The sequence below is a fragment of the Panicum virgatum genome, chromosome 7K, assembly GCF_016808335.1.
Source record: "Panicum virgatum strain AP13 chromosome 7K, P.virgatum_v5, whole genome shotgun sequence".
NCBI lineage: Eukaryota > Viridiplantae > Streptophyta > Magnoliopsida > Poales > Poaceae > Panicum > Panicum virgatum.
The window spans coordinates 50,722,907-50,782,290 of record NC_053142.1 but is presented as its reverse complement, the minus strand read 5'-3'; the positions used below and the strand labels follow the sequence as shown (position 1 = coordinate 50,782,290).

The 59,384-nt window shown below is 52.4% G+C and overlaps 5 protein-coding genes across 10 annotated transcripts; 3 read left to right on the top strand and 2 right to left on the bottom strand.

Annotated features, from left to right (window-relative positions):
• The first annotated feature begins 7,899 nt into the window (after positions 1-7,899).
• LOC120642759 (WUSCHEL-related homeobox 1-like) lies at positions 7,900-9,135 on the top strand. Its single transcript, XM_039919336.1, has 3 exons — positions 7,900-8,266; positions 8,381-8,508; positions 8,605-9,135. The coding sequence occupies exons 1-3, from the start codon at positions 7,900-7,902 to the stop codon at positions 9,058-9,060; spliced, it is 951 nt and encodes a 316-aa protein (XP_039775270.1). The 3' UTR covers positions 9,061-9,135.
• Positions 9,136-9,862: 727 nt separating this feature from the next.
• On the bottom strand, positions 9,863-12,902 carry LOC120642757 (U11/U12 small nuclear ribonucleoprotein 25 kDa protein-like). 2 transcript variants are annotated; one of them, XR_005662721.1, is made up of 5 exons: positions 12,455-12,823; positions 12,210-12,315; positions 10,794-10,893; positions 10,240-10,450; positions 9,863-10,192 (listed from the first exon to the last, which is right to left on the bottom strand). XR_005662721.1 is itself a non-coding variant. In XM_039919331.1 (4 exons), exons 1-4 carry the CDS (start codon positions 12,672-12,674, stop codon positions 10,355-10,357), a joined length of 522 nt encoding a protein of 173 aa, XP_039775265.1. In that variant the 5' UTR covers positions 12,675-12,902; the 3' UTR covers positions 9,863-10,354. The 2 variants fall into 2 exon arrangements, 1 of the variants encoding a protein (XP_039775265.1); XM_039919331.1 differs by having other exon boundaries at positions 9,863-10,450; positions 12,455-12,902.
• Positions 12,855-14,745, top strand: LOC120642758 (PHD finger-like domain-containing protein 5A). Of its 4 annotated transcripts, none has more exons than XR_005662722.1 (3): positions 12,855-13,115; positions 13,308-13,340; positions 14,185-14,741. XR_005662722.1 is itself a non-coding variant. In XM_039919333.1 (3 exons), exon 3 carries the CDS (start codon positions 14,202-14,204, stop codon positions 14,532-14,534), a length of 333 nt encoding a protein of 110 aa, XP_039775267.1. In that variant the 5' UTR covers positions 12,859-13,115; positions 13,308-13,478; positions 14,185-14,201; the 3' UTR covers positions 14,535-14,741. The 4 variants fall into 4 exon arrangements, 3 of the variants coding, with proteins under 3 accessions (XP_039775267.1, XP_039775269.1, XP_039775268.1); XM_039919333.1 differs by having other exon boundaries at positions 12,859-13,115; positions 13,308-13,478; XM_039919335.1 differs by lacking the exon at positions 13,308-13,340 and having other exon boundaries at positions 12,973-13,115.
• A 927-nt stretch (positions 14,746-15,672) lies between these two features.
• Positions 15,673-22,183, top strand: LOC120642756 (zinc finger CCCH domain-containing protein 30-like). Its single transcript, XM_039919330.1, has 4 exons — positions 15,673-16,079; positions 20,490-20,699; positions 20,787-20,911; positions 21,000-22,183. The coding sequence occupies exons 1-4, from the start codon at positions 16,020-16,022 to the stop codon at positions 21,973-21,975; spliced, it is 1,371 nt and encodes a 456-aa protein (XP_039775264.1). The 5' UTR covers positions 15,673-16,019; the 3' UTR covers positions 21,976-22,183.
• Positions 22,184-23,659: 1,476 nt separating this feature from the next.
• Positions 23,660-29,331, bottom strand: LOC120642755 (protein IQ-DOMAIN 32-like). 2 transcript variants are annotated; one of them, XM_039919328.1, is made up of 6 exons: positions 28,976-29,331; positions 26,781-27,509; positions 26,491-26,661; positions 25,873-25,929; positions 24,157-25,786; positions 23,660-24,022 (listed from the first exon to the last, which is right to left on the bottom strand). In XM_039919328.1, the coding sequence occupies exons 1-6, from the start codon at positions 29,078-29,080 to the stop codon at positions 24,003-24,005; spliced, it is 2,712 nt and encodes a 903-aa protein (XP_039775262.1). In that variant the 5' UTR covers positions 29,081-29,331; the 3' UTR covers positions 23,660-24,002. The 2 variants fall into 2 exon arrangements, with proteins under 2 accessions (XP_039775262.1, XP_039775263.1); XM_039919329.1 differs by having other exon boundaries at positions 26,781-27,511; positions 28,996-29,275.
• Positions 29,332-59,384: the final 30,053 nt, after the last annotated feature.

The following is a 59,384-nucleotide window of genomic DNA, read 5'->3' as shown; positions in this document are numbered from 1 at the left end:
CCCCTCTTCTGGGGCACGTGGCGCCACCGGACCCGTCCCAGAGCGGGGAGCGGGTCCGGAGCCGTTGGCCCGGTGAGGTAAAAGCTTGACCCCCTGGGCTCGGCTGCTCCGCCCCTTAGTGCGTAGTTATGGATGACCACGCGAGTCCTGCCTTGCTGCAGTAGGAGTGGGTATCCCTACTACAGGGTACCGACAGTGGCCCCGGGCCCACCTCGGGAGAGGCGACGAACCCGCAGGTGGGGCCACTACTGTGATCTGGCTCTGCATAACTTGAAGCCTCCAGCGTTAGACTGTGCACGCTGCAGGAGTCTTGTCCAGCTTTGACCATCCATCGGGTTTTTCACTGCCTCATCACACCGCAACGGCTTACTGACTCGTGGCCCCCCACACATAGTGGTACACCTAGTCACGCGAGCGACGCTCGGCTTTGTTGCGGCCGGGGTAAATGGAATTTTTACCACCAGCGCAGTTCCCGAAAAGCCTGGTCTTACCAGCGCTTCGTGCGCGCACGCGAGCTCAGCTTCCGCCTCGCTTCGCGCGCGGGCGACGGTTCAGATCCCGCCTTTTCACACCTTCGTTTGTTACCCGCCTCTCCTGACAGACAGGCCTGGGCCCCCTTGTCATGGACCGGGCGGCTAACACCAAGCATGAGCATCGCTTGGCTTCCATCGACGGTTTCGGGGCGCGCCGGATGGATCAGACTTCATAAAGGGCCGAACCGCATACCGCAGTTACTTTTCCGCATTCGCTTTCATCCTTCCAAACCTTTGCGCCCCTTTGCCTTCGAGCCTCCTCTCCCCTTGCACTTCTGCACAGATTGTTCCTCGCCCACATAGCAAGATGACGTCCCTCGTTCGTCCCCGTCGTTTCCAAACCGAGACGGAACTGAACATGGTGCGCCGCCTGCTCGGGTGGAGTCCATAGCAGACTGCTTGGGGAATTCGAGCAGGCTCGGTTCCCCTCGGCGATCTGCGCGCCAGTGAATTTGTGCTGTTTATTTCGCACATTTCCACCGGCGTGGGGCTGCCGATTTCTTCGTTCTTCCTACTGCTGCTGGAGGATTTCGGCCTCCAGCTCCAGCATCTCACGTCCCACTCCATCCTTCTGACGTTGATCTTCGTCCACCTATGCGATATTTTCGTGGGGGTGCGGCCCTGCGTCATTCTCTTCCGCCACTTCTTCGTCATGGTGAAGTCCGGGAAGAGCAAGGATGAAGTGGGGGCGTACTACTTCCAGACGAGGGACGATCTGCAGACGCCCTACATCCCCGGCCTTACTGGCGGGAAGTGGGAGGATTGGCGCAAGGAGTGGGTGATCGCCACCACCGAAGCCAACGAGCACATCGTCATGCTGACCGAGGGACCCGCCTCCGACCGCTAGTCCTGGAGGGCCAAGCCGTCCCTGCCGTTGGAGTTTGACCCCGTGCTGAGCAAGTTCAGGACGCTGGCGGAGAGCGGCCTCACCTCGCTGCATGTGCTCGGGGACTTCCTGAAGCGCCGGATCGCCCCTCTGACGCAGCGGCCGCGTCCTACCTGGAGCTTCACCGGACTCCAAGACTGCAGCAGGACCCACCACGGGGAGGGCAGCGATCTGACCCAGAAAGACCTGGAGGTCGTGGTGTGGGCGGTGACGGGGGAGATCTTCATCCCGGAGCACCTGATCCTTCCTCAGGGCGTCGTTCCCCTCTGCGAGGACTCGAGCCTGAGGGCTGCGGTCCTGACCACTCTACCGACCCTCGATGACGGTGGGCTAGCAGCACGCCAAATTGGGGGCGACCCGGACCGTGGGATCCGGATCCCCAGTGCGTCCGAGGAACAGACCGTGCCGAGCGCCGCAGGGTCTGGCCCTTCTGCCAAGGGCAAGCAGGCCGTGGCTGGTAGCTCCGCCGCGAGCGGTCCCAGTCAGGCCCGAAGCAGCTCCAGCGCATCGCCGGAGGAGGTGAGCCGGCACAGGTTGCACTGTAGCGACGGGACCCCAGTTATGGAGCCCGCCGCAAAGCGTCAGAGGGCCGCTGAGGACGCGGGCCAGGGTAGCTCCCGGGCTCCCGGCTCACGCGGGACCCCTGGAGTAGCTGCGCCGCCACCACCACCGCCGGGAGGTGTCTCTCCCCGGCGGCGGCAGCAGCAGCAGCAGCCTCCACCACCACCGCCACCACCAGGGCAGCAGCAGCCACGAGGTGCACCTCCGCCGCCGCCACGACAGCAACAGCAGCCTCCACCACCACCGCCACCACCAGGGCAGCAGCAGCAGCCACGAGGTGCGCCTCCACCGCCACCATGGCAGCAGCGGTCGGCCAGCCTCTGTGGACGCTGGAGACCCGGCGCTTCGGGGTAAGTGTTCTTCCGTTCACTCCCCTTATTCCCGGTGCTTCGCTTTTTGCTAAAGGGCTTCTTCTCTTCGTTTGCCAGGGCCTCTCGCCCCGGCAGCTCTTCCGCCGCCGCTGGCTCGTCAGCGGGGGTCCAGGCGACCGGTGTCTCGGCGGCAACGGCGGAAGCGACGGCGGATGTGGGAGCCTCGGGTGCGGCGACCTCCGCTAACCCGATGGCGCCCAGCGCGGCGGCTGCAGATGCGCCAGTGCCAGGCGCAGCAACGCCCGACGCGGTGGCCCCCGAGGCCCCGGCTACGGCGGCAGACGCGCCGACACCGGGCTTGGCGACGGCGAGCACAGCGGCAGCGGGTGCAGCAACGGCGAACACCTCAGTACCCGAGGTCCCGACGTCTGTGCCAGATGTCCCCACACCCAGCTCCCAACCTGCAGTAGAGGAAGAGCTGGAGGTGGTCTCTGGAAGGCGGCTCTTGCAGGGTCCCCCAGAGGAGGATGCGGTTCCCCTCCCCCGGGTGCTGGTCCGGGTCCGGCGGAGGATAGAAGAGGCGACTTCTACCACCGAGGCAGCCTTCCGGCGGGAGTGGGTAGCTCTAGAGAGCGAGCGTCAGAGCCTCGGCGACTGGTACATCCGCCTGGAGGAGCGCACGAAGGCCGAGGCCTCCCGTGCTGCCGTCGCCCGGTCCGAGCTTGAGGCCGACTTTGAGTCCTACAGAAAAGGGCTCCGGAAGGTGTTCAACCTGGAGCTCGCGGTGACGGGACGGGAGAAAACCGCGATCCGAGCTCGAGTCTCGCAGCCAGGGACTAGAGGTCCGCAAGCAGGAGCTCGACAAACTCTCCGAGTCCCTGCATCTATGGAGCCAGGAGCTGCAGGAGACCGCCAGCCAGCAGGCTGTTGCCGAGATGGAGCTCGAGGAGGGGAGGAAGTCCCTTGCACGACGGGAATCCCTCACCACCAGCATAGAGCAGGCCCTTGCGCGCCAGCGCGAGTGTCTTAAGACCCTGAAGGAGTCAGCGGCGCGGGAGGAGGCCTCGCTCCAGGAGAAGACCCGCCGGCTAGAGGTGGCTCAGGTGGCACTGGATGCCCAGGTGCAGGAGGCGGTCCAGGAGGCAGCCCGGAAGCTGCAGGAGGACCAGCGCATGGGGGCCCAGCGAATCATCGACTGGGCGAGCGAAGCAAGCTCAGCTCTGGTGCCACTTGGAATGACTCCAATCCAAGTGGCAGAGCAACCATCTTCAATCGCTGACGCCCTCCCAGTGCTGAACTCTGCTTCAGATAAACTCCGGCGTCTGAAGCCGATCCTCGCTGGCCACCTTGAAGCCGAGGGCCGTGAGCTGTGCTGGATGGTGGCGGAGTACATTTTCACCTGCCTCCGGAGCCACGATCCTGCCATCTCGCTAGCCCCCGTCGTCGATGGTCCAGTGGCGGAGACAGAGGCCTCCGCTCGGGAAAGCGTGCGGGAGGTCGTCGACTTTGTAGCTGCTTATTTCAAGCGGGAGCCTGCAGATTCCTGAGCTTGACCATCACAGCAGTAGAACTTTTGTTTTTTGTGTTATATAAAAACATTGTACTTGTTGAAATTTTAATAGAAGAAATTTCAACTTAGCTGTTTGTCAGTTGCTCTGGTTTGCGGTATGCAGCACCCCGGTGCCCTGGCCCCCTGGTAGATAGGTTCAGTTGTTAGAACCTATCTGACATCCGAGCCGAGAAGACGCTCCGGACCCCCTATGAGGTTGAACAAGTGTTCTTGGGCATAGGTGTAGCACAGATTGTAAGTCAAACGAGCGACTTATTCTCTGAATAGCAGAAAAAACTACAGAGAGGAAAATCAAACTCGTTGGGATGGTAGTAATGATACTGCAACTTAGTTTTTTGACGCATGCAGAATCGATTCTTGGTGTCTAGCTCAAAGCGAACGCTCCGGGCCCCCTGGGAGACAGGCTCAGTTGTTTTGAGTCTGTCTACCACTGAGACTGGACCTCGATCTGCATGAAGCCTTAAAGCGGATGCCTGGGCCCCTGGTAGGTAGGCTCAATGGTTTGAAGCTAGCTACCACCAGTCAAGGCTTAACCTGCATACCACTCAAAGTCAAAGCTTAGTAGCAGGCCCGCGGGACCTATTCTGAACCGCCCCCATGCTAGTATGAAGTCCGGAGCTCCGGATACGCAGGTCCAGACAGCACGATGCTTGTTACAGAGTGGTGGAGTGTGTAGGCTTAGGGTACGGAACCAGGCTAAGCCGCTACACAGGGCTCCGGACCACTCCAGGAAACAAGCATGACTTTATCGGACCTGACTCCGACGTTCCGGACCCCACCCTAGCAGTGGGTGAGGCCATTCTGTCGTACTCGATTCTTTGAGATATGGAGCTGGACCTGCCGTGTAGGACTTAGGAATCCAACCCTTGAGCTAAAACGAGGTCCGGGCCCCTAATTACCCAGCTCCGGGTACTAGAGTACTCGTTATAGGGTGGTGGAGCGTGTAGGCTTTGGGTACGGAACCGGCTAAGCGGCTACACAGGACTCCGGACCACCACATGAAACAAGCACCCCCTCTCCAGAGCAGGTCCCTAGGGGTCCAGACCCCTCTCCCAGCAGCAAGGGGGTTCGGACCTGTACGGCAGTCCAGCAACTCAATACAGATCTTAACTGTAGCGACAAGAGTGGAAGTCCGCGCGGGGGTTAGAAAGGCAAAAACTCGATAATCGAAATGCAAAATAAGATTTACAGACCATCCATGCAAAAAGTTTTGTAAATAGATTTTATTTAGTACTCTTTGTCTGTGTCGAAACATTTGATGTGACATTTTTTGGTTTATGGGGTGTAATCTAAACAGGGCCTATGCTGGATGCAGGCTACTGCGCGTACCTAGTACGACTTCGTCTGTCCTTGCAGCAATCATGTATTCATGACAGAATATCCTCGTGTTCCAGGGGACTAGCTAGAGACGAAGAAAAGCTTTGTGACTTGTGAGAAAGCTCCGTAATCTGGCCTCCAAAAGACATGCATGCATTTGGAAACATCAGATAATTGCAGGCCTTCGCGTCCTAGGAACTAGTTCATCAAACATGACACTATTAGAATGCTGATGAACATCTTCTTTGAAACCAAACGCTGATGAAGCAAGCGAGAGGTAGCATCCAATTCTTGCGTAGTTTATTTGATTATTTCAGTGCTGCAAAACACAAGAGCTCTAGGATCTTTGCAAAAGTAAATCCAAATGGTATGGTGCTTGAGAATTTCCACAGCAGAAGGGAGGGAAAAAAAAATCCCCCGGTCAATGTGAGTGACTGTATATTATTAGAGTTGTATATGTATTTGTATATGACTTGACTTGTAACCTAAGCCCCATCCCGACTATATAATGAAGAGAAGTTTTACAATGATTGAAAAAATAAAAGTCATCCATCTGATAAAAATCTATGGTGATGAAGGTAGAAAGTACCCAAAAGTATTTAAAGTAAAGTACTTAGTACTTCCAAAATGTGGGATCAAATACCACAAATAGTGGGACCAAGTACTGATTTGATTTAATTTCTATAGATCAACGGCTAGGAAAGGTATGATTTAATACTGGGTATGATTGCTTGCACCGCGCTAGCAGATCAATCTGATTGCCAGCTTCAAGTCTGCCACCGTGCACCAGGTGCCTATCTGCTCCAGTCTGGCGCCTCCACGTCGTGCGACCAGCCGATCGCCTTGGCCTCCTGATCGATCGGCATCTGCTCCTCCACGTCGTCGATCGCCTTCTCACCGATCGGCTCCTGCTGTTCTGCGTGCTCCATCTGTACTGCGCCCCCACCGATCTGCTGCACCGTCACGACGCCCGCGCAGTACTCGCCGAGCACTGGAACCAGCCCCCTCCCCTCCGTTGGCACAGGGCTGGGAACTAGGCCGACCTCATAGCACCCTGCAGCAGATGTCCGTGCAGGGCAGCACCCCCTGATGGCCGACTCCGACCGGCGCTTCTACACACATGTCGTCACCGATGGTATACTTTCTCTCTCGTCTTCCTTCCTTCAATTCTTCCATTACAGTAGGCAATGGCACATCTCTAACTGTCACAGCTAGAGGTTATTCTACTCTCCGCACACCTGCATCGAACTTCGATTTAAACAACGCCCTTACTGTCCCTGCTATTATTCATAATATAACCTTTTGTCAGTTAGACAATTTACACGTGGCAACCGTTGTTCCATCAAATTTGAAGCTTTTGGTTTTTCTATCAAAGATCTTCCGATCAGTCGTGTGTGATTTTTCGCTATTCCTACAATAGTAGCGGGGATCTACACCATCCCACCTAGCATCCCTATCACCACCCACACCAGCCTCGCTGTTTCGACATCACTGGCATCAGCGTCTCGGTAATCCTAGTCCTGCAGTTCTAGACAATTTAAAAACAAAGTGTGCCATCTCTCGCCAGCTCGGCAAGCACACTAGCTAGTTGCCATGCATGCCAACTCGTGTTTTCTTGGGTTATTCGTCCCCATGTTCTATCTCTACATATAATTAGAATGCTGACGAGCAAATTATTTGAAACGAAAAGCTCTCGGATTAGTTAACTATAAGATTCTGTTTTTTCTTCTTATATGATTTGACAGTGCTCCTTCCAATTTGTTCAAATAAAAAAACGAAAAGCCGAAGCAAGCAAGAGGTAGTATCCGGTTCTTGCGTAGTCTGTTTCAGCGCTGCAAAGCAAAACACAAGAATTCCAGGATCTTTGCAAAACTAAATCCAAATGGTGTGGTGCTTGAGAATTTCCATGGTAGAAGGGGGGAAAATCCCACTGTCAATCTGAACAACTGGATATACTGTTGAGTGGAAGCAGACAATTCAACAAAACCCTGCCACATCGCGCACACATGTTGTTTGCCCCAAACCCAGCTCGATCGATCCATGTATGAACACGTCTCGGCTTGTTTCTTTTTCTATCACAGGGGAGGGAGGGAGAGAGAGAGAGAGAGAGAGAGAGAGAGAGAGAGAGAGAGAGAGAGAGAGAGATGGATCTGCAAGAACAATGATGCACTAGCTAGTTTGCAGCAGCAGAGCTATGGCATGGTTGCATCGGTAGCCTTTGCACCAGCAGCTGCTGCAAGAGAGGGCCTGTGTACCCATGCTAGGCTGAGGAAGAAGCAGTTGCCACAAGAGGAGCCTGGCCTTCTACGCCCTCTGCATGCTCCCCACATGCTCCTCCCTCCCCTCTCTGTCTCCCCTCTCTCTTCCAACTGAAGTACTGAACTGAAGCGGCCGGGTGAGCTCAAGCAGCTGAGAGCAAGCCCCCTCCGCCCTCGTGTGTCAACTTCACATGTCCCTCTCCAAAAGATATCGAATCCCCATGATCCTCCCAGCCCCAGCCTATATCATCGCCATGCACCTAGCAGCCACACTAGCACTGCATGCTAGCTCCTAGACCCCTCCTAGCTCTCTGCTCCTCCTTATAAACCCTCTTCTCATGCCTCCGCAAGGCCAAGGCAAACCCTTTCCTCCTCCTTGCCATAGAGCGAGATCACCACAGCAACCCAGCAGGCAATCACAAGACCAGTGCAGCAGCCGCAGGTGGGGGAGGAGATCGAGGGCATGGCGGCCAATGTGGGCGGCAGGAGCGTTGGCGGTGGTGCTGGAGCGGGAGGCACCGGCGGCGCCGTGGCGCCGTGCCGCGCCAGCGGCTCGCGGTGGACGCCGACGCCGGAGCAGATCAAGCTACTCAAGGATCTCTACTACGGCTGCGGCATCCGGTCGCCCAACTCGGAGCAGATCCAGCGCATCACCGCCATGCTGCGCCAGTACGGCAAGATCGAGGGCAAGAACGTCTTCTACTGGTTCCAGAACCACAAGGCCCGCGAGCGGCAGAAGCGGCGCCTCACCAACCTCGACGTCAACTTCCCCGCCGCCGCCACGGCCGAGGCCAGCCACCTCGGCGCCCTCTCGCTCTCGTCGCCTTCAGGTATGCCGTCTGCGCATGATCGTTCGATCTGAAGCTTCAATTTGGTTGGTGTGCTCGATCGAAACGTGTGATGGTCGCGCGCGTTCTTGCATGTCGGCATCAAATCATCATCAGGCGCGGCGCCTCCCTCCTCCCCCCTGGGCTTGTACCCCGGCAATGGCGGCGGCTCCGCGTTGCAGCTGGACACTAGCTCCGATTGGGGCAGCACCACCGCCATGGCCACCGAGACATGCGTCCTGCAGGTAACTAATTGCACTTTCCACACACGTCGATCGGCACGTTTCTCCCAATCCGTGTCTTCGTTGCATTGTCAATTCTTGGGTCCGGTGCGCGCGCAGGACTACATGGGCGTGATGAGGAGCACGGGCGGCCACCACGGTAGCAGCGCCAGCGCCGGCGCCGCGGCCTCGCCGTGGGCATGCCTCTCGTCGTCGGACTCGTGGGCGGCGGCGGCGGCGGCACCGACGACGACGCGGGCGCCCGAGACGCTCCCTCTCTTCCCGACCGGCGACAGCAGCCACCCTCCGCGGCCGCGGCACGGAGCCCCAGCACCAGCAGGCGACGCCATCCGCGGCGGCTACCTGCCCACCCTGCCGTTCTGGGGTGCCGCTGCCACTGCCACCACTACCACTTCCGTTACGATCCAGCAGCAGCACCACCAGCTGCTGCAGCTGCAGGAGCAGTACAGCTTTTACACCACCACCAGCCAGCCCCAGGATGCATCAGCTGCTACTGCATCCCTGGAGCTCAGCCTCAGCTCCTGGTGCTGCCCTTACACTGCAGGGACCATGTGAGAGCTTCAGCGGCCAGTGCTGCTCTCTGGGAGCAATGTGCCTTCTGCCTGTGGCTGTGTGAGTTTATGTCTCTGAATTCTGGTGAAAGTAGAAGTCATAGTAGTACGCTGTCCTTGTCCTAATGTAGTAGCTAGCTGTTAGAAGCATCAAGAATATTTATATATATATATAGAAGCATGTCTGAAGGAAAAGGAATGCAACTGCAACTGCATGCACCATGCAGTGCTCCAGTACAACAGTGTGGTGTGGTGTGGTGCAGTGAGAGTTGTTTGTAGTGGACCTGGTGGTGGTTGCAATGTGTTTGGGGAATGGGGACACTTGTGTCAAGCTTGTCCCTCCCTTTTGTGACTTCCAGAAAAGGGAATGAGGTCCTGCCTGTCTCTGCTTTCCTTGCTTCCTGCTCAGTGCTCACCTGTTCTGTTGAGGCTAGAAACTCTCCGAGTCTCTCAGCCTTGTTTGTGTCTTGTAGTTCCAGCAGTGGTGGTGTCTCTCTAGTCTCTACCACTGCTAGTTTTTTTCAGTTCAGCTTTGCAGGGATGAAGCCTGGGACCACTTTTGTTGAGCTTGTTGGTTAGTGTTGCACAAAATAAAGTTGTGTCCTAGTTCCAGTGAAGACATTTGCTCATGGTATCTTTGAATGCTCTTGTTTAATTATATGTAGGTTCATACCAAGTATGTTTTATTTGGTTTCTTTGTTTTTGTCTCTCAAAGCATGTGTTTGTACCCAGTGGTAAGTATTGCAGGATCTCATACATTTGCTAGATGGGATGGGCGTAAAAAGGCTGTAATGTATACAGCAGAGTGAGACACGAGTCTGATTATGCATTTCACTGACTTCTCTAGGACAAATATACAGGCGCTCTCCTAGCCTAGTCAATTAAAGTGAAAATTACTAGATCACTTTCCAACAACTTACACGACCAGAACAGCTCTTAAACAAGAATACATGCATGATGGCCTGCGTTGCAAACATAGCTAGCTAGAACCTTTTCAAACACTATCAGTTCTGAAGTGACCGCACCTCCAGTTCAGAATATCATACTTTTGCTGATCCGCATAAAGGCTATAATGTTACTTGCTTTAGGTTCAAGACATGAGTGGATTGTGTATTTCTCTGACTTCTAGAGAAATATAGAACAGGTGTAGCCCGGACGGTTAAACTGAAAAATCACTGTAATACATCCCAAGAACCTATCAGTTCAGAAGTGACCACACTATTTTTATGAGAAAACGATGATGTTCATCATGCCTTGGCGCCAGCTTGCTTCTCTAGCTTTAAATTCACGAGGTGTGATCACAGTTTTTTGCTAAGACCATGGAAGAAGCGGTGTTTTCTTCTTCTAGAGTGCTTCCGGTGCACTCTGGACATGATATGTGGTGAGAAGCAGACCTGCATAGGGCAGATATCGTCAATTTTTCTTTTGAAAGGACAGCAAGATTATATAATTACCAAAAGTATACTGAAAGATATTGCAAGTGTGACACTAAAATGACCACAATGTCCCAGACAAACACAGGGTATACCTAAGGATAAACACTACAGAAACAGATGCCCACCAAAAAGGGGCTCAAAAAACTGGGAGATAACGTCAAATTCAAACAGCAACAGTTATCAGTTGATGCATGGTTACTACCTGAGAGAAGCTAACCTTATTTAGTATTCCAGAAATGAACATGGATATTTTCTGTAGAATATCACCAGAAACCTTGTATTTCTTAAGCAAAAGAGCTACCTTAGAGTTATTTCGGACGCCGTGGGAAGAAAGTGCAGAACTGTCATCTACCAGCTTCTCATTATGATGTGTCAAGCAGTAGTTATCCCATACATGCTTCCTGGATCAAACAGAGATAGTATGAAGGCACAAGAATCAGCAAACATTCCAAAAAGAGTTCAGAAATGCCATTATCTAAACAATGAGGAACACCAACTGACAAAAGGTTCCAAGAAAAGCCATTAACCAAAAGTATATAGTACCTCTCCTCAATAGCAAAATGACAAACACAAAACATTACTAATCTTCAGAAGCCTACAATATCATTATGCTACACTAAAAGCTACTGCTATCATTCTCACTAACGCTGAGCATAATTATCATCACAAGGATAGAATAAAAATCAACATCTACTTATTCCTTTTAACAGAACGTATACACCATACATGGGCTAAGTCACGAAAGCACAAACTATGGGGTCATTATTCCTCCCTGAATTTGTATATAAATAAAATAGTTGTCCCATCCAGAAACTATATATATAAAAAAACTCAACATGCAGGGGGTAAGCAGCCCCCGGCTATATTGCTAAGAAGAAGACCTTCTCACACAGGTTGAGAAAACCCCCGAACCAGAACTATAGGTTTCCATAATGCAATGCGATCCTCATAGCCCAACAACCAGGGACCACACTTTCCGTAAATTTAGCAGCAGTAAATACTCATTTCAGGAACTCTTTCAAGTGATAGCTGCTGCCCAAATTGTTAGGTAAAAATGTAAAATGCTATCAGACTTCAGACACAAAGGCTCGTGGAAACCATGGAAAATTGGAAATGGAATCATATTTGCCACTTTGGAAGGCCCCTGAAAATGCTTGAAGGAAAGTTTCAGCAGTCCTGGAACTAAGGATATCATGTGTTTATCTAGTAGAAAATACTGGCTTGTGCACTTCTGAATAACTGAGAGTAAAACGGTCAGCAAAGGCACATGTACAAAAAAAACTATGTACTTACATAACGGGTAATATACAAAAAGAAGGCCATGCCTCCCCTGTTCAATTAAGAAAAGGAACTAACCAGGTGAACCACGGCGCAAATCAAACAGAAAATCAAAACAAACTTCAGTTTTTGTCTCTTAATGTAGTTCATACACTATGGAGCATAGTCCTCCAGCCAGAATTACATGACATTTTCGACAGACAGATATAGCCAAAACGTCAAGTAATTCCAGTTGGAGTAGTACTTAATTACTCGAATGTCCATTGTATGAGTTATCACATAGTAGAGATCCACTGGGTGGTAGCATTTCAAGAACAATAAGAAATTAGGGCAACCAAGCCTTGATGCCAAGGTAACAAGCATCACAAAGAGCAATGCACATCATAAACCACATAGAAGCAACAAGCAAGCAATGATCCACAGGAAAGATTTTCCTTACCACGAGATGTGACGATGCCCCATCTTCTCTTGTTCTATCTCATTGATCTTCTTCCTGATAGCTAGCTTCAAATCCTTGACCGTGGCAGCATTCGACACCGCAACATCTTTCACATAGGGGATAAAAGAAGCAGATAAGTAATCGAGTTCAACTAAAAAGACAGGATATAAGGACTACAGGATCTACTGAATGATGAGAAAAAGTGCAGAACGTGAGGTCTGAAGCGTGAAGGGGATCAGGTGTACCGAAGGAGGTGTTGTCCAACTTGACAACGGTCACCCTCATGGCGCTCCCGAGCTCGAGGTTTATCAGCGTGTCGACGTCAGCGAGGGAGGGCTTCCTGGGGACGTCCGCGAGTATGGGGTCGTCGAGGAGCGCGGCGAGCATGGACTGCAGCCTCGCCTGCTTGGCCTCGCTGTTTTGGAAGGCGGCCACCTCCTCGGGCTTCCCAGAGCCCGAATCCATAGCCCCCGCAGCCGCAGGGAACGATTTCCTCGGGCGCTGCAACGGAGCTCCGTGGCCGAATTCGCCCCAACTACGGCAGCGGCGGCGAGCTCGGCCGGAGCTAGAAGAAGGGGCAAAAGGGCGGTCCGGTGGTGGATGCTGAGATTCGTGAATCGTGAGGCCGACATGTGGGTCCCAATATCAGTGTCCCAAAACGCGCGGTAGCGCTCAGCCGTCCGATTGGAAAGAGGACCGGTTGGAACGGAGATCCCTGTGGTGGCATCTATAAGCTTCTCGCAGCATCGGCCGCCGCCGCGGAAGGCCCAAATATATCTCGCCGCGGCCCAAAGCCCTAGCCGCCGTCCGCCGCCTTCTTCGTCGCCGTCTTCTCGAGCCCTCGGCGCGCTGCCTTGGAGGAACGAGGAGCGCCACCGCACAGGGCACATCCCCTACCCGTAGGAGGTACGTGAGCTCTGGACTAGAACTTTCTCCGTGTTAGAATGGAAGCGGCATGGGTAGGCCCTCCGTCGATTACCCGGCGACTGGAGCGGGGCCGCCTGGCCTTGCCTCCGGCGGCCGAGGGATTTTTGGGGCTTCCGCTACTCCACTCCCCGTAGTTGAACTCGTTCCTCTCTCGGCTGTTCTGCTCTGCAGGTGGCTCCAACTTGGTGGCGTGGGCTCTTGCCGGTGAGCCTTGGCAGATGGGGAGCGATGGGGAAGGGGGAAAACGTGATATGTGGATTGGTTCCTTTAGCTTCTGATTTTGATGCTTGACGATGGTGGGGTTTAATCATTAGCATCAATGTTTGATGCTGCATGACAACGGTGGGAAGGATAAACACTAGTGGATTATTTCAAAAAAAAACACTAGTGGATAGATGCATTGGAGTGTTGCTTTGGGTGTTTTGATGTGATTCCAGCAACAATTGATTGCGTAACTAGGTTATCAGGTCAATTGGAAATGCTAAGCCTGCAGGCACCCTCCAACTTTGAAACTGTATTTTACAGTGGCGTTCAGAGCTTCAGTTCTGTGCAGTGAGATTGTGCTATGCCAGAGAGCACAGACACCTATATGCCATTTCAAATGTTGTTTTTTTTACGGTATCACAAAAACATCAGGCATAGTGAGATTGCATAATAGTTTTCAGTGGGATTTGGATTTGGACATGCTATATTTATGTCAATGTGCCGTATAAGTTACCTGTATTAAGTAGTCTTCATCTTTTGTAAATTGGTTATTTAAATTGACAAACCTTGTGGTTGCTTGATGTAGTTCTAAAAACAGCTTTAGTGTTAGTTGTCTTAGTGATGATTAATTGAGCTGCTGTTTTCTTCGGTTGAAGTTTGCTCCTCTAGGATAATGCTGCATCAAAGCACCTATTGCCATGGACAGCCATATGAATTATTGATTGAATTGTTGAATCGTTGATATTTTGCCGAGATTTTACTCCTGTGCTTGTTTTACCTGCTGCTGACGAACTATGGCATTGCACGATTCTCACCTGTATGCTATTCAACTATGGTTTTGCAGATTAGCATCGAACAGCAATGGCGAAGCATCATCCTGATCTCATCATGTGCCGGAAGCAGCCTGGCATTGCGATCGGTCGCCTGTGTGAGAAATGCGATGGCAAGTGCGTCATCTGCGACTCATACGTGCGCCCATGCACGCTTGTTCGGGTCTGCGATGAGTGCAACTATGGCTCATTCCAGGGAAGGTGTGTGATCTGCGGAGGAGTTGGCATCTCAGACGCCTACTACTGCAAGGAGTGTACCCAGCAGGAGAAGGACCGGGATGGTTGTCCCAAGATTGTCAATCTTGGAAGCGCCAAGACTGATCTCTTCTACGAGCGGAAGAAGTACGGGTTTAAGAAGAGATGATTGAGAGGAGGGAGTTGCTGGGTTCTATTGTGTTCTGCCGCACTGATACTGAGAGTAGGCTGCTGAGGCAGCGGCGTTGTATTCATGTTATGATTTGATATTGATGTGAGAATACACCCCTGATATGCTTTGTAATAACTGGTTCAACTGTATGGTCTAAGACCCCAAAGACTACTTAATGCATATGCAACTTGTGCTTGGTGGTTACATCCATGGATAGACTTGAAAATTGAAATTCTGGCATGACGGTTGGTAGTATATGATCGTTTGGGGTGCTCTAAGACCTGTTATGTGCATCGTCTGAAGAGGAATACTATATTGGCATATGAGTTGTGGCTGAGTGTGCATGATTTGCTTTCCTGAGAATCAGCTGGAAACACGATCATTTTGGTGGAGCTTGTACGCGGGGCCAGAATTTATCCAAGAAAAATCTATCACATCACTCTAGAAGGAATGTTTGTTTTGCCCTTTTTTGTTTCTTCCTCATGCAATTTTAAGCGTCGCACGGCATGTCATGGCACGTCACTGTGGAAGAAATGTTTTGTTTTGCCCTTTTTATTTCTTCCTCGTGCAATTTTTAAGCGGTGTGGATATTGTCGCATTGCGTGATAATCGCAAGGCATGTCATGCCATTGTCGCTGCCACTCATAAGGTAATTCTTGAGCCATCAGATGTGCTCGAGGTTAGTTCAACTGCACGGTGGTTGCCTGGTCAATGGTCATTGTGGTGATGGTCAGTGCGTTTGAGTGCTTGTCATCTTGCGCGCATCTACGTGAGTCGGATTGAACAGATACAAAAATCCAAGCCGAAAATCACTAAAGTCTGTCGAAAGAAGTAAAGAAGAGTTGGCATCCGATACGTCTCCTCGAAGGAGACGCTAATCTAGCAGATTAAAAAATTACACGGGACGATCAGGGAAGAAGCCCGTCCCTCCGTCAGTCAGTCACATGACCTGCCTGCCTAGCGCAGGAACGAACGGTGGTGGCTGGCACCATACGCAAGCCCTGACCTGTTTTTCTCTGAAGAAAAGCCGGGAAACCGCTGAAATTTATTAACCCAACCCAAACCCAGCCTGCCCCACCACACCCATTATCCTAGAAAAACGGTGGGAACAAATTAAATTGAATCAAATCAAATCGACGCGACGAGAGAGAGAACAACAAAACAAAACAAAAGAGGGGGCGCGGGCGGCCGACGCCAGCACATCCTCCTGCTCCCCACCACCACCTCCCGTATCGTCCCTTCCAAATCCACACCCTTCCGCCGCCGCCGCCGCCGCCGCTATCGCCATCGTTCCGTGAGGGCGCCAACCCCCCTCGCGGTCCGACGAGGACGGGGAGGAGGCGCGGGAGCGGAGCGGAAACCCTAGATGACCCGATCCCGGGTTCGGGAACAGAGAGCCTCCGGATTGCGCCTTGGATCGCCGCCTCGCCCCGCCGCGTAGGGTTGCCGCGCCTATAGATCGGTTTGGGGGAGTGCCAAGTAATGATGGGGTCGAGGCGGTCCAGGCGCGTTTCATGGGCCAACGGGGCCAATCTCTGCAAGGTATTGTGATAAAATCCTCGCCGCAATGATGATGAGTTCGTCCGCCGCCACGGCGAGGAGAACGATTCGCGTTTCCCCCCCACCCTTCACAATCCAATCCTTCGCGGCGGTTTGAAGATTTATTTGTTTTGCTTTGCTTCTCGTGTTGGTCGTGCTGTTTTAATCCGTTGCTGCCCAACTCCGCGATGCAACGAGGAGGCACGATCTATTTGTTATGTTTTGATTGCGCAATGTGTTCGGCTTGCCTAAAACGAACATTGCAACTTTAAATTTCCAACGCCTTTTCAAAAAAAAGTCTTCAAAAAGCTTCTATGGGCAGAAGAAGCGACTGCGAAGGTTCGATCCTGACTTCTGCAAATGAGACATGATTGCTGGTGTTCCTTACACCCAAATAATTGCAGAAGTGAATGAACGATCTTCTCAAATACCAGTTAAACAAAGCATATGCAAGTGACTGGAATCAATGAAATAACCAAGCAAACATGGACTTGGGTTGAAAATAGGGAACACAATAATGCCTGACAACTTAACAAAACAAGTAATGACAAATTTCTTTCTAAGATTCCATGATACTAATTGATAATACTGCATGCTGTCCTATGGGAAATTATGCATCAAATAGTTTTATGCATTCTCCAGAGAAGGATATGGACTGCAGGTTGCAAGTATAAATTTAAATTTGGTGGAAATTTAGTTAAATGGGATCGATCTGATTTATGCTGTCGTGCATGTTCCAATTCATCACAGCATTTTTTCCCCTGTTGCCTGCTGAATTTTGCTATAAGGCGATCTTGAAAGGAGTAATCTTGGCCTACTTAAGCCAGAAAATCTGTAGCTGCTAAATGTCAACATTTGTATGTGTGCGACTAGTTTTTGATTAAAAAAACTCACCGTTCATTTTTATTAATAGAGAAAAGACTATAATGAGTGAAACATCATTAACCATGAGCATGATTGTTTTTTTAAATCGTTTACACGTTATGCATTCTGTTGTATATTGTTACCTGTAAAAAATATCTTTTACCTTTTTTCTTAAAAGGTTAGCAAAGTATCCATGGACAATGGTGAGAAAGGATGATGAAAATATGCATACCTTGAGTGTGAAATACTTGGAGAAAACTTTTTTTTTCCAGAAGCACCTTCCATATTAAATGCTATGACAATTATATAGAAAAATTCTGCAAAACTACAATGTTACTTATTCATTTTAAATGTAGTGGTGGACATTTCACATAGTGTGTGCAGTTGAGGTGCATTGCGCCAAAGGTCATCTTCTGTCTTGTGTTCTTAATTGTTGAGCTCATCATGTAATGTCCTATTCCTATTCATTGATTTCGTGAAGTAATCGAGCAATGCAACTTAGAATAATCCTATTATCGTTCTTATTTGTATTAGAATAAACAAGTGTTAATAATGAAGTCTTGGTATTTCATGTACAAAAGGAAGTTTGCTCTTCTTGTGTAGGCACTTGCCCGTCCATATCCACACATATGACTTACTATCATCATGGCCAATCAGCGAATATTGCCGAGGTGCCGTGACTGTGGGGAAAGGGCCGTACCCTTCTATGCATGTGGGGATTCCAATTCCTAATCCTAGGCCTCGCTCGTCCCTCGCTTCGTAGGAATAGTACAAATCCTGGTCATCGCTAAAGCTGTTTTTCCAACCAATCCTTCCTTTCGGTCAAGCAATCCTTCCGATAAATCCGATTTAGCGCTGGAGATATTGTCACAGCATGAAGATTCAGTATCAAATGGGAACGCTAAGTTGAGAGACCATCTAGTCTCTGATCATGATGTCTTGTAGATTTGTATATTGTCTATGTTCATAAAATTGATGTTTTTAATCCTATTGGATAGATGAACTATTGATCTACCCAATGAGTACAGCTTTGACAAAAAAAAATCCTTTAATCTTAACAAAATACTATGCCTCCTGAGTATTGGACTGGACATAGATTGTGAAACGGAATTATTATGTGTAGGGCAGTAGAGTTAGTCTGCACGAGAGACAAAGCTGTGCTGGGTCATTACTACAGTATCCTTTGGGATTGTTTTTATGCTCACCACGCTGCCACAGTTTTATTCCCAAACAGTGTGTTTTAACCTTGCAAACTTTGATAGTTTGGGTTTATGCAATGTAAAGTGCTAGGCCGGTGGTGAGACTCCACCTAGCGGCTAGCGCCTAGGTGTATGTACTTTTGCAGGCGGCTAGAGTAATTGCATGTTAAATAGTAGATGAAATGTGGCATATTATCAAATTTTGACATCACACGTCCATGATTTCTCTGATTCACTGTGTTCGGCTGCACCACTTACTGCTGCTGGACGGCTGCTGGGCCGATTCCAGCTACTTTGAGCAGCCCAAGCCGTTCAGCTGGCCACCTGCAGCCGTTCGGCTGGCCTACATCAGCGGCCAAGTGCCACGTTCTCTCGTCCGCCTCCCATTTCGCTGCCTCTGGCAGGTATACCTCCAGCCGACAGCAGCTGGGAGCAGCCGAAACTGCACCAGCCGAACACGGTGACTATAGTTTGTCGATCTCCACCCCTAATTTGTCCCACTTTTATTTTCAAATCAAGACCTAAACTTCAAATAGGTGAAAAATGCCTAGGCATTAGGCAAGACAGTGCTTCTCCACCTAGTGCCTAGGCAATGCCTTTCGAAACAGAGTGTGTGTGGGTCATGAAGTGGAGTATAACAGTGAAAACGAATTGAACATTTTAAAAAAGTCAAACTCGTGCCAAAGTTTGGCATTGAATGGAACACCATTTTACTTCCAGTGGTCCAGGACAGCAATTATATTGCATTCTTCGTCTCATGCATGCTAACTATCTGATATCTTGTAACTGACATTGTCTCCATGTCTGGTATATACACAAAATATAATAGGTTCATGGATGCAGACCTGTGTAATCTGAACAAAAGCAAGCTAACAAACTTTGATTTCCAGATAGTCTCAACTGCATGCTTTTTAAATGGTGATATCTGCACGTAGTGAATGAGTAGATTGCAACACAAAAGATCTGGAAGGACATGGCATTATAGCGTACTTCCTGTCATTAATGAGTGCAGTAAAGTCTACATGCTTTATTAAGTCCACTAGAGAATCTCGTAATTAACTGGACACACGGTTGACTTATTTTTTTAAAAATCCTTTTACCTGTTTGTTTCTAAGTTTTTCTTATTACTAATCACTAAAAAATATTTTTTGGCTATCTATGCATTCAAAAATCTTTTTTTGTAATATGGCTGAGCAGAACTTTTGTATACCCTTTTTAGGCAGTGTAGACGAACTGCATTCATTTTGTCATTCTGAATGAGGTATTAAATCATCATGATGAAAGACCAAAGGCTTCATCAGCTTATTGGCTGAAACCAAGTATAAGCAATATATTGGTTGCTATGCAGTTGCGCATCTGTATCATATGGCATTCATCCTTTCTTAGCCCAAGATCTGTATGCACTAGTACTTCATTTTTATGTTTTGTAGCATCTCTCTCTATATGTTGGTGGAATGTTTCATTGATTCTAAGTTCTTTAATGGATTCCAGTGCCTCCTTTTTTTTATTTGATATCCTTCCAGTATATCCATCAATCAAGGATAAAGAAAGAATGGTTCTTGGTGCATCCATGTTGTCTCATATCCAGTACAACCATTTTTACTTATGGCTTTATGGATGATGATCTATAGTTCTTTAGAGCTACCATGATTTTGATTGTTTAACAGTTTTAATGTGTCGCCTAGGCATCCGAGCGGACCCAGCTTGCCGTGGGCAACATTCACACCTTGTGGCTTAGCGCCGCCTAGGCATCCAGGCGTACCCAGCTCGCCTTGGGTCGCCTTGTCGCCTTTAAAACACTGTTGTTTAAATAATCAACTATGTCGATATTTCTACTGGTAATTCAATTAATGATGAAGTCTGCTGTTGGACATAGAATTTTCTTTCTTTTTTTTTTTAAAGCTGTTGGACATATATTTTTAGAGTTAGATTACAAAATCATTGTCTACGTCAATATTTCAAACTGTATCAATATGTCTCGAACTGAAATTTTCCGGAGTTGCTCTTCATGACAGCTACGTAATGGATAGATGCGTGTTTTTTATTCAAACTGTGGCAGTTTTCTGAATTTTTTTAGTTGGATATACACTGGACTTGCTGGCCTATGCTCCAATAGAATAGTCTAGTAACTGAGCTCATCAGCTCACCTTTTCATCCTGTATCATGTGCCATTCTTATGTGCCCTTCTTGAATCAAACTACTTCTGATATTTAGATCCAATTATCTTATTGCTTATGCATTCTTGCTGACGCTTGTTTCTAATGTAGATTTGCTGTTTCCTAATCACTAAAAAATATATAACATGCAAATAACTAAATACTAATCCATCATGATCTTGTGAATCTATCAGGTAAGGCTTTTTCTCTCAGAGGATTCCCCTTCTCAAGCTGGATTAAGACCGCAGGACAATCTGCAAGCAAAAGGCTCATGGTTAATGCATGCAGCTGGCCCAAGCTCAGATGATTCCCTGCCTCCGGGCTTTGAATCATTGCAGCCAACCAACAATCACAAAATTGACATATCTCAAATCCCTCTAATTAGGTGGAGATGCCCACCACAGGTAATTAGGATTCATGAGTTTGAACTCTGCACTCTACTAATGCAAATATAACTTTAGGATCATTCCCAAACCGTGTATTGGGTGCAGATATTGTATAATCCTGATTGGCTTGTTGTCGCTGGAGAAGAAAGTGTGGAGGTCGGCTTACAGAATGAGAGAATGTTTGGAGCACTTGAAGCTATATATCCACGGCCATCAAATATTCCTCCAAAGTAAGCAAGCTATATTTCAATTTACAATTCTTCAGATTTGACTCTTCTTGCGCCAATTCTTATATCTGAACTCTTTTTGCCAATCCAGCCCATTTGTTTCTCCTGATGTGAAAGACTCCTATTTCGATGATTCCCGGACCCAATTGGTTCCATTAATCCCTGTTGAAGAGGATGATGCTTCTGATCAGTTGGAAGAACAATCTGTTGGTCCACCAAACAGTTACCATCAGTCAGATAAGTATGACTCTGCAACAGTCAGGGTCCCGCAAGCCGCAGATGCTCCATTTACCACCGCACAGAAGCAGCCCAATGGTTCCATCAACACAGGAAGTGCTGCTGGTATCTCCAGTGAACCTGATGCGGTGGCTGCTGCATCTGCTGCATACACTGCAATAATGCAAAGTAATCAAATGGGAAATATGATTGATCAAGATCTACTCATCAAAATACTAAGTGACCCAGCCCAACTTGAGAGGCTAATGAAAGAATATGGCACACTTAAACATGAACAACCAATCAACAGTTCTGCTCCTGCCCCGATGCTGCCGGGCTCGCTGCCCCAAATGACAACTAGTGCTCCAGTATCTTTCCCAGATCGTATGACAACATTTCACAACATAAACCCTGCGCTGCCACCACCACCTGTGATGAATCGGCTGCCTCCAGCTGTTCCTTCAGTTGGCATGAATCCTCCAGCAAGTTCAAGTCAAGCAGTTAACTTTTCAAATGTTCCAGGTAGGGGTATCGACTACTACAAGACCCTGATCCATCAGCATGGAGGGGAGAGGCAGGAACCACTTCAGCAGCATGGGATGCAGTTTGGAATGCATCACCATTCTGTTCCTTCGCAGACTAGCACCATTGCTGTGGTCAGCAATGGTACTATGCCAGGTAGGGAGACTAAGCAAAGGCCTACGAAGCCCTGTGCTTACTTCAACAGTGCCCGGGGGTGTCGCAATGGTGCCAACTGTACATTTTTGCATGATGTGTCCGCCGCAAGGAAAGAGCAGCCAAAGGGATCGAAAAGGATAAAGCTAGATAGCAGAATAGCAGGGCGGTATTGAGCCGCAGTTGCTGCTGTTTGATTTTTTATTGTTCTTTGGTTTAATATCCTTTTTTCGAATGGCTCGGTAAATATTGCGCCTCAGCTCCTTGTTTCTTTCTCATTACAGTATCCTTTGTTGACGAAAAGGAATTCTTTTAAGTGAAAGAAAATATTCCATGAATCATTGGAGCTCAGCCATTACTGAATCAGTTGAAAAAAATTGTTAATCGGTGTCAGCAATGTCATTGTCATTTATGTAAATTTGTGCTAGGTTTATTGTGAGCGTCGTTTTTTTTGTTTTGCCAAATTGAGCGAAACGCAACGAGACTAATCGACTAAATTGAAAAAAAAATATTTTCTTTCAAAGGAGGCATGCCATGAATTCCCCAACTGCTCGAAAGTCCTGTTATGAACGTAGTAGTTCTTAGCAACCGGAGTGCCATACAATTAGTTGTACTACACGGGAAATACGAGTCGTACGCTTATATACATCCACCAGAACGAAAAAAAATGGCGATACCCAATACTCATTCTCTCCTGTCACGTTCTCTCCTTATAGAAAATATAGAGAGATTTATCATTCATTAGAAAAGGAGGCGCCTACCTGTCATCTGATTGATTACGAGTTTAATTTTCGCTCACTTCTTTTAGGAAAAAAAATGACCCGTCACAAGTAGGATAATTACAAATCTGATTTATATGAGCAGACTTTTCAATCAAATAAGGATTATAAGAATCCATATGGGAACAAAGAAGTCAACCAGATTTTTCAAAGCTTCTAATCTAAACAAAAAAAACGAATGAAAATATACACAAGAATTGACAGAATGAAAAACTGAATAAGGAAATGATAAAAAAAAGGAAAAAATGGGACAAACCTCATATCTGAAACCTTCAGATCTAAGCAATATATTTGACTATTTGAGATTCATAATTTCAAGTTACAATAATCAATTTTGTTCTACATTTTATATAGGGAACATATTAGGTGCAAACTAATCTCTCCGTGCAAACTATAGAAACTTTAATCTGGGTCATCAGATCAATATCCAAAGGGAGGGGCGCAGCGAGGTGGGAGGGGGGATTTGCAAAAGTGTAATTATCCAATTCAAGGGCGGGTTCAGATTGTAAAATTATCCAATCCATCATACCTATTGGATGTTGATCTAATAACTTTCTATAGTTTACACAAAAATTTGGTTTGCAACTGATATAATCATCGATTACTCCCAACCATCCCATGCCCATTTGCCCACGTTATCTGCATGGCCCGCGGTTCCACGTGAGTCCGGTGGACGCCACAACTGATGGGCCGTTAATCATTAACCGTGACAAAAAAATTTGGGCTGTCGACAGCGAACTTCGTGCTGCTACACCGTTTCGCAAATTTAAATTCCGACTGCATTTAACCCGCCAATGTTAGGCAGTCAAACCACGGAATTTTTTTTCGAAACAATTTTTTTAATTTCTGGAACAATTAAAAAATTATTTCGTAATAAAAATTTGTTTTAAAACAAATTTAACTGAATTTATACACATGGACCAGTTTAGGCTCAAAACATAAAATTTGGAGGGGGGCACTGTGACAAGTCTGCTTGGGGGTATTAACCAGTACCAAAATTCACATTTAGAAATCGCATCAGAAATCGCATCGTGGTACTGGTACCCCACCAGCCAGAGTATACTGATTTGACGATAAATCAGAAGATAACTCTATCCAAACCAACAGTAATTTCAATATTACCAAATGTAACAGACCAATCCACACTCTTCAGGCTGCTGCTGCGTTACATGTCAAGGATATATATTACACACAGAAACCACTATCATCAGTCAAATAACACAACCAATAACAACCAACAAATGTACACATCAAGCGGCAGCTGCTGCCCTTCTTCCAACCATACTCTGTATTCCAACAACGAATCAAGAAAAAGAAAAAGAACCGACGAATTAGATGGAACACGCGGAGAAGGCAAGAGTCATCACGAGAAACCCATCTGGATATTCGATGGCACCACGCGGGTATGCTGCTCGGAGAACACATCAGATATGCCACCTCTTGTCTGCACGTAAGAACATTCATTAAGTATGATGAACCAACCTCAAAAAGCAACTGGATAGCAGATATAAGGATCGGCTACTAATGCGACCACAACCAGATAACATGCAAAAGTGTATCAGAGAACAAAGCACTCACCAGATGAGTTGTGAGGAACAGCACCATTGCTTTTCACGTTTTGCTGAGCCTGGGACGATGACCGTTGCATGCGGGGAGATGAATCGTGCTTGCCATTTGTCATGGGCAACGAATGCCTTTTCCTAGGGTTGCTGTCCTGAACATCCGGGCTCATCTTTGGGGATGCACTAGCAGACGCCTTTGCCCTTGCAGATTCTGTAAACTGCATGTAGCTTGGCACCGGGTTGCTGTTGCTTATCCGAGGTTCTTGGTCGGCGTGGTCGGATTTAGCAGCCTTGCTTGAGTTCTCTCTCTTGGCACGCCTTGATTCCTTTGAGAAATTTTCGGTGCTGCTCCGTCCTACTGAATCACTGTTGGGACTAGCCAGTGACCTCTTGCTTGCATGGGACTTGGGCTTTTTGCTCCTGCTCTTTTTGGTATTAACAGATACCTCACTTGATGGTGTTCCGTGAGATTCTGGAACGGTGGCTCGGCTCATCGGAGTTCCTTCAGGTGTGGCATAACACTCTACAGGTTTTTCAGCATAGTCCTGCAAATCTGATTTTTCTGGTTCAACATGTGGTTCCTGAACAAGCTCCTCTTTTGGCTGGGCTTCTACTTCAGGGTCAGCAACATGGCCATTCTGTTGTTCCTCCTTTTGCAGCTCAGCTTCTACTTCAGGAGAATTTTTTACATCAGAATGCATCATACTGGCGTCCTTATTAGCTTTGTCAGAAACATAGTTTCTATTTTCCAGAGATCCAATCTCCAATACAATCTCCCCACCATCACCTTCTGATCTATCTGGTGAGTCCAGGGTAGAGGAAATTGAAATCTCAGTCCCACATTCTGAAGCGGCAATTACCATTTTAGCATCATGACCAACTGAGCTTTCTGATAGGACCGTGTCGTTATCTTGCTTTGACAAGTAATCTTCTTGTGAACGAGGAGTATGCACCCTTGACTTGCTTGCCCCATCCAGATACGATGAACTGTTGGACCTGCTGACTGTTGAATTTGTACTCAGCTCTTCAAATTTCAACTGTGCAGCGGCAAACGCTGGATTGCATGACTTTCTCACCACAGACCTTTTACCTTCGATCTCCAGTGTCTGCTCAGAACTATATGCATCAACAATGTCCTCAATGGATGATTCAGGTTTTTCAGGAAGAGGGTTGGGTTCACTTGATGCATCCGCTTGGGTAGACTGTTGATCCGATGACGTCAAAAACTCGTCCACAGCATTTTCAGACTTTTGGTCGGTCACATGCTCAGCATCTATATCAATATTTTCAATCAACTCTGATTCAGGGTCACGTCTGATTTCCACCTCAGAGGTTTCATCTGGGATACTTGCAGGAGCCTTCAAATCAACAGAATCAGATGTCCCTAGTGACTCTTTCACATATTCAGGCACCAACTTGGGGAAAGATAGATCTGAGCCCAAAGGAACAATCTCGTCATCATGCTGAGCATCTTCTTTCACATTCTCACCCATCAACTCGACATTTTCTCTGTAACCTGGCAACTGCTCCCCAGTGATTGGTGGAATTAAGGATGTCCACCTCTCCATCCATTTCCATGTGATATCAGATTCTGAAGGATCACATTTTATGTGAATGGATTTTGGAGTCGGCATGGTGTCCATGAGCTGAAATAAAATGTGCAGAATATGAGAAAAAGAAATTGAATTAGAGAGAAAATGGAACATTTTAGTGTATGGATAGCATGTCCTACCTTGAGAGCAAAACCATTGCGAAGCAATTTCTCACCTGAAGAATGCACAATAGTCTCCTGCAGAAGGGGGATAACATGTTAATACACAGAATTAAGATACAGAACTTGTTGTGACTCTCAAGAATGCTCAGAGAGATTACACTCAGGCATTGTTAACATGAACAGTGGTGATCCTTCCACGCATTTTGTGCAGATGAAAAGAATCACTTATGCAATGGTATTGAAGTTCACAAAAGCCAACAAGATAACAAACAAGAAACAGAAGTAGCAACTATAAGAAATTGGATGGAAACAAAATTCCTAAAACTAGCAATAAAGTGACAGCTTTCAGGATGCTAGCTATAACAATTTCCGAAAACTGCACATGACAGGCACATAGCATCTTAGTAAATGATGACGCTGATAAGCCCCACTCAGCAAATCAGTTTGCACTGTCTGAACTCATTCCAAGATATAAGTTTTAGGGAGAAATGGTACATGGTCTGAATGGACCATGTTTTGTCATTCTGTTCGCTAACACTGATCACATTGTGTGCTTGTTATAATCCACATTTAATGCAGTTGATGCCAATTTTTTTTTATAAGCAATTATGCCTTAAACAGAAAGCCTTCACTCACCTGAACCTTCTCTCCTGATTGCTGTGCTTGACGAGCCCTGATTAATCCTTGAATTTTAACAATTGCAAGCAAGCAATGCAAAGATTCTGAAGCCTGTTTTCTAACTAGATGTCCACGTACAATAGCTTGCAGTTTCACCAGATCCTTCTGATTCAATAGTTCTTGTCTTGCCTGGAGTCATGCAAACAGATAACGTCTTAATTTTTTTAGCTGATAATCTCTTAATAATTACAAACACTGAAAGATAAATAACTAAGTATAACACTACAAGGCAAAGAATTGCAACATACAATGGATGTCCCACTGTCAGGCTGAAGATCACTAGCTGCAGACTCCAGGTGATCATCCTCACGGTCTGCACCGATTCCTTCAACAGGTGAAGTTGTTTCCTCCTGCTCTGGCCCAGTTGATGCGACAGAAATATTTACAGTTGGCTTTTCAATCAGTTCCTCAACTTCCCTCTCAGTTGTCTCTTCAATTGGATTTTCCATTATTCTTTCAGTTGGATCTTCAGATGCTGCCTCACTTGTTTTTTCAGCTGGCACTTCAGTTGGTGCATCAGTAATTTTTGGGGCTGGCTCTTCAGTTGCTGTTTCAGTTGTCTCCTCAGCTGGATGTTCAATCGACTTTTCAATTATCTGGTCAACTGGTTCTTCCATAAGTTTGTGGACCGGCTTTTCAATTGGCTTCTCCATCAGCTTTTCATCAGATATCTCTTGATGCAGGGGCTTCTCCTCTGGCTTCTCCATCAGCTTTTCATCAGACATCTCTTGATGCAGAGGCTTCTCCTCTGGCTTCTCTTCATGTAGAATCTTCTCATCTGGCTTGTCTTGCTGGAGAGGCTTCTCCGAGGCATAAGAGTATGTTGAAGTATAAACATTGTTACTTGGTGTAATGTCAGCCTTTGCTTTGCTCGAACTAAGAGTTTCAGGTTCTGAGATATCAGAGTTCTTCAAAACTCGATGCCTTGTAGACCTCCTACGAAAGCTCCACCTGCTTTTATCTGATATGGCCTTGTTCTGAAAACAGTCAATATGTATCCATTAGCATGAAGTTAGAGTGCAAGGAACAGAAAGTGAGAAATCTTGTAACTTGTCATAGATACAGAACCAAGAGAATACACTGTAAAAGTGAAAGGTAGTAATGTCTATCCAAGTATACCCGCAATATAAAATACTGCTCTCATTCAGCCTCTGCAAACATACGGATAAAAATTTAAATTTCAAATAGACATTCACCACCAATAAGTTGAACACACACATTGATTACATTTATGTTTTCTTGTATTAATTCATGTATTGTTTCCTTACAAAATCTATCCAAAGTTAAGCAGGGGAGGTCTCTGTGTCAGTTTATTTCCCAAAACAAAGGTGCATTACTATGTGAGGAAAGTGGATGGATCTGGTTTACATAATACTTGGCGACAAAGTGCACCACTTAAAGTGTGCATGCACTGACAGTAGGTGAAGACTAAACCTCAAACAAATATCTATGATATATTATTGCTACTGATGTTCCATTACGTGTCATAAATTGTGTAATTTTGTAGATTTAAATGAGCTACTACCTCTCCTAATTCAACAGGTACAGCATACATCTATGCATGCTAACCTGCCAAAAATCAAGGCCATATTCTACCACATGTTGTATACAAGAATTCACCAGTCTAAACGGTGGTTTTACCCCAGATCTTTATGTTATCTGTGCAAGAAGACTTCAGGTAACACATCCCTGTATTGAAGTCTTAGTAGGGAATAAAGTCACGAGTAGCCCATCGTTAAAACAAAATTGTCAAATCAAGAGGGGACAAGGCTGTAAGCAATCAACCCTGCAGAGGAGAAAGACGGACGCAACAAGCCGATGGAGACACAGTGAAAGCACTTGCATAGCACTACATGGAGCAAACAAAGACTGCAGCATCAGATCCCTTCTTGCTGTGCTGCATGGGATCATGACGACACAAAACAGCACCCTAAGCCAGACCAGACATGGCACTGCCTGCAGCTAGGGCCATGCAGCAAAAGAAGAAAAGATTTTTTTTTTGTTGTTGTTGCTCTTTAGTTTCATTCAGAAAGAACGAAACGAAATTTTCAGGTGAAGAGCCATGTCCATGCCGTCAGGCAACATCGGGCTCACGAAATGAAGAGCAATTGTCCACCTGCCAGCTTTGCACAACAATTTCGAAATCAAAATTTAGGCCCACGAAGTAAGAGAGCGGAGCTGGAGAATCACAGAGGAATCTCCCAGTTCGCCGCTTGATTCCAGCTCCCGGCTCCGAATTAAACCCAGATCTAACAAGAATGTCGCACACCCTGCCCACTGAACCCCACGCATTCCGCAGAGATCTACCGAAACAAGCACACAAGCTCGAAAAGGAAACAACTTTGGACAAGGCGCGACACGCCGCGCAGAGAGAAAGACGCCGCCATTCGGCGGCACGGAAGGTCGGAAGCTCGGGGCAGAGGGCACGCACACAGCACGGTACCTCGTCGGGGTGGTCGTCGGCGTCGGCGTCGGAGCCGGCGGAGGGGTCGGATCCGGAGCCGGCGCAGACGAGGATCTTGAGGCAGCCGTTCTTGGACCGCGCCATGGGGGGCGGGATCGCTCGCTCCTGCCGCGCGGCGGCCGCCGCCGCCTCAGTCAGTCAGTCGAGTGCTCAGCTCTGCTCTGCGGCGCGCGTGCGTTTCTGGAGTCTGGGGCGGAACAGGACGGCAGTGGATGGCCGCTCTGCTCCTTCTACTGCGCGTTTGGGTGCGCCTCTGCCCCTGCCTTGTTTGCTTGCGGTTGCTGCTGTTCGCCTCGGCACTGCACGGTGTTTTTTATATTTTGGACGCCTCCTCGGGCCCTCCGCTGTCTATCTGGTGTACAAGCTCTTTTACTTCCTCCCTAAAAAAAAGCTCTTTTACTTCCCTGTGCTTTTCTTTTATCCAAAAAAAAATCATGTGCTCAGTATCTTTTTTCACCTTCAGTAAATAGATGAATTTTGTAAATTTAGGATTTGATTGTTTGGTTTGCATTGTTCATAGAAGACACTTTTGATGCCCTTAACCAAGTCCGTACAAAATTCCGTAGGAAGACAGCACGCAGCAAGCGTCCTTATCCAAATTTTATCAGGCAGGCCGCAGGCCTCAAGATGAGCACCGTGAGCAAAGCAAGATCGATGGAACGGCATGAGCATAGCATAGCATAGCTCTTGTCTTCACGGCACGGTAGCGTCCCGCCGATGCGATGCAATTCTGGTTCACGGTTTGTTGTGATTTGAAGGTTACGCGCAGCTCGGCTTCAAGACGCCAATAAAACAGCGGCATTAATGGCCACGCCCGTCACTAGCACAGCGACTGTACTTGGCGTAGCTTGCCGACGAACGCCTGGCGCGAGATGTCTTTGGCTCCCTTGCTCGTCACTCGCAGAGGTCACCACACTACGGGCCCTCGCTGCTTAATGGTGCACGCTGTGATCTGTCATCGCAGGGTTCCCCCCTCTTGAAAACCATGGAGATCGGTGTACTGCCCAGGACGCTTGACGGCTCGAGCCCTCGATCGAACAGTGCGCGAGAGGCTCCTGTGCTCGTCACGAGGAAAATGGTAGCCGACGGCCTCGGAAGGGGATGAGATGCCCTCCCGGTCCCGGAGCGCATGCGCCGGCGGGGGCGGGAGGCTTGGGGTCGGTTGGCGAGTTCACGTGACCTGCCGCTGATCCGGCGGGGAAAACGCCCGGAAAAGAGAGGAACCCGCAGCCCCGCCGTCGCGGGCACCATGCCATTGCCGGTGCTAGGGGGCCTGGCCGGCGCCCGCTCACGAGCCGCCTGCCACGCTGCGGGGGCGGCACCCGCTGACCGCTGCCACGGTCTGTTTCCTCTTCTGTTTGGTTGGTTGGATGGATGGATCTTTCTATGGAAATGGAGCAGGGTGAAATGAAATCGTCACGATGAAGCTTCAGACTTCCAGATGCAAAAACTTATTCCCATCTTTTGACAGTGCTCCTGTTTCGCTCAACGTGGCTTCAAGCCTCCAAGCGTGAACTTGTCAACTTGATGGTAAATTTACCCGTGCCACTGTACCCTAGAATGTCTTTTGGTCAAAGCAGAGGCAGAGCCGCAGAGGAGATGCTGCATTACTACTGCCAGCAGAGGGTTGAGGAGGGACATGTGAGTGGCACCAACGGCTTCGAGGTGTACGCATACGATACGAGCACGTACCCCGTGCGAGACAAAGTGGGCCACGGGGGCGACGAGGCGCTGCGGGTGGGCCCGCCACGCCACCAGGCACGCGCCAGCCTTTCGCACATGGACACGTCGCCGGCCACCACCACCTGCTCGCCCCGGCGACGCACGTTGCCGCCACGTGCGGTGGTACCCTCTCTCAAAGCCGTTAACATTATCCTCTCCTCTCCACGCCGGCCGTAGCTGCACTACTACCACTACCACCAGCCTCTTCCCAAACCCTGATTACCATGTGATGAACTAAGCATCGTGCTCCTCGAAGAAGAGTTTATTATTATTATTATCATCATCCTGTTCTAACCACCTCGCTAACAGCGGTCAAAGAGTCTGGACCTGGCAGTAACCAGGCAGGCGTATGTGAAAATGCTCCTGGGATGCTTGGAATCGCAGAGCATGCGTCCAAGCACGAAGCTGCTCTTTCGGCAGGGCAGCAATGATGCTCGGCCTAAAGGCCTGGATCGAGGAAAAGAATGACCAGCGCCAGGATAATGAACACTGCAGAGGCCAAAAGGGGCCATGATTATTTTGGCCCCTAATGTTCAGTGCGGTACCTGATCCTGCAGGGTCAACATCTGGTCTTGACCATGCTGCTAACAATTCTCCATCAGAAAGCAGCTACCCTGTCACTAGCATTGCCCAAAAATAACCATGACTAATGGACCAGATGATGTTGTACTCCCTGGTCTTAAATTGAGCACTCCTGATCCAGATAACACACCAGATGCTGTTTGCGATGCAGCTCCAGAAGTAGATGCTCCTTCATTAGATACACCTGCTGAAGGTGCATATTTCATACTTTGAACTCTGTTTGAATCTTTTACACTGGAATCAATATGGCCATTTTCCCTTCCATGTCTAGAGACCTCAGCAAATTCCGCCATTTTTGGGTAAAAAAAATAACCATGACTATTTTTGGGTCAGTACTGTCAGGAACAATCCGTAGATATTTACTGACTTGCTTGGTGTAAATTTTTTGTCAAGTCTTGAAGTTGATTGAGGTCTGAAAAGTTGGTTTTGGTCAGCTAATGTAGGAAATTAGCGAATAAATGGTCATGATTCTGTGATATCTTTTAACATTTCTTAAGCACAAGAAAGCAAGAAAAGCACCCAGCATATCTTCAGTGGATAACAAAAGCCATGGCCTGCAGAGGGGCACACCACACCGCACCACCTTTTGTTCTTTCCTCGTCTTTTTTTTTCCTTTGCTCACTGCAATGGGTTGCTTGTTTCAGAAGCACATAACAGTAATCTCTCACCCAAAACAAAAGGAGCAGCAGACAACAGTGATTGGAGTCACATAGACAGCATGCCATGAACGCCAGCTAGCTCAAATCACTTCAGAATGGAGAGTATTAGGTTAGGGTTTGTTGGGATCCTTCGATTATTTTAGCTTCAGTATTATTAACTAGTGCCAAAATGAAAGGTCATTGTCAGAGAGTTGGGAAGCAGTGACAGGCTACTCCATGTTGCTTGTGGAGGAAAAAGGGCAGAGCAGGTCTGAGGCCAGAGGCCATCAGATGGGGGACTGGAAACTGGCATCTGAGAATGAGATCTAGTGGGTTGCTTCCTTATTATTATTAGGTCCATCCATTATAGATATTACATATACTGAATTATTGCTATAGAGCAGCAATGCAGCCTCTCATAACTCTTTTCAACGCTCTTCAAAATAGTTGTTGGAGAATGAATTAATTGTTCATGACTGATTCAAGGACTATATGCATTTAAACAGTAAAGGCATGAAGAAGTCGTGCATATGTTCTTTCAGTCTTCTAAATTTCTTTTCAATTCAATTTTTTCTTCTGATTCCCAATTCTTCCATAAAGACATTGAAATGCTGGAATGATTCTAACAATCTAGCTTCTATGAGTTGCAGTTATGCTTAACAAGTGGAGAGACTTCATAAACACAGTGCTAATTCATCTTGCTTAAGAATCCTCAGTAGGCCGGTGATTAGAACAGCTCTGAAGCTGGAACGGCAATGACATGAACAGGCACAACATTTCCATACCAAAATAATTGCGATTACGACTGTAATCAACGATGCTCACGCACGAAAGGTTTTCTGATTCGTTATGGGGCGGGGCTAATCCTGGTCCTAATCAGTCGATCTGTACGTAATACCATGCATTAACCAGGATCCTTGTTGGCATTGATGGGATAGCTGTGTTATCCTATGCATAGGCAATTGCAATGATAGATGTGGGATGATGCCTTGTCATTTGTTAGGCATGCATATTGGGGGCATCTATCTACCTACCAAGCCTTTCCCTGCAGTTGGGGCACGTTAACAGAAATTAGAAATCAAGGCTTTAAAATAATTTGAAGAGGTGGGACTTCAATTTCAAATCAGATTTGCGTGTTTGACAGCAAAACCTGCTACTAGTATCAAAAGCTCTAGGTGGGATGTTGAATCTTCTAGTTGAGGAAAGAGTGGGGAAAGAATATGGTTGTCTATGCTGACTAACTGGTTTGGGAGCTACCAGAGAATCTTATGCGGCTGGGAGGATGGACATTGAAAACACGAGACATATCATTTGCTATAATATTTTACTGAAGAAATGAAACATTTCCGGTCATATTATCTTGGCTTGTTTGGATCCAAATGCTAATGTGTGAAAGTACTGAATAGTTCATTCAAACAGGAGTGCTAATACGATGGGCTAAAGTTTAGCTAAGACTCAAAAACTTTAACAAAGGTATAAGTGCTAATAGGTGCTAAAATTTAGCACTCAACTTTAACTCATCCAAATAGTCTATTAATTTTCCATTCCATGCAAATCTGCCCGTACATATTTCATTGACTTGAAATGACAAAGATACAGCACGTACGGCAAAACAAAGGGATGTTTAGGTTTGGAGGTGATGCGCATCAACGGGACAAGCGCATGCAAATCTACCTCAACCAACACCGGTCTCTTTTTTGCTCCATCATACGGCAAGGGAATCGTGGGCTCGGAAGACGAAGCCGAACAGGGACAGGGCACCTCATTAGCAGCAGCTGGAAACCTTCAAGAGAGGGGAATGCTGAAAACGATAGGGGTTAGCTGAGTGGATCTAATCCCAGCTTTTGGCTTGATAAACTTGGCTGGGCACAGGAGGACAAGGAGAGTTCACCTAATGGTACGTCTAGATGAAATTCCAGTTTGTGTATGATGGTATGATCCCTTTTCTTTTTGGGGGGTTAGCTAAAAGAGCGCCATCCTCTGCAGTGCTTCCCATCCGTCCGCCACCTAATTTCTTTGACAACATAGAGACAGAGTCCTGTCAGATTAACTACCCCCCCAGAAGCTGCTCCTGCAGGTTAAAATGCCGGGATCGGAGGACGACTACGCCTTGCATCTGTTGTCCTGGCATGTATGATCGATGCTCTTGGCTACCCAAAGGCCATTGGAGGCGAGCCTATGGATTGGATCGATCGATCTACAAGGATGTGTGCTATCAAGAAGAGACAGTTGAGACTGTTGTTTTCTCCGGATCGCAGTTCCAACGCCGATCACCCCTCACCACTGAAGAAATGAGAAATCTGCTCCTGAAATAAAAAAAAAGTCCCAACTACTAGATCCGATCCCACTGACGCATGCATGGGCGTTCAGTTCAGTTCGGAATGGACTCATCGTATGCAGCAGCTACCCCCGTGTCAGTCAGGCTCATCCGGGTATCCGGATACGCGCCCACACGCCACACTGCATCATCGCCCGGAACATCTGCTGCCTGCTGCATCATGGACGGGGGGGCAAGCACATGCGACGTCGCCGCCGGCGCCGGGGGAGCCGGGGTGTTGTCCTCTCCTCGTCCATACCGTCTTGTCGCCGTCCTCACATGCCATGTCATGTAGGAGTAGAATTATCGTCGTGGGGGTGCCCAATGGCCGCCGCATGTTCCCTGTGTCTTATGGCACGGGAGGTGTCCGTCCAGCCGCAGCCTGCTTGTCCTAGCAACTACTAGTACTCAATTAACTAGGGGAGTCGGTGAAGGGCAGCGGTTGGATTGGACCCGGGAGCCCGCAAATCAGTTTCGGCTTGCAGTACTGATCGATTCGCGGATCGATGAATGCTCGCGGAGAAGGAAGGAGGAGCCTTGTTCATGGACACGAGCTACCTCACCTACAGACCTACACCTACTTGAGCATAGCATAGCTCGGCTGGTAGAGCATTGCGTCGTTGATCGAATTCGGCGCCAAAATACTCACGTATATGTAAATCTATATTGCTGGAAGGAAGAAAGAGCATCCAGCGCCTGGTGTTTCCATGCTTGCCGCGTGGTTTCTGTGCTGTGCTGGTGGCCAATCACGCTGTTGGGCGCTACCTCTCTAGAATTGTTGGCCACATGTGCAATTTGTGTGCATCTAACACTGGAGGCTTGACGCGATGGGAAAAAGGATCGGCCTTGCGTATGGAACAAATCGAACGTTGCTCAATCGCCGCCGCTTCGCATAGCATGCGCCAGCGCATCGTCATCCTACGGCGTCGTATCGGCGTGCTTGATCATTTCCAGTACATTGCTTATCTCTCACACTATATATTTTCTCTCCATCATTAATAATATCTTTTAAATTTTTGTAGCAAGTGTTGTAGTATATTACTCAAATGATAGAGTGGAGGGAGAAACCCCTACAGTTGAGCAAGAGGAAGTTGTGTTTTGGCGATTGCCAAATTGTTTTTGGTATTAGCGATATAATTGGTAGTCTGCTAGGGGCATCTCCCGTTACCAAAAGGATAAGTTTTGGGTATCTAATAGCAACTCACCCCTAACTCAAAATCTCAACTAAATAACCCACCCTGCTCTGTCCCATATGACGCTTAAATCCATGGGTATACACTCTTGATACGGGGCCCACGTGTTTATCTACCCACACTATTGTGCACAGAGTAGCTGTTATATAGTTTGAGTCATCTCCAACAAATTTCAGTCAATGATAAAATTTTATAATGTGAACAGGAGGTTCTATTTCCAAGGTCCGGCTCTTGACGTAGAACTCACGTGTAGTTCTAGTCACACTGTTTTGCAGAGAGTAGCTACTAGGCTGCCAGTTCGAGTCATCTACAACAAATTTCAGTCATTGATAAAATTTTATAACGTGAACGCGAGGTTCTATTTCCAAAATTCGGCTCTTGACGTGGGGTCCACATGTAGTTCTAGCCATACTATTTTGCAGAGAGTAGCTACCGATCATACTGAGTTATCTCCAACCAATTTCAATCAATTTTGATAAAATTTTATAATGTAAATGTGAGGTTCTATTTTCAGGGTCTGGCTCTTGACCTGAGCCCACGTGTAGGTCTAACCACACTGCTTTACACAGAGTAATTGCCAGTCATATCGAGTCATCTCCAACAAATTCCAGTTAATTTTGATAGAATTTTAAGTTTGAACATGAGAGTTTTAATTTCGGAGTCCGACTTTCAAAGTGGGACAACTCGCTTTCAACCCATTTCGTTTGCACAAAGTATCCATTTCAACCCATCATAATTTGTTCCAACCCGCAGTTACATATAAATCTCTCTGCTCCGTCCCATGCATGATGCTACAGTCAATGAAACTTTATTCATCTCTGCCTTCTGCCAGCAAGCTATTATTAATTGGTAGTTTGATTTTTCGTAGCTACGGTGAACTTAAACTATTTTATATAGATTTTTGATAAGGTGAAAGATGTCATTTGCATTAGGCAGGAACTCTTTGAAGTGAGCCTTCAATAGTGTTCTAATCACAAAGAAAGCTGTTAGTATGCTAAAATCTCTTGCTTTTCTATAGAGATGCTACTATTTTATGTTCTGTATTATATTTTGTATCTGTGGAATGCTGTTGTCATTGAGTTTTGCAAATCCTATGACTCCTTACTCAAAGGCATATCAAGTCAATTTGAATAACTGGTTATTATTAAGCCATGTCTATGGTTATATAAACCGTGATGATACATTGATACCTTTCCTCATTATTGCAGACCTGCCTAGACCATTAAAAGCAATTCAAATACCACCATTAAAGCGTAATGGCTACACCATTTCTGACAACACAGATCATCCACGCCTTTACGGGCGCGGCGTTAGCATGCCAACCATCCTAGTCCTTTTTTCCTCCAGAACCATTTACTGCATATCTAGGACTACTTAGCCTCTACTACACAAACCTGTATTCATACTCCTTGAGTCCTGGGGTGCAAGATTGTCGGGTACTATAATTAGGAACACCCTAATTGGGGTACTAAGACTGCTTTTAAAAAACACAAACACCTGATAAGACGGCTAAGCCCACGAAGGCCCACGGCCTGTTTCTCATTCAGAGGAAAGGAAAGGACTCAAAGAAGCCCAGCGTGCGGCCCATTCACATCCCCCTCGAACCCGCGGAACGATCTCCGCCTCGCTCGAGGGTCCCTCTCAGGCCCGCTGGGCAATCTCCTCCTTGCTCGAGGGTAGCGGATCTACCCTCGAGCAGGTGTCCAATCTCCGCCTCGCTCGAGGGTAGCGGATCTACCCTCGAGCAGGTGACCAATCTCCGCCTCGCTTGAGGGTAGCGGATCTACCCTCGAGCAGGTGACTCATCTCCGCCTCGCTCGAGGCCACCCCTCGGCGCAAGGGACAAACAGCCCCGCCGCCCAACCGCTCGCCGTACGAAGGCATTAAAAGCCAGCCACTCCACCACGGCTCAAAGGACGGGCGGTGTCAGGCCGCCACTCCCACAGTAGATGTGACCGGAGTCCCATCCGCTGACTCTGGTCACCACTCCGCCATCCCGGACGCTGTAGCAGCGCCTTGGGACCTGCGGCGCGGGACAAGACAGGCTCGGTACTGCTCCCGCCGACCATCCGGACCCGCCTCCCACTGGGGAAGGGGTCCGGCAACATCACGTGTCCGACCGAGAGGGGCGCTCAGCTCACACGGACAGAGTCCCGGACCTCCCCCCTTTAGGAGTCCGGGTCTTCCACATGTCCCCCGGACCTTCTGGTGCGCACACCCGCACTCCGACCAGGGGGTCCGGGGCCGTCGCGCGCCACCACTACCGAGGGCACATGTAGGACCCTAATTCGTAGGGCCCACCGAAGGCCACCACGCCAAGTCCCGTGCACCAGCAATGACTACGCCGCCTGCGGGGGGTGGCAGGACGACCGCCGCAATCTTCACAGGACCAAGGACGATATCTAGGATGACTGCGACACGCGCCGCCTTCCCACAGTGTACTTCCTACAGTGTCCGACCACTGTACCCCCCGCGATTCAGGGGAAAACAACGACTTTCATACTCCCACTCATGTACGCCGCCCCTCCTTATGACTATAAAAGGAGGAGGTGGGGGTCTCTCCCTCCGGGGCTCGCTGTTTTTGGCTGGCTGCTCTCTCTGGCTCTCTGGTTTCTCTCTTCCAAGAGGACGTTCAGGGACTACTAAGCACTCATCTCAACCGACTCCACTTCTAGCAGAGACTTGGGAGCTTCCCTCCCTCTCTCGCCTCGCTTGTAACCCCTACTACAAGCACTCCGGGTGCAAAATAATACAGTGCCCTCGCACACCCCCTTTGCTGGACGTACGGCCCCGCGGCCGGAACCAGGATAAACCGTGCGTTACTGTGTTGCCTCTTGCATCATCATCTAGGACGAGGAAACACGCAACATTTACTAGTTGGGATCCGGACCCCCGGGTCGGGACACCGACAGTTGGCGCGCCAGGTAGGGGAGCGCTGTGTGACATTTTCTCTCTCTTTCCCATTTGATCTCCAGGGATGGCGGGCAGATCCAACACGCACCCCATGTGTGTTTCGGATTCGATTCCAGCAGGACGCGTGATCTCGTTCGGGAGTCTCGAGTTCAGAGCAACCGGCAACGGTTACCTCATGCAGCTCCTCTCGCCCGGACGCGACCCCGCCACCCCGACTTCACCAGCCCGGCGCAACGGGCGTTCGGGCCAACGTTCGCGACAGGCACGGGCGGAGCGGCGTCGCGCGGCACGCCACAACTCCCCCACGTGGGTCGAGGCTGGCATGTCGCAACTCAGCGTCACGGCCAACGGGTCCACCGCTTCGTCATCACGTGCCTCGGCGTCATCCACGCCGGCATCGTCACCTGTGGCGGCGCGAGTGCCTCCCATGGGGGGTTCGACTTCGGCGTCGTCCTTCCCCTTCGGGATGCGCAACACTGCCGCCCACGCCTCGTCAACCAGCGCTAACTTCATCGAGCATGAGGATCTGCCGGGTCATCATCTTCTGTCAATCTGCAGCCTCATCGCATCGTATCCTGACGAATCCTACCCCGAGACAGCGACCTCGATCGCCGACGACGTCAACTTCTTCATGAATAACTTCACGGCCGAGAAGGCTGAGGACTACTCCGGGGTTCGCAACCCCGACGCTCTTTGCTCGTTCCAGCTGGCGACGGCTTACTGCCTCACCTGCTCCGAAGACTCCAGCGAGGGGGATTTCGATCCTTCCCGGGAGTGCTTCATGGCGGACGTTGCGGATGAGCAAAACGACAATGCCCCGAGCAACGGCGCGGATGGCGGGGCGGACGCGCAAGCAAACCAACCGGTGGTCCCGCCTGCAGCCCCTTCCACGTCAAGCTTGGCGGCGCGACAAGCTCAGCTGGCGCAGCTCAATGAGCTTCAAGCCAAGCTCGACGAGCAGCGTCAACAAACCCAGGAGCTGCGCGCCGCACTCGAGCAGCATCGGACCGCGCGTGGTGCACATGCCCAAGCGGCGGGACGTGTTGCCCGGGAGCGCATCCTGGCTAACGACAACGTCGACAAATCTCCGGAACTGAAGACGGCTGGCGAAAAGCTCATCGCTGCGGCCTATCTACTTCAAGCCATGCCCGAGCCATCGACACCTTCGGGCCGCAACCGGCGCCGCGAGGCACAGGAGCTCATCGAGCAAGCTGCCGTGCAGCAGGCCGAGAGTTCCGCGTCCCGCATGCGCTCGAGAGCCCCGGAGCAGCCCGATGGGACTGCGCACCAGGACCGCGAGGTTTCTGTGCACATACCCCCAGCAGGGAAGGGCAAGGCAGCCGTAGCTCCCGGTGCGAAGGCACCCTCGGTGCACGAGCGCATCGGGAGAGTTTCCGTAAGGGAGCGAATTTGTGACACTCGCGGGCACGCTGGCGACGGCGACGCCCGCAACATCATCAACGGCAGGAGGTACATCCCTCGGCGAGGTGGACGCTTCGACCCCAAGCACGACAGGGGTGAGTCCCCGGAGCCTCCGGGCACCCGGGTATTCAGCCGGGAGATTCGAACTGCGCCTTTTCCCCCGCGCTTTCGACAACCCAACACCCTCGTCAAGTACTCGGGCGAGACTGATCCTGCAGTCTGGCTCAATGACTACCGCCTAGCGTGCCAGCTAGGCGGCGCGATGGAGGACGCGGTCATCATCCGCAACCTTCCTCTTCATCTTGCTGACGCCACACGAACGTGGCTCGAGCACCTGCCTGCGGATCAGATCCACAACTGGGCCGACTTGGTCCATATCTTCGTGGGCAACTTCCAGGGCACGTACGTGCGCCCTGAGAATTCCTGGGACCTCAAGGGGTGTCGCCAGAAGCCCCGCGAGTCCCTACGTGACTACGTGCGATGCTTCTCCAAGCAGTGCACCAAGCTCCCCAGCGTCACCCACGTCGAGGTCATCAACGCTTTCCTCGAAGGTACGACGTGCCGAAACCTGGTGCATGAGCTTGCGAGAAGCTGACCCGTCAACACCAATGAGTTGTTCGACGCTGCCACCAACTACGCTGCCGGCGAGGAGGCTGTTGGCGCCATCTTCGATGACAAATCGAGCAAGCGCAAGGACGATGCGCCCGCGGAGGGCAGCAACGTCAAGCCCAACGCCCCCGCCAAGAAACAGAAGCGGGGGAGGAAGGGAAAGAAGCCGGTCCCACCGAATGAACACGGCTCGGGGCAGGCAAAGGACTCCGAGGAGGCCTTTGCAGCCGCCCCAGACCGCAGAGGACCTCGAGGCCCCCTTGAGGCGGTGGTGGCCAGTTCGACGACATGCTTAAGAAGCCGTGCCCTTACCACAAGGGCCCGGTTAATCATACCCTCGAGCAGTGCGAGATGCTCAAGAAATACTACAACTGCGTCGCGCATCGCGACGAAGATAAGAAGAAGGACGCTGGCGACAAAGGTGGAGATGACGAGTTTCCCCCAGTGGAGAACGCCCTCTTCATCTTTGGAGGAGCAATGACAAATATGACTTCTCGGCAGCGCAAGCGTGAGCGCCGCGAAGTCTTTTCCGTCACCAAAGCCACGCCATCCTACCTCAATTGGTCGAAGGATACCATCACCTTTGGCCGCGAGGACCACCCCGACTACGTCCCACATCCAGGACGGTATCCGCTCGTTGTCGACCCCATCATCGGCAACACCCGTTTCTCCAAGGTGCTCATGGACGGAGGCAGCAGCCTCAACATCATGTACGTCCCCACCTTGGAGCTCATGGGAATCGGACTGGACAAGCTTCGCCCCAGCAAGTCGCCATTCCATGGCGTTGCGTCGGGGAAGCGAGTCCAACCCCTCGGCCAGATCGATCTGCCGGTCTGCTTCGGCACAGCAGCTAACTTCCGCAAGGAGGTACTCACTTTTGAGGTGGTGGGGTTTCGAGGATCCTATGATGCCATCCTTGGTCGTCCTTGCTACGCCAAGTTCATGGCCGTCCCCAACTACACCTACCTCAAGCTCAAGATGCCGGGTCCAAAGGGCGTCATCACCATCGGCTCTTCGTTCGAGCATGCCTACGAGTGCGACGTCGAGTGCGTCGAGTGCACGGAAGCTCAAGTGGAGGACAAGGCCCTCGCAGCTACCCTCGATAAAATGGCAAGCGAGGCCTTGGACTCCACACACCGACACGCCGGGAGCTTCGAACCTGCTGAGGGTATCAAGAAGGTGCCCCTCGACCCAAGCCACTTCGACGACAAGGCGTCGAGACCTCAACGAAGGGGACTTGGTGCTGAGGCTTCGACAGGACAACAGGGGCCGCCACAAGCTCTCACCTCCATGGGAAGGACCGTACATAATCGCCGAGGTGCTCAAACCCGGCACGTACAAGCTGGCAAACGAAAAAGGCGAAGTCCTCACCAACGCTTGGAATATACAACAGCTACGTCGTTTCTATCCCTAAAATTTCAAGCTATTTGTACATCATTCGTACTCGCATTTTTGGTTTCCCGAAATAATAAGAAAGTACGCTTTACTTATTGATTTTTGGGAACCTTCCGGACCCTCGAGGGCTTGGATGCACATGAATACTGAGGTACGCTTGGCTTTGCCCTCGGCAAAGCCAAGCCTCCCTTGGGGGCTACTACGGGGGGAACCCCCGAACGTCCCCAAAAAAGTCGCCAAATGTTTTCCGAAATATTTCCGTCTCGATCCTAAGCTTCTCGTATCCTTGGAAAAACGGGCGCGAGGCGTAAGCAGCTACGGTACGGGGCCGGCCGAGTCGTGGGGCCGTCTACGCCTCCGGGATACGGCACCCCCTCACCACCCTACGCCTACGTTGCTTATGAACGCGAACCCCCTCGCAGACGTTCGTCCAAGTCGCATACAAGAACACGGAAATAAAGTAAAGAAACACAGGCTCGAACACACAAGGCCTCGACGGGCCACACATTCAAATTATGAAATAAAATCTCTTATATTCATAGGACGCGATTACAAAGCGCGACTATGACATAAACACTAATCTATTTACACGGGCTCCGAGGCCCAGTTTTCCTACAGGCTACCATCCCCCCTTGCGGGTCTTCAGGGGCGTCGAATTCGGCAATAGGAGGGATATCTGCCTCGAGCTTCTCGGCAAGGACGGTGGTGAACTCCTCCGTGGCTGCATCGGCTTCATCCATGATGGCCGATGCGGCGTCCGCGTCAGCGTCATCAGGAACGACGTACCCCGACGACACCCTCTGGAGATCCATGAGGTAATGCGTCGAGGCTACGGCGAGAGCCCGCAGGACACCGAGGCGGAAGGTGCTCTTGGCGTGCTCAGCAACCCGAACGCCTAGCGCGCGCAGGCGGCTGATCACCGAACTGCCCGAGACGGCACCCTCCCCCTCGAGCTCTTGACACACGCTCACGGCGGTCTGCTCCAGCTCAGCAAACTCCATCTGTGCCACCGTGAGCGTGGTGTGGACCGCTTCCTTCGCCACGGTCTCGTCCGCCACCTTCTGCCTTAGCTCTGAGCAAAGGAAATCAACATCAGCTACAAAAAGAAACAAATCGACGAAAAATCGAAGGTACTCACCCATGATGCTCTTCTGCGCTTCCACCCTCTGGGTCCGGGCGGCCTCTTCGAGCGAGGACAGGGAGGCTTCCTTCTCTCTAAGGGCGGCTCCCATGTTCTGAAGGGCCACCTCCTTCCCCTCGAGGGCATCGCCCTTTTCCCGGAGGGTCAAGGTGAGCGCAACCACGGCCACTTCTTTATGGAGGAGCTCGGCCTTCTGCTGCTCGAGCGTCGTGCTGAGGCACTGCAGCTCAGCGCTATGCACCTCCGCCTCGCGAGCTCTCTCCTCGAGCGCCGTCCGAAGGTGCTGTAGCTCGGCAGCTTGCACCTCAGTCTCCCGGGCCTTCTGCTCCGCTGCCGCCCTCTGGACGTCCCGCTCACCAGCATCCCGCGCCAGCTCCTCCTCCAGCGCCTGCTGACGCGCCCCCAGATCAGCCATTTTTGTGTTGGCGTCGATATTTTTGAGCACCAGCTCGGCGTTGTGTTGCCTGAGCTGGCTCATCTGGGAGTACAGCCGGTTCATCTCGGCGCTCTTTTCGCGCGAGATTTCCCTCAGCTGCTGCAAAGGGGGGAGGATGTGGGTGAAGACGCGTAAAAACTAAAACCGAATCTGAGCAATTTTCGGGGAGGCAGTATTTACCTGGCTGACCTGGTAGTCCGCATTTTGGTGGAGCTGGAAGACGCAGTCGAGGGCTTGCAAAATCTCCCGACCCACGCCCATCTGTTTGTTCCAGGCCTCCTCCTCCTCTTGCTCCTTGCGGAGGAACTCCGAGGGGACCCCGGACGGGACAATCACCCCGAGGTGGCCCCCCTCGGACGTCCCTGCCTCGAGCATGCCCGCGCCGGCCGACGCGAACTCGGCGATGTGCGCGGCGGCGCTTGCCGCAGCAGCGGGGTCGATGTCCATCGAGTCCCCGTACTCCTCGCTGCTGTCTGACAGTTCCACCAACGCCGTCGCACCCTCCTGCGTCGTCGGCACGGGTACCACCGCGACAGTGCCCTCGTCCCGGGCCTCGGCGGTCTCCGAGATAGGGGCTCCTCCCACCCCTGGCGCCTCTTGCGCCATCTCTTTCTCTGCGACACCCTCGCCCTCGGCCCTCGGGGGCTCGTGGATGAGGGTATCCTCCTCTGCTTGACCGGCAGGGCGCTCCTGTGCGTCCCCACCAGTTTCTCCTTCCATATCCGGTCGGGCGGCACTGGCCGCGTCGCCCTGACCGGCCTCAACTTCAATGGCCGCCTGGGCGGCGCCACCGGCACCGCCTCGGCCGGTCTCCCCGGCGTCGTCAGCCTGAGCGGCCGCTTCGGCACCGCTCTGGCCGGCGTCGCCCTCCTGTGCCCGAGCCTGCTGCGCTGCCCGGGCCCCCTGAGCCAGGGCCTCTCGTAGCCTCGCAGCCGCCGCCTCGAGATCCACAGCCGGCTGGGGCTGCAGCGCCGTGTGTGGCGTGCTGCGTGCCCCGGTCTTGAGAGCCTTGGCTGGGGCAAGCTGCACCGCATCTTTGGGAACGGCCCCGGGGCTGGAAATCAAGAGACGCGAGTTGAGGACAACATGATTGAGAAATCCACCAAACACATAACAAAAATGAAATCCAAAATACTTACCCAGATCGAGCACTCATGCTCCGCTTCCTCGTGGCACTTCTTCGAGCCCGGGGCATTGTGCCGTCCCTCGAAGACTGCCCCGAGGGTGCCCCCCTCGTGTCGGCCTGGTGGCTTGAGGCTGCCAGCATGGGCGACTCCTCTCCCGCCGCAGCCTCATCGCCACGGATCAGCACCTGGGGCGCGGGCGTCTCCTCGCCGGCCGTCGGCGAGGATGACTCCCGCTCCGCACCCTCGAAGGAGGGATTCGCCGATGACCCCGCCACGACCCTCGGCTCCTCTGGCGCCACGGGCGCTCCCTCTTCTTCATCCCACAGGTAGAACGGTGGGGGACTCGCGCACGCGCCTTCCCCTTCACTCCTCAGAGCATGGTCCTCGGCATCCGAGGCCTCCTCCTCGTCCTCCTCCGAGGACTCAGGTGTGGCGGGCTGCGGCTTCCCCTCCGCGCGAGCGAGCTTGCACGCCTTGTCGTGTCTCGCCTTCCTCTTCCTTTTCCTCTCGGCCTTCGCCTCCGCTGCGTCCTTCCGCCTCTTCATCTTCTCCGCGTGGAGGCGATTGATCAGGCGCTGTTCTGGGACCGGGGGCCTCGAGGAGCCGCACCTCAACCCCTGCCAAACACGCCCGAGATGGGGTCAGGAAAAGGGGATTACACGGCGCACGACGAGTCTGAAACCAAAACTTACCAGGGAAATGTACCCCGGCTCGAGGCGCATCTTGATCCTCCAAAGATCCTCGAGATTTTGGGGGAAATCCGCCACTGCGTACTTCGCCCTCCGGGCGGCGTTGGTGTGGGAGAGAAGCTTGCTTGACGTCCTCGAGCCTTCAACCCGGCTCCCGGGAGTGAGCTGGAAGATCGGCAGGACCCTCTCCACGAGAGGGATCACCCTCTGCCGGTGGAAGTTCGCGATAACGGCCGCTGCCGTCAGCCCCTTCTTCGCCAAACGCGCCAGCGCGTCGGTAAGGCCCTCGATCTTGTCTTGCTGTGCTTGGGGCGACACCCCCCAATCCCACTTCGCCGGTCGCTCCCGGAGGACCCGGTTGGTGAACGCCGGGAGCGCGCCACGGTAGTTCCGAAGGTAGAACCACCCTCGGCTCCACCCGGCGTTGTTCGTCGTCTTCCTGCTGTGGATGTAGAGGTTCCTCGGGGAGTGGCGCACGTGGAATGTGAGGCCGCCGGCGCGCGCGAACCGCCTCGGCTGGCCCTGCCCGCTCTCAACGAAGAGCTCACCGCGGAAGAGGTGGATCCAAAGATCCCAGTGCACCTCTATCCCGAGGTACCCCTCGCAGACGACGACGAAGACCGCCGCCTGCGAGATGGCATTAGGGCTGAAGTTGTGCAGCTCCGCTCCGTAGTACTCGCACAAGGCCCTCATGAACCTGCTGACAGGGACCCCGAAGCCTCGCTCATGGAGGCGCACGAAGCTTACGACGTAGCCTTGCGGGGGCTTCGACTCGGTCTCGTCTGGGTGCAGGGAAATCCACGCTGGCACCCCCGAGTCGGGGTTCCGCTGCAGCAGCCGGTCGGCGACCAGCTGCTCTAGAACCGCCATGGTGGCGGAGGACTTCCCCCACGGCAAGGGCTCTTGGATGTCCGACATCTCTTCGAGTTGAGGGGAGATGCGGGAATGAGGGCTCCGAAACGGCTAAGGTTCTCTCTCTCTCTCTCTCTCTCTCTCTCTCTCTCTCTCTCCCTCCTTCCTCCTCCTTCTCGCTCTTGGCTACGGGTTCAGGATGCAACGGAGGCGAAGAAGGCGAAGCAGGATGGAGGCAAGTGGCCAGGTGAACCCAAAACATCCCCTTTCTCTCCGTCTTTATTTACCACGGTGGGCGCATCCGCAGCCACGGCCCAAATCTACCGCATTGAATGCGGTAGATTCTGCTATCGCTGACGGGTGGGCCCCACGACCACGGAGCCTCCCACGCGCGCACGCAGCAATAAATGCGGCACGATAACCGGCGGACACGGCGCGACTGTTGCGTTATCCCATCTGTCAGCCGCCGCCCATGCCGCTTCGTCTGCCCGAGGCTGTTGCCTGAAAAGGCGCGCCCACACCGCACCGCACGAATTGGGCCACGTCGCCCACCACCAGCGGAAGACCCGCACGCGTGACTCACAACTCTGCGTCGTTTCAAATCAAGACGGAATACTCCTTCAGGGGTCCCTTTACCCTCAAAGGAATCACATTCCGAGGCCTTACTGATCGGGGGTTCGACAGGCGCCTCAGATCGCCAGAGTCAGGAACTGCAGGGATGTGCCGTACAAGCTACCCTCGAACGCGAAGTTCGAGACATCCTACGCAGTGTTCAAGGCCAGTTGAGGGTGCCTAGAAGGGGGATCCCATCGAGGGAGAGCATCGAGCCCTCAAACCCTACCGAATGGGTTCGAGCCCCGCCTAGCGAACCCTCGCGAGCCCTTTATGGGACGTGTCTATGGACCACGAGCCGACCCCTATCGAACGGGGCACGGACGTCCGCTTGAACAATCCGCTAATAGCTCACTAAAGCAGCCATAGCTCGCGGCCCGGGCATGGGTAGCATGGTGCGCTTCTCCCCTCCTCCCTGTGGAAGGGTGACGAGGGTCGTAATCGAAGTCGAGGGTTCCCCTGAACGCCTTCACACGGGCCTGGGCTCGGGGGGCTCCTCGCACACCACGGTTCAAACCGCACCCTCGAATAAGCCAACAACAGTCAATTGTGAAGCTCCACGTGTCTAACCAAACCCTCCACTGTAGACATACGCCCTCCTGATGGTTAAGCTGAATGCTGGGCCGCTGTACCAGCACTGAGAACGCCGAGGCCGGCTGAAAGAGTGTCGATGCCGGCTGAAAAAGACGCTGGACAGCCACCCCAGTAAAGCTACCCAGTGGTGCAACGTTTATAGCCCTTGGATGAGCACAAACTCTCCTCCAAGGCCTCGGGGGCTATACCCGCGGGTGCGCTGATGCGCCCCCGCGGAGGAGACTTCACACATATTCGAGGGTCGTAACTCTCTATTCTCCCCTATACCCTCGATCAGCCTCCCCATAGAAGGGAAAGGGGACTTTATTGCTCAAATGCAGATAAAGATTACAAACGGTTACCGGCGCGAAGCCATCGAAAGATACAAACACATTGCCACCTACGTGGCAATTTTCCCTGTCTTGGGGAGGAACGAGTGACGAAGAAAGGCACCGAGCCCCTGGCTGATGCAACGGCCAGGCTGCTAGGGATGCGAGGAACAGCCCGCAGACCGCACGGGTCCAGCAGGATACTTTCCTCGCAATCCTTCTTCTAGCGTCTCCTCCACTGAAGACCACGCGGGGGGACAAGCTGGCGGATAGCGCCCTCCGCACCGTCTCCCCAAGAGCAACCTTGTCGATGGGGGGGACGATGCGAAAAACGGCCGCCGGACTTGGCACCAGCGCCACGGTCAGGCGTCTCCGCCCCCCTTCAGGCTAGGGAACATCGCAGGAGCAGGACCCCACGGGCCCAATACTCTTCTGCTGATCCCACTTGACCTGAGGGATGGAGCGCACGCCCACTCCGGTCTTCCCCTACCGCTCGCAAGCATTCTTCTAGCGCCAAAAGCCTAAAAAAGCTAGGCCACCCCATCTGGGGGCCGGTCACAAAAAGGCAAAGGAAACATTACAAGAATTGGGCAATGCTGGGAAAAAGAGGGGGAGGTTGGAGAGGAAAGGGAACCCCACGACCCCTATTTATAGCGGCGCCGGACACAAAGCTTCAAGCTTGTCGGAAAGCGGAGGCTTGTGTCGCCCATGACGACGCGGCGCTCCACGAGCAAAGGATGTCCTTGGTCACCGCGACAAGACACGACCGAACGAAATAAAGCGGAGCTGAGCCCCTGGACGCTAAGTGGTGCAGCATCGGCTCTGGCCGGCTGCCCTCGAACGGCGCGCCGCAAAGCAACCAGGGATGCCGGGGCCAAGGCCCTACGTGCGGGACAGCGCGATGAAAGCACCAGCTGCCAAGCAGCAGGCGCCACCGTCGCCCTGGCCCCCCTCAGCGCGCGGACACATCTTGTCCTTTAAACAAACAAACAAAAGGGCACGCGCCTCGAAGTACCCTCCTCGCAGGCGCACTACTCCGACCGACGAGTTGTCACACCCGCCGGGCCCGCGCTCAGGCGCGCCCAGCAGGTGCACGACTTTGACTAAACACGTCAAGGGAGAAATCGCCGAATTACCCTTTGGCCGAATCCCATGACTCGACCAAAGCCTCGGGGGCTACTGTCGGGTACCACAATTAGGGACACCCTAATTGGGGTACTAAGACCGCTTTTAAAAAACACAAACACCTGATAAGATGGCTAAGCCCACGAAGGCCCACGGCCTGTTTCTCATTCAGAGGAAAGGAAAGGACTCAAAGAAGCCCAGCGTGCGGCCCATTCACATCCCCCTCGAACCGGAGGAACGATCTCTGCGTCACTCGAGGGTCCCTCTCAGGCCCGCTGGGCAATCTCCGCCTTGATCGAGGGTAGCGGATCTACCGCTACCCTCGAGCAGGTGTCCAATCTCTGCCTCGCTCGAGGGTAGCGGATCTACCCTCGAGCAGGTGACCAATGTCCGCCTCGCTTGAGGGTAGCGGATCTACCCTCGAGCAGGTGACTCATCTCCGCCTCGCTCGAGGCCACCCCTCGGCGCAAGGGACAAACCACCCCGCCGCCCAACCGCTCGCCGTACGAAGGCATTAAAAGCCAGCCACTCCACCACGGCTCAAAGGACGGGCGGTGTCAGGCCGCCACTCCCACAGTAGATGTGACCGGAGTCCCATCCGCTAACTCTTGTCACCACTCCGCCATCCCAGATGCTATAGCAGCGCCTTGGGACCTGCGGCGCGGGACAAGACAGGCTTGGTACTGCTCCCGCCGACCATCCGGACCCGCCTCCCACTGGGGAAGGGGTCCGGCGACATCACGTGTCCGACCGAGAGGGGTGCTCAGCTCACACGGACAGAGTCCCGGACCTCCCCCCTTTAGGAGTCCTGGTCTTCCACATGTCCCCCTGTCGGTTGCCACAATTAGGGACACCCTAATTGGGGTACTAAGACCACTTTTAAAAACACAAACTCCTGATAAAACGACTGAGCCCACAAAGGCCCATGGCCTACTTCTCCCTCAGAGGAAAGGGAAGGACTCAAAGAAGCCCAGCATGCGGCCCATTCGCATCCCCCTCAAACCCGCGGGGCGATCTCCGCCTCGCTCGAGGGTCCCTCTCAGACCCGCTGGCCAATCTCCGCCTCGCTCGAGGGTAGGGGATCTACCCTCGAGCGGGTGGCCAATCTCCGCCTCGCTCGAGGGTAGCGGATCTACCCTCGAGCGGGTGGCCAATCTCCGCCTCGCTCGAGGCCATCTCTTGGCACAAGGGACAAATGGCCCCGCCGCCCAGCCGACCGCCGTACGAAGGCGTTAAAGGCCAGCCACTCCACCACGGCTCAAAGGACGGGCGGCGTCAGACTGCCACACCCGCAGTGGATGTGACCGGCGCCCCATTCGCAGACCCCGGTCACCGCTCAGCCACCCCTGTCGCTGTAGCAACACTGTGGGGCATTCAACGCGGCGCAAGACAAGGTGGCACCGCCCCCGTTACTGTTCTGCCGACACCCACCATCCGGACCCATCTCCCGCTGGGGAAGGGGTCCGACGATGTCACGTGTCCTTCCGAAAGGGGCACTCAGCACGCACGGGCGAGACCCCGGACCTCCCCCTTATGGGGTCCGGGACTTCAATGCGCTCCCGGACTTTCTAGTGTGCAGGCCCGCATTCCGACCGGGGGGTCCGGGACCGTCCGGCGCCATCTCCGCGGGACCAAGGACGAAATCCAGGACGATAGCGATGCGCGCCGCCTTCCCACAGTACACTTCCTATAGTGTTCGACCACTGTACCCCGCGATTTAAGGGAAAACGACGACTTCCATACCCCCACTCATGTGCACCGCCCTTCCTTGTGACTATAAAAGGAGGAGGTGGGCTTCCTTAGGCCGGGTTGGAATCGGGTTCTCTGATTTTACTCCTCAGAGAACTCTCAGCACTACTGAGCGCTCATCTCAACCGACTCCACTTCTAGCAGAGACTTGGGAGCTTCTCTCCCTCTCTCGCCTCGCTTGTAACCCCTACTACAAGCACCCCGGGTGCAAGATAATACAGTGCCCTCGCACACCCCCTTTGCTGGACGTACGGCCCCGCGGCCGGAACCAGGATAAAACCGTGTGTTACTGTGATTGCCTCTTGCATCACCATCTGGGACGAGGAAACACGTAGTATTTACTAGTTGGGATCCGGGCCCCCGGGTCGGGACACCGACAGTTGGCGCGCCAGGTAGGGGTGCTACTGCGTGACATTTTCTCTCTTTTTCCCGTTTGGTCTCTAGAGATGGCGGGCACATCCAACCCGTGCCCCATGGGTGTTTCGGATCCGCTCCCAGCGGGACGCGTGATCTCGTTTGGGAGTCTCGAGTTCAAAGCAACCAGCAACGATTACCTCATGCAGCTCCTCTCTCCCGGACGCGACCCCGTCACCCCTACTCTACCAGCCCGGCGCAACGGGCGCTCGGGCCAACGTTCGCGACACGCGCGCGCGGAGCGGCGTCACGCGGTAGGCCACAACTCCCCCACTTGGGTCGAGGCTGGCCTATCGCAACTCGGCATCACGGCCAACGAGGCCACCGCATCGTTATCACGTGCTCCGGCGTCGCCTGCGTCTCCACCGTCTTCTGCAGCGACACCAGTGCTCCCTAGGGGGGGTTCGACCTCGCCATCACCCTTCCCTTTCGGGATGTGCAACGCTGCCACCTGCGTCTTTTCGGTCTGAACTGACTTCACCAGGCGTGAGGATCTGCTGGGTCACCATCTTCGGTCGATTCGCAGCCTCATCACGTCATCTCCTGGCGAATCCTACCCTGAGGCGGCGAGCTCGATCGCCGACGACATCGACTTCTTCATGAACAACTTCACGGCCGAGGAAGCCGAGGACTACTTCGAGGTTCGCGACCCCACCGCTCTTCGCTCGTTCCAGCTAGCGACGGCTTACTGCCTCACCTGCTCCGAAGGCTCCAGCGAGGGGGATTTCGATCCTTCCCGGGAGTGCTTCATGGCAGACCTGGCAGACGAACAGAACGACAACGCCCCATGCAACGACGGGGACGCCGGGGCGGACGCACGGGCAAAGCAACCAGTGAACCCGCCTGCAGCCCCTTCCTCGTCAAGTTCAGCGGCGCGACAAGCTCAACTGGCGCAGCTCAATGAGCTTCAAGCCAAGCTCGACGAGCAGCGTCAACAAACTCAGGAGCTACGCGCCGCACTCGAGCATCAACGTACCGCGCGTGGTACACATGCTCAGGCAGCGGGACGTGTTGCGCGGGAGCACATCCTGGCCGACGACAACGTCGATAAATCTCCGGAACTACAAATGGCCGGCGAGAAACTCATCGCTGCGGCCTATCTACTTCAAGCTATGCCCGAGCCTTCGACGCCTTCGGGCCGCAACCTGCGCCGCGAGGCACAGGAGCTCATCGAGCAAGCTGCCATGCAGCAGGCCGAGAGTTCTGCGTCTCGTATGCGCTCGAGGGCCCCGGAGCAGCCTGGAGGGACTATGCACCAGGACCGCAAGGTTTCTGTGCACACACCACCAGCAGGGAAGGGCAAAGCAGCCGTAGCACCCGGTGCGAAGGCACCTTCGGTGCACGAGCGCATCGGAAGAGTTCCCGTAAGGGAGCGAATCCGTGACGCTCGCGGGCACGCTGGCGATGGCGATGCCCGCAACGTCATCAACGGCAGGAGGTACACCCCTCGACGGGGTGGACGGTTCGATCCCGAGCACGACAGGGGCGAGTCACCGGAGCCTCCGGGCACCCGGGTGTTCAGCCGGGAGATCCAGACCACGCCTTTTCCCCCGCACTTCCGACAACCCAACACCCTTGTCAAATACTCGGACGAGACTGATCCTGCAGTCTGGCTCAACGACTACCGCCTAGCGTACCAGCTAGGCGGCGCGACGGAAGACGTGGTCATCATCCGCAACCTTCCTCTTCATCTTACTGACGCCACACGAACGTGGCTCGAGCACTTGCCTGCGGATCAGATCTACAACTGGGCCGACTTGGTCCATATCTTTGTGGGCAATTTCCAGGGCATGTACGTGCGCCCTGGGAACTCCTGGGACCTCAAAGGGTGTCACCAGAAGCCCCGCGAGTCCTTGCGTGACTACGTGCGACGCTTCTCTAAGCAGTGCACCGAACTCCCCAGCGTCACCCATGTCGAGGTCATCAACGCTTTCCTCGAAGGTACGACGTGCAGGAACTTGGTGCATGAGCTTGCGAGAAGCCGACCCGTTAACACCAATGAGTTGTTCGACGCTGCCACCAACTACGCCGCCGGCGAGGAGGCAGTTGGTGCCATCTTCGACGACAAATCGAGCAAGCGCAAGGACGATGCGCCCGCGGAGGGCAGCAACATCAAGCTCAGCGCCCCCGCCAAGAAATAGAAGCGGGGGAGGAAGGGAAAGAAGCCGGCCCCACCGAACCAGCGCGGGTCGGGGCAGGCAGAGGACTCCGAGGAGGCCTTTGCAGTCGCCCCAGACCGCAAAGGACCTCGAGGCCCCCCTCGAGGCGGTGGTGGCCAGTTCGACGATATGCTTAAGAAGTCGTGCCCTTACCACAAGGGCCCGGTCAACCATACCCTCGAGCAGTGCGAGATGCTCAAGAAATACTACAACTGCGTCGCGCATCGCGACGAGGACAAGAAGAAGGATGCTGGCGACAAAGGTGGAGATGACGAGTTCCCCCCAGTGGAGAACGCCTTCTTCATCTTTGGAGGAACAACGACGAATATGACTTCTCGGCAGCGCAAGCGTGAGCGCCGCGAAGTCTTTTCCGTCACCAAGGCCACGCCATCTTACCTCGACTGGTCGAAGGACACCATCACCTTTGGCCGTGAGGACCACCCCGACTACGTCCCGTATCCGGGACGGTATCCGCTCGTTGTCGATCCCATCATCGGCAACACCCGCTTCTCCAAGGTGCTCATGGACGGAGGCAGCAGCCTCAACATCATGTACGCACCCACCTTAGAGCTCATGGGGATCGGACTGGACAAGCTACGCCCCAGCAAGTCGCCATTCCACGGCGTCGCGCCGGGGAAGCGGGTCCAACCCCTCGGTCAGATCGATCTGCCTGTCTGCTTCGGCACGACAGCCAACTTCCGCAAGGAGGTATTCACCTTTGAGGTGGTGGGGTTTCGAGGATCCTACCATGCCATCCTTGGTCGTCCTTGCTACGCCAAGTTCATGGCCGTCCCCAACTACACCTACCTCAAGCTCAAAATGCCGGGCCCACGGGGCGTCATCACCATCGGCTCTTCGTTCGAGCACGCCTACGAGTGCGACGTCCAGTGCGTGGAGCGCGCGGAAGCTCAAGCGGAAGACGAGGCCCTCGCAGCCACCCTCGACAAAATGGCAAGCGAGGCCTTGGATTCCACGCACCGACATGCCGGGAGCTTCGAACCCGCCGAGTGTATCAAGAAGGTGCCCCTCGACCCGAGCCACCCCGACGGCAAGGCGTTGCAGATCAGCGCCACCCTCGACGACAAATAGGAAGTGGTGCTCGTCGATTTCCTCCGCGCCAACGCAGATATCTTTGCGTGGAGCCCCTCGGACATGCCTGGCATACCGAGGGAGGTCGCCGAGCACTCTCTTGATGTCCGACCCAACTCCAAGCCGGTGAAGCAACGCCTGCGACGCTTCGACGAGCTCAAGCGCCGGGCGATCGGCGAGGAGTTGCAGAGACTTCTGGCGGTCGGATTCATCAAAGAGGTATTCCATCCCGAGTGGCTAGCTAATCCAGTATTAGTAAAGAAAAATAGTGGAAATTGGAGGATGTGCGTGGATTACACTAGTCTAAATAAGACATGTCCAAAGGTTCCCTTTCCTTTGCCACGAATTGATCAGATTGTAGATACTACTGCGGGGTGTGAGCTTTTATCCTTTCTTCATGCCTATTCCGGTTACCATCAAATCAAGATGAAAGAGTCCGACCAGCTCGCGACTTCTTTTATCACACCCTTCGGCATGTACTGCTACGTTACGATGCCCTTTGGCCTCAGAAACGCCGGAGCTACCTATCAACGGTGTATGCTCCACGTTTTCGGAGACCAGCTCGGGCAGAGCGTAGAGGCATATGTCGATGATATCGTTGTCAAAACCAGGAAGGCGGACGACCTGGTTGCTGATCTCAGGATCGCATTCGATTGCCTACGGGCCAAAGGGGTAAAACTTAACCCCGAGAAGTGCGTGTTCGGGGTGCCTCGAGGCATGCTCTTGGGCTTCATTGTCTCCCAGCGGGGCATCGAACCCAATCCTGACAAAGTCTCGGCCATCACTCGGATGGGACCGATCCGAGACCTAAAGGGGGTACAGAGGGTCATGGGATGCCTAGCGTCCCTTAGCCGTTTTATCTCGCGTCTCGGCGAGAAAGGCTTACCCCTGTATCGACTCTTGAGGAAAACCGAGCGCTTCACGTGGACCCCCGAAGCTCAAGAAGCTCTCGAAAGGCTGAAGGCATCGCTCACCCGTGCTCCCATTCTTACACCACCTACGGACGGCGAGCCCCTCTATCTATACGTAGCTGCGACGACCCAAGTGGTCAGCGCGGTGATCGTTGTGGAAAGACAAGAGGAGGGTCAGGCTCTGCCCGTCCAGCGACCGGTGTACTATATCAGCGAGGTGTTGTCTGAAACCAAGACAGGCTATCCGCAGATTCAGAAGCTGCTCTACGCAGTAGTGTTGGCTCGACGCAAGCTGCGCCACTACTTCGAGGCCCACCCCGTCACCGTGGTCTCGTCTTTCCCCTTGGGAGAGATAGCCCGCAACCGGGAAGCGGAGGGCAGAATCGCTAAATCGTCTGTCGAGCTGATGGGAGAGACACTCACCTACGCCCCCCGCAAGGCAATCAAGTCCCAAATCTTGGCTGACTTCATGGCTGAATGGACGGACATTCAGCTACCCCCATCACAAATACGGGGCGAATGCTGGACTATGTACTTCGACGGGTCGGTAATGAAAACTGGTGCCGGTGCCGGCCTCCTCTTCATCTCACCTCACGGAGAACACATGCGGTACGTGATCCGCTTGCATTTCCCTGCTTCGAACAATATGGCGGAGTATGAGGCCCTCCTCGGTGGCCTCCGCATCGCCATCGAGCTCGGCGTCAAACGCCTCGATGCGCGCGGTGACTCTCAGCTCGTCGTCGACCAAGTAATGAAGGAGTCTAGCTGTCACGACCCGAAGATGGAGGCGTATTGCAACGTAGTACGCCGCCTCGAGGACAAATTCGACGGCCTCGAGCTCAATCACGTCCCACGCAAGTACAACGAGGACGCTGATGAACTGGCCAAGATAGCCTCGGGGCGGACCATCGTCCCCCCGAACATCTTCGCTCACGACATCTCCAGGCCCTCCGTCGAGTTCAAGCAACCGACGGAGTCAGGCTCCTCGTCCGCCGGGCCCCCCGGCGGGAACCCCCCGTCGGACGGGGTCGAGCCCATGGACACTGACTTCGGGACAACCTTCGCGGACGAGGCCGAAGCGATGGAAGTTGACGAGGCCCCCGCTTCGCGAGACTGGCGCGTTCAGTACCTTGACTGGATGATTCGAGGGGTCCTACCCTCGGACCGCGCTCAGGCGCGACGCCTTGCCAGGCGGGCCAAGTCCTTCGTTCTAATCGACAACGAGCTACACAAGTGTAGCCCCTCGGGTGTCCTGCAACGTTGCATCCCCATCCCCGAGGGCAAGGAGCTGATCCGCGACATCCACGCTGGCATCTGCGGCCACCATGCCGCGCCACGCACCCTCGTGGGTAACGCGTTTTGGCAAGGCTTTTACTGGCCCACCGCGGTCGCCGACGCCACTGACGTCGTGCGGACTTGCGAGGGATGCCAGTTCTACGCTCGAAAAACACACCTCCCGGCCCATGCCCTGCAGACGATCCCCATCATGTGGCCGTTTGCCGTATGGGGACTAGACCTTGTCGGTCCGCTGAAGAAGGCGCCCGGGGGCTTCACCCACTTGCTGGTGGCGGTCGACAAATTCTCCAAGTGGATCGAGGCTCGACCCATCGGCAAGATCAAATCCGAGCAAGCAGCTCTGTTCTTCAACGACATCGTCTTCAGGTTCGGGGTCCCGAACACGATCATCACCGACAACGGCACCCAGTTCACAGGCAAGAAGTTCTTGGCGTTCTGCGACAGCTTCCACATACGTGTGGACTGGTCAGCTGTGGCACACCCATAGACGAACGGGCAAGTGGAGCGTGCCAATGGCATGATCCTCCAAGGACTAAAACCGAGGATCTTCAACAAGCTGAACAAGTTCGGCCGAAGGTGGCTCACAGAGCTACCCTCGGTCATCTGGATCCTGAGGACGACCCCGAGCAGAGCCACGGGTTTTTCTCCGTTCTTCCTCGTCTACGGTGCTGGGGCTATCCTCCCCACTGACTTGGAGTACGGATCGCCAAGGCTTAAGGCATATCAAGAACAACGAAACCAGCGAGCTCGCGAAGACTCGCTGGACCAAGTGGATGAGGCTCGAGACATGGCACTCCTCCACTCTGCGCGCTACCAGCAGTCCTTGCGAAGGTATCAAGCGTAGAGGGTCCGGCACCGAGACCTCAACGAGGGGGACTTGGTGCTAAGGCTTCGACAGGACAACAGGGGCCGCCACAAGCTCTCACCTCTATGGGAAGGGCCGTACATAATCGCCGAGGTGCTCAAACTCGGCACGTACAAGCTGGCAAACGAGAACGGCGAAGTCCTCACCAACGCTTGGAACATACAACAGCTACGTCGTTTCTATCCTTAGAATTTCAAGCTATTTCTATATTGTTCGTAATCGCATTTTTAATTTCCCGAAATAATAAGGAAGCACGCTTCACTTATCGCTTTTTGGGAACCTTTCTGACCCTCGAGGGCTCGGGCGCGCACGAACTCTGAGGTACGCCCGGCTTTACCCTTGGCAAAGTCGAGCCTCCCTCGGGGGCTACTACGGGGGGAACCCCCGAACGTCCCCAAAAAGTTGCTAATGTTTTTCGAAATATTTCCATTTCGACCCTAAGCTTCTCGTATCCTTGGAAAAAACGGACGCGAGGCGTAAGCAACTACGGTACGGGGCTGGCCGAGTCGTGGGGCCGCCTACGCCTCCGGGATACGGCACCCCCCTCACCACCCTACGCCTACGTTGCTTACGAACACGAACTTCCTCACAGATGTTTATCTAAGTCGCATATGAAGAACACGGAAATAAAGTAAAGAAACACACAAGGCCTCGACGGGCCACACATTCAAATTACGAAATAAAATCCTTTATATTCATAGAGTGCGATTACAAAGTACGACTATGATATAAACACTAATCTATTTACATGGGCTTCGAGGCCCAACTGTCCTACAGGCTACCATCCCCCCCTTGCGGGTCTTCAGGGGCATCGAATTCGGCGATGGGAGGGATGTCCGCCTCGAGCTTCTCGGCAAGGACGGTGGCGAACTCCTCTGCGGCTGCGTCGGCTTCATCCATGATGGCCGATGCGGCGTCCGCGTCAGCATCATCAGGGACGACGTACCCCGACGACACCCTCTGGAGATCCATGAGGTAATGCGTCGAGGCCACGGCGAGAGCCCGCAGGACACCGAGGCGGAAGGTACTCTTGGCGTGTTCGGCAACCCGGCCGCCTAGCGCGCGTAGACGGCTGATCACCGAACTGCCCAAGACGGCGCCCTCCCCCTCGAGCTCTTGACACACACTCACGGCGGTCTGCTCCAGCTCAGCAAACTCCATCTGTGCCGCCGTGAGCGCGGTGTGGACCGCTTCCTTCGCCGCGGTCTCATCCGCCACCTTTTGCCTCAGCTCTGAGCAAAGGAAATCGACATTAGCCACGAAAGAAAGCAAATGGACGAAAAATCGAAGGTACTCACCCGCCATGTTCTTCTGCGCCTCCTCCCTCTGGGTACGGGCGGCCTCCTCGAGCGAGGACAAGGAGGCTTCTTTTTTCTTAAGGCTAGCCCCCATGTTCTGGAGGGCCACCTCCCTCTCTTCGAGGGCCACACCCTGTTCCTGGAGGGTCCCGACGAGCGCAACCATGGCCACCTCTTTGTGGAGGAGCTCGGCCTTCTGCTGCTCAAGAGTGGCGCTGAGGCGTTGCTGCTCGGCGCTCTGCGCCTCAGCCTCCCGAGCTCTTTCCTCGAGCGTCGTCCGAAGGTGCTGCAGCTCGGCAGCCTGCGCCTCGGCCTCCCGGGCCTTCTGCTCCGCTGTCGCCCTCTGGGCGTTTCACTCATCGGTGACACGCGCCAGTTCCTCCTCCAGCGCCTGCTGACGCGCCCCCAGATCGGCCATTTTTGTGTTGGCATCGATATTTTTGAGCACCAGCTCGGCGTTGTGTTGCCCGTGCTGGCTCATCTGGGAGTACAGCCGGTTCATCTCGGCGCTCTTCTCGCGCGAGATTTCCCTCAGCTGCTGCAAAGGGGGACGGCGTGGGTGAAGACACGCAAAAGCTAAAACCAAATCCGATCAATTTTCGGCAGAAAATATTTACCTGGCTGACCTGGTAATCCTCGTTCTGTTGAAGCTGATAAGTGCGGTCGAGGGCCTGCAAGATCTCGCGCCCAATGCCCATCTGCTTGTTCCAGGCCTCCGCCTCCTCCTGCTCCTTGCGAAGGAACTCTGAGGGGACACCGGAGGGGACGATCACCCCGTGGTGGCTCCCCGCGGACGCCCCCGCCTCGAGCACGCCCGCGCTGGCCGACGCGAACTCGGCGATGTGTGCGGCAGCGCTCGCCGCAGCAGCGGGGTCGATATCCATCGAATCCCCGTACTCCTCGCTGCTGTCCGGCAGCTCCACCACCGCTAT

Bases quoted from the DNA above. Each gene is read 5' to 3' on its own strand.
- LOC120642759 (XM_039919336.1), top strand. From the start codon at position 7,900: ATGGCGGCCAATGTGGGCGGCAGGAGCGTTGGCGGTGGTGCTGGAGCG. The intron at 8,267-8,380 runs GTATGCCGTCTG...AATCATCATCAG, and splicing joins CTCGCTCTCGTCGCCTTCAG to GCGCGGCGCCTCCCTCCTCC. The intron at 8,509-8,604 runs GTAACTAATTGC...GTGCGCGCGCAG, and splicing joins CCGAGACATGCGTCCTGCAG to GACTACATGGGCGTGATGAG.
- LOC120642757 (XM_039919331.1), bottom strand. From the start codon at position 12,674: ATGGATTCGGGCTCTGGGAAGCCCGAGGAGGTGGCCGCCTTCCAAAAC. The intron at 10,894-12,209 runs GTAAGGAAAATC...TGTTTGATCCAG, and splicing joins GGGCATCGTCACATCTCGTG to GAAGCATGTATGGGATAACT. The intron at 10,451-10,793 runs GTAGCTCTTTTG...TGCCCTATGCAG, and splicing joins GCGTCCGAAATAACTCTAAG to GTCTGCTTCTCACCACATAT.
- LOC120642758 (XM_039919334.1), top strand. From the start codon at position 14,202: ATGGCGAAGCATCATCCTGATCTCATCATGTGCCGGAAGCAGCCTGGC.
- LOC120642756 (XM_039919330.1), top strand. From the start codon at position 16,020: ATGATGGGGTCGAGGCGGTCCAGGCGCGTTTCATGGGCCAACGGGGCC. The intron at 20,700-20,786 runs GTAATTAGGATT...TATTGGGTGCAG, and splicing joins GGTGGAGATGCCCACCACAG to ATATTGTATAATCCTGATTG. The intron at 20,912-20,999 runs GTAAGCAAGCTA...TTGCCAATCCAG, and splicing joins CCATCAAATATTCCTCCAAA to CCCATTTGTTTCTCCTGATG.
- LOC120642755 (XM_039919328.1), bottom strand. From the start codon at position 29,080: ATGGCGCGGTCCAAGAACGGCTGCCTCAAGATCCTCGTCTGCGCCGGC. The intron at 26,662-26,780 runs GTATGTTGCAAT...GCATGACTCCAG, and splicing joins CTGACAGTGGGACATCCATT to GCAAGACAAGAACTATTGAA. The intron at 25,787-25,872 runs GTAGGACATGCT...ATTTTATTTCAG, and splicing joins GCAATGGTTTTGCTCTCAAG to CTCATGGACACCATGCCGAC.